The sequence below is a fragment of the Saccoglossus kowalevskii genome, chromosome 22 (assembly GCF_978046115.1).
Source record: "Saccoglossus kowalevskii chromosome 22, keSacKowa6.1, whole genome shotgun sequence".
In the NCBI taxonomy this organism is placed as follows: Eukaryota; Metazoa; Hemichordata; class Enteropneusta; family Harrimaniidae; genus Saccoglossus; species Saccoglossus kowalevskii.
The window spans coordinates 1,471,341-1,543,429 of record NC_140662.1 but is presented as its reverse complement, the minus strand read 5'-3'; the positions used below and the strand labels follow the sequence as shown (position 1 = coordinate 1,543,429).

Genomic DNA, 72,089 nt, shown 5'->3' with positions numbered 1-72,089 from the left:
ACTTATTATAATGAGCTTAGTTGTATCTGGTGCATTGCATTAACACGTGTCCAGACTTATTATAATGAGCTTAGTTATATCTGGTGCATTGCATTAACGCATGTCCAGACTTATTATAATGAGCTTAGTTATATCTGGTGCATTGCCATTAACACATGTCCGGACTTATTATAATGAGCTTAGTTATATCTGGTGCATTGCCATTAACACGTGTCCAGACTTATTATAATTTGCTTAGTTATATCTGGTGCATTGCCATTGACATGTGTCCAGACTTATTATAATGAGCTTAGTTATATCTGGTGCATTACCATTAACACGTGTCCAGACTTATTATAATGAGCTTAGTTATATCTGGTGCATTGCCATTAACACGTGTCCGGACTTATTATAATGAGCTTAGTTATATCTGGTGCATTGCCATTAACACGTGTCCGGACTTATTATAATGAGCTTAGTTATATCTGGTGCATTGCCATTAACACGTGTCCAGACTTATTATAATGAGCTTAGTTATATCTGGTGCATTGCCATTGACACGTGTCCGGACTTATTATAATGAGCTTAGTTATATCTGGTGCATTGCATTAACACGTGTCCGGACTTATTATAATGAGCTTAGTTATATCTGGTGCATTGCCATTAACACGTGTCCGGACTTATTATAATGAGCTTAGTTATATCTGGTGCATTGCCATTAACACGTGTCCGGACTTATTATAATGAACTTAGTTATATCTGGTGCATTGCCATTAACACGTGTCCGGACTTACTATAATGAGCTTAGTTATATCTGGTGCATTGCCATTGACACGTGTCCAGACATATTATAATATAGCTTAGTTATATCAGGTGCATTGCCATTGACACGTGTCCGGACTTATTATAATGAGCTTAGTTATATCTGGTGCATTGCATTAACACGTGCCCAGACTTATTATAATGAGCTTAGTTATATCTGGTGCATTGCATTAACGCATGTCCAGACTTATTATAATGAGCTTAGTTATATCTGGTGCATTGCCATTAACACGTGTCCGGACTTATTATAATGAGCTTAGTTATATCTGGTGCATTGCCATTAACACGTGTCCGGACTTATTATAATGAACTTAGTTATATCTGGTGCATTGCCATTGACACGTGTCCAGACATATTATAATATAGCTTAGTTATATCAGGTGCATTGCCATTAACACGTGTCCGGACTTATTATAATGAGCTTAGTTATATCTGGTGCATTGCATTAACACGTGTCCAGACTTATTATAATGAGCTTAGTTATATCTGGTGCATTGCATTAACGCATGTCCAGACTTATTATAATGAGCTTAGTGATATCTGGTGCATTGCCATTAACACGTGTCCGGACTTATTATAATGAGCTTAGTTATATCTGGTGCATTGCCATTAACACGTGTCCGGACTTATTATAATGAGCTTAGTTATATCTGGTACATTGCCATTGACACGTGTCCAGACATATTATAATATAGCTTAGTTATATCAGGTGCATTGCCATTAACACGTGTCCGGACTTATTATAATGAGCTTAGTTATATCTGGTGCATTGCATTAACACGTGTCCAGACTTATTATAATGAGCTTAGTTATATCTGGTGCATTGCATTAACGCATGTCCAGACTTATTATAATGAGCTTAGTTATATCTGGTGCATTGCATTAACACGTGTCCAGACTTATTATAATGAGCTTAGTTATATCTGGTGCATTGCCTTAACACGTGTCCAGACATATTATAATATAGCTTAGTTATATCAGGTGCATTGCCATTAACACGTGTCCAGACTTATTATAATGAGCTTAGTTATATCTTGTGCATTGCATTAACGCATGTCCAGACTTATTATAATGAGCTTAGTTATATCTGGTGCATTGCATTAACACGTGTCCAGACTTATTATAATGAGCTTAGTTATATCTGGTGCATTGCCATTAACGCATGTCCAGACTTATTATAATGAGCTTAGTTATATCTGGTGCATTGCCATTAACACGTGACCTGACATATTATAATGAGCTTAGTTATATCTGGTGCATTGCCATTAACACGTGTCCAGACTTATTATAATGAGCTTAGTTATATCTGGTGCATTGCATTAACACGTGTCCAGACTTATTATAATGAGCTTAGTTATATCTTGTGCATTGCATTAACGCATGTCCAGACTTATTATAATGAGCTTAGTTATATCTGGTGCATTGCATTAACACGTGTCCAGACTTATTATAATGAGCTTAGTTATATCTGGTGCATTGCCATTAACGCATGTCCAGACTTATTATAATGAGCTTAGTTATATCTGGTGCATTGCCATTAACACGTGTCCTGACATATTATAATGAGCTTAGTTATATCTGGTGCATTGCCATTAACACGTGTCCAGACTTATTATAATGAGCTTAGTTATATCTGGTGCATTGCATTAACACGTGTCCAGACATATTATAATGAGCTTAGTTATATCTGGTGCATTGCCATTAACACGTGTCCGGACTTATTATAATGAGCTTAGTTATATCTGGTGCATTGCCATTAACACGTGTCCGGACTTATTATAATGAGCTTAGTTATATCTGGTGCATTGCCATTAACACGTGTCCGGACTTATTATAATGACCTTAGTTATATCTGGTGCATTGCCATTAACACGTGTCCAGACATATTATAATGAGCTTAGTTATATCTGGTGCATTGCCATTAACACGTGTCCGGACTTATTATAATGAGCTTAGATATATCTGGTGCATTGCCATTAACACGTGTCCGGACTTATTATAATGAGCTTAGTTATATCTGGTGCATTGCATTAACACGTGTCCAGACATATTATAATGAGCTTAGTTATATCTGGTGCATTTCCATTAACACGTGTCCGGACTTATTATAATGGGCTTAGTTATATCTGGTGCATTGCCATTAACACGTGTCCAGACTTATTATAATGAGCTTAGTTATATCTGGTGCATTGCCATTAACACGTGTCCGGACTTATTATAATGAGCTTAGTTATATCTGGTGCATTGCCATTAACACGTGTCCGGACTTATTATAATGAGCTTAGTTATATCTGGTGCATTACCATTAACACGTGTCCGGACTTATTATAATGAGCTTAGTTATATCTGGTGCATTGCCATTAACACGTGTCCGGACTTATTATAATGAGCTTAGTTATATCTGGTGCATTGCCATTAACACGTGTCCAGACTTATTATAATGAGCTTAGTTATATCTGGTGCATTGCCATTAACACGTGTCCGGACTTATTATAATGAGCTTAGTTATATCTGGTGCATTGCCATTAACACGTGTCCGGACTTATTATAATGAGCTTAGTTATATCTGGTGCATTGCCATTGACACGTGTCCAGACATATTATAATATAGCTTAGTTATATCTGGTGCATTGCCATTAACACGTGTCCGGACTTATTATAATGAGCTTAGTTATATCTGGTGCATTGCATTAACACGTGTGCAGACTTATTATAATTAGCTTAGTTATATCTGGTGCATTGCATTAACGCATGTCCAGACTTATTATAATGAGCTTAGTTATATCTGGTGCATTGCCATTAACACGTGTCCAGACTTATTATAATGAGCTTAGTTATATCTGGTGCATTGCATTAACGCATGTCCAGACTTATTATAATGAGCTTAGTTATATCTGGTGCATTGCATTAACGCATGTCCAGACTTATTATAATAAGCTTAGTTATATCTGGTGCATTGCATTAACACGTGTCCAGACTTATTATAATGAGCTTAGTTATATCTGGTGCATTGCATTAACGCATGTCCAGACTTATTATAATGAGCTTAGTTATATCTGGTGCATTGCCATTAACACGTGTCCGGACTTATTATAATGAGCTTAGTTATATCTGGTGCATTGCCATTGACACGTGTCCAGACTTATTATAATGAGCTTAGTTATATCTGGTGCATTGCATTAACGCATGTCCAGACTTATTATAATGAGCTTAGTTATATCTGGTGCATTACCATTAACACGTGTCCAGACTTATTATAATGAGCTTAGTTATATCTGGTGCATTGCATTAACACGTGTCCAGACTTATTATAATGAGCTTAGTTATATCTGGTACACTGACATTAACACATGTCCAGACTTATTATAATGAGCTTAATTATATCTGGTGCACTGCCATTAACGCATGTCCAGACTTATTATAATGAGCTTAGTTATATCTGGTGCATTGCATTAACACGTGTCCAGACTTATTATAATGAGCTTAGTTATATCTGGTGCATTGCATTAACGCATGTCCAGACTTATTATAATGAACTTAGTTATATCTGGTGCATTGCATTAACGCATGTCCAGACTTATTATAATGAGCTTAGTTGTATCTGGTGCATTGCATTAACACGTGTCCAGACTTATTATAATGAGCTTAGTTATATCTGGTGCATTGCATTAACGCATGTCCAGACTTATTATAATGAGCTTAGTTATATCTGGTGCATTGCCATTAACACGTGTCCGGACTTATTATAATGAGCTTAGTTATATCTGGTGCATTGCCATTAACACGTGTCCAGACTTATTATAATTTGCTTAGTTATATCTGGTGCATTGCCATTGACACGTGTCCAGACTTATTATAATGAGCTTAGTTATATCTGGTGCATTACCATTAACACGTGTCCAGACTTATTATAATGAGCTTAGTTATATCTGGTGCATTGCCATTAACACGTGTCCAGACTTATTATAATGAGCTTAGTTATATCTGGTGCATTGCCATTAACACGTGTCCGGACTTATTATAATGAGCTTAGTTATATCTGGTGCATTGCATTAACACGTGTCCGGACTTATTATAATGAGCTTAGTTATATCTGGTGCATTGCCATTAACACGTGTCCGGACTTATTATAATGAGCTTAGTTACATCTGGTGCATTGCCATTAACACGTGTCCGGACTTATTATAATGAGCTTAGTTATATCTGGTGCATTGCCATTATCACGTGTCCGAACTTATTATAATGAGCTTATTTATATCTGGTGCATTGCCATTGACACGTGTCCAGACATATTATAATATAGCTTAGTTATATCAGGTGCATTGCCATTGACACGTGTCCGGACTTATTATAATGAGCTTAGTTATATCTGGTGCATTGCATTAACGCATGTCCAGACTTATTATAATGAGCTTAGTTATATCTGGTGCATTGCCATTGACACGTGTCCGGACTTATTATAATGAGCTTAGTTATATCTGGTGCATTGCATTAACACGTGTCCGGACTTATTATAATGAGCTTAGTTATATCTGGTGCATTGCCATTAACACGTGTCCGGACTTATTATAATGAGCTTAGTTACATCTGGTGCATTGCCATTAACACGTGTCCGGACTTATTATAATGAGCTTAGTTATATCTGGTGCATTGCCATTATCACGTGTCCGAACTTATTATAATGAGCTTAGTTATATCCGGTGCATTGCCATTGACACGTGTCCAGACATATTATAATGAGCTTAGTTATATCTGGTGCATTGCATTAACACGTGCCCAGACTTATTATAATGAGCTTAGTTATATCTGGTGCATTGCATTAACGCATGTCCAGACTTATTATAATGAGCTTAGTTATATCTGGTGCATTGCCATTAACACGTGTCCGGACTTATTATAATGAGCTTAGTTATATCTGGTGCATTGCCATTGACACGTGTCCAGACATATTATAATATAGCTTAGTTATATCAGGTGCATTGCCATTAACACGTGTCCGGACTTATTATAATGAGCTTAGTTATATCTGGTGCATTGCATTAACACGTGTCCAGACATATTATAATGAGCTTAGTTATATCTGGTGCATTGCATTAACGCATGTCCAGACTTATTATAATGAGCTTAGTTATATCTGGTGCATTGCATTAACACGTGTCCAGACTTATTATAATGAGATTAGTTATATCTGGTGCATTGCATTAACGCATGTCCAGACTTATTATAATGAGCTTAGTTATATCTGGTGCATTGCCATTAACACGTGTCCTGACATATTATAATGAGCTTAGTTATATCTGGTGCATTGCCATTAACACGTGTCCAGACTTATTATAATGAGCTTAGTTATATCTGGTGCATTGCATTAACACGTGTCCAGACATATTATAATGAGCTTAGTTATATCTGGTGCATTGCCATTAACACGTGTCCGGACTTATTATAATGAGCTTAGTTATATCTGGTGCATTGCCATTAACACGTGTCCGGACTTATTATAATGAGCTTAGTTATATCTGGTGCATTGCCATTAACACGTGTCCAGACATATTATAATGAGCTTAGTTATATCTGGTGCATTGCCATTAACACGTGTCCGGACTTATTATAATGAGCTTAGTTATATCTGGTGCATTGCCATTAACACGTGTCCGGACTTATTATAATGAGCTTAGTTATATCTGGTGCTTTGCATTAACACGTGTCCAGACATATTATAATGAGCTTAGTTATATCTGGTGCATTGCCATTAACACGTGTCCGGACTTATTATAATGAGCTTAGTTATATCTGGTGCATTGCCATTAACACGTATCCGGACTTATTATAATGAGCTTAGTTATATCTGGTGCATTGCCATTAACACGTGTCCGGACTTATTATAATGAGCTTAGTTATATCTGGTGCATTGCCATTGACACGTGTCCAGACATATTATAATATAGCTTAGTTATATCTGGTGCATTGCCATTAACACGTGTCCGGACTTATTATAATGAGCTTAGTTATATCTGGTGCATTGCATTAACACGTGTGCAGACTTATTATAATGAGCTTAGTTATATCTGGTGCATTGCATTAACGCATGTCCAGACTTATTATAATGAGCTTAGTTATATCTGGTGCATTGCATTAACACGTGTCCAGACTTATTATAATGAGCTTAGTTATATCTGGTGCATTGCATTAACGCATGTCCAGACTTATTATAATGAGTTTAGTTATATCTGGTGCATTGCATTAACGCATGTCCAGACTTATTATAATGAGCTTAGTTGTATCTGGTGCATTGCATTAACACGTGTCCAGACTTATTATAATGAGCTTAGTTATATCTGGTGCATGGCATTAACGCATGTCTAGACTTATTATAATGAGCTTAGTTATATCTGGTGCATTGCCATTAACACATGTCCGGACTTATTATAATGAGCTTAGTTATATCTGGTGCATTGCCATTAACACGTGTCCAGACTTATTATAATTTGCTTAGTTATATCTGGTGCATTGCCATTGACACGTGTCCAGACTTATTATAATGAGCTTAGTTATATCTGGTGCATTACCATTAACACGTGTCCAGACTTATTATAATGAGCTTAGTTATATCTGGTGCATTGCCATTAACACGTGTCCGGACTTATTATAATGAGCTTAGTTATATCTGGTGCATTGCCATTAACACGTGTCCGGACTTATTATAATGAGCTTAGTTATATCTGGTGCATTGCCATTAACACGTGTCCAGACTTATTATAATGAGCTTAGTTATATCTGGTGCATTGCCATTGACACGTGTCCGGACTTATTATAATGAGCTTAGTTATATCTGGTGCATTGCATTAACACGTGTCCGGACTTATTATAATGAGCTTAGTTATATCTGGTGCATTGCCATTAACACGTGTCCGGACTTATTATAATGAGCTTAGTTATATCTGGTGCATTGCCATTAACACGTGTCCGGACTTATTATAATGAACTTAGTTATATCTGGTGCATTGCCATTAACACGTGTCCGGACTTATTATAATGAGCTTAGTTATATCTGGTGCATTGCCTTTGACACGTGTCCAGACATATTATAATATAGCTTAGTTATATCAGGTGCATTGCCATTGACACGTGTCCGGACTTATTATAATGCGCTTAGTTATATCTGGTGCATTGCATTAACACGTGCCCAGACTTATTATAATGAGCTTAGTTATATCTGGTGCATTGCATTAACGCATGTCCAGACTTATTATAATGAGCTTAGTTATATCTGGTGCATTGCCATTAACACGTGTCTGGACTTATTATAATGAGCTTAGTTATATCTGGTGCATTGCCATTAACACGTGTCCGGACTTATTATAATGAACTTAGTTATATCTGGTGCATTGCCATTGACACGTGTCCAGACATATTATAATATAGCTTAGTTATATCAGGTGCATTGCCATTAACACGTGTCCGGACTTATTATAATGAGCTTAGTTATATCTGGTGCATTGCATTAACACGTGTCCAGACTTATTATAATGAGCTTAGTTATATCTGGTGCATTGCATTAACGCATGTCCAGACTTATTATAATGAGCTTAGTGATATCTGGTGCATTGCCATTAACACGTGTCCGGATTTATTATAATGAGCTTAGTTATATCTGGTGCATTGCCATTAACACGTGTCCGGACTTATTATAATGAGCTTAGTTATATCTGGTGCATTGCCATTGACACGTGTCCAGACATATTATAATATAGCTTAGTTATATCAGGTTCATTGCCATTAACACGTGTCCGGACTTATTATAATGAGCTTAGTTATATCTGGTGCATTGCATTAACACGTGTCCAGACTTATTATAATGAGCTTAGTTATATCTGGTGCATTGCATTAACGCATGTCCAGACTTATTATAATGAGCTTAGTTATATCTGGTGCATTGCATTAACACGTGTCCAGACTTATTATAATGAGCTTAGTTATATCTGGTGCATTGCCTTAACACGTGTCCAGACATATTATAATATAGCTTAGTTATATCAGGTGCATTGCCATTAACACGTGTCCGGACTTATTATAATGAGCTTAGTTATATCTGGTGCATTGCATTAACACGTGTCCAGACTTATTATAATGAGCTTAGTTATATCTTGTGCATTGCATTAACGCATGTCCAGACTTATTATAATGAGCTTAGTTATATCTGGTGCATTGCATTAACACGTGTCCAGACTTATTATAATGAGCTTAGTTATATCTGGTGCATTGCCATTAACGCATGTCCAGACTTATTATAATGAGCTTAGTTATATCTGGTGCATTGCCATTAACACGTGTCCTGACATATTATAATGAGCTTAGTTATATCTGGTGCATTGCCATTAACACGTGTCCAGACTTATTATAATGAGCTTAGTTATATCTGGTGCATTGCATTAACACGTGTCCAGACATATTATAATGAGCTTAGTTATATCTGGTGCATTGCCATTAACACGTGTCCGGACTTATTATAATGAGCTTAGTTATATCTGGTGCATTGCCATTAACACGTGTCCGGACTTATTATAATGAGCTTAGTTATATCTGGTGCATTGCCATTAACACGTGTCCGGACTTATTATAATGACCTTAGTTATATCTGGTGCATTGCCTTAACACGTGTCCAGACATATTATAATATAGCTTAGTTATATCAGGTGCATTGCCATTAACACGTGTCCGGACTTATTATAATGAGCTTAGTTATATCTGGTGCATTGCATTAACACGTGTCCAGACTTATTATAATGAGCTTAGTTATATCTTGTGCATTGCATTAACGCATGTCCAGACTTATTATAATGAGCTTAGTTATATCTGGTGCATTGCATTAACACGTGTCCAGACTTATTATAATGAGCTTAGTTATATCTGGTGCATTGCCATTAACGCATGTCCAGACTTATTATAATGAGCTTAGTTATATCTGGTGCATTGCCATTAACACGTGTCCTGACATATTATAATGAGCTTAGTTATATCTGGTGCATTGCCATTAACACGTGTCCAGACTTATTATAATGAGCTTAGTTATATCTGGTGCATTGCATTAACACGTGTCCAGACATATTATAATGAGCTTAGTTATATCTGGTGCATTGCCATTAACACGTGTCCGGACTTATTATAATGAGCTTAGTTATATCTGGTGCATTGCCATTAACACGTGTCCGGACTTATTATAATGAGCTTAGTTATATCTGGTGCATTGCCATTAACACGTGTCCGGACTTATTATAATGACCTTAGTTATATCTGGTGCATTGCCATTAACACGTGTCCAGACATATTATAATGAGCTTAGTTATATCTGGTGCATTGCCATTAACACGTGTCCGGACTTATTATAATGAGCTTAGTTATATCTGGTGCATTGCCATTAACACGTGTCCGGACTTATTATAATGAGCTTAGTTATATCTGGTGCATTGCATTAACACGTGTCCAGACATATTATAATGAGCTTAGTTATATCTGGTGCATTTCCATTAACACGTGTCCGGACTTATTATAATGAGCTTAGTTATATCTGGTGCATTGCCATTAACACGTGTCCGGACTTATTATAATGAGCTTAGTTATATCTGGTGCATTACCATTAACACGTGTCCGGACTTATTATAATGAGCTTAGTTATATCTGGTGCATTGCCATTAACACGTGTCCGGACTTATTATAATGAGCTTAGTTATATCTGGTGCATTGCCATTAACACGTGTCCAGACTTATTATAATGAGCTTAGTTATATCTGGTGCATTGCCATTAACACGTGTCCGGACTTATTATAATGAGCTTAGTTATATCTGGTGCATTGCCATTAACACGTGTCCGGACTTATTATAATGAGCTTAGTTATATCTGGTGCATTGCCATTGACACGTGTCCAGACATATTATAATATAGCTTAGTTATATCTGGTGCATTGCCATTAACACGTGTCCGGACTTATTATAATGAGCTTAGTTATATCTGGTGCATTGCATTAACACGTGTGCAGACTTATTATAATTAGCTTAGTTATATCTGGTGCATTGCATTAACGCATGTCCAGACTTATTATAATGAGCTTAGTTATATCTGGTGCATTGCCATTAACATGTGTCCAGACTTATTATAATGAGCTTAGTTATATCTGGTGCATTGCATTAACGCATGTCCAGACTTATTATAATGAGCTTAGTTATATCTGGTGCATTGCATTAACGCATGTCCAGACTTATTATAATAAGCTTAGTTATATCTGGTGCATTGCATTAACACATGTCCAGACTTATTATAATGAGCTTAGTTATATCTGGTGCATTGCATTAACGCATGTCCAGACTTATTATAATGAGCTTAGTTATATCTGGTGCATTGCCATTAACACGTGTCCGGACTTATTATAATGAGCTTAGTTATATCTGGTGCATTGCCATTGACACGTGTCCAGACTTATTATAATGAGCTTAGTTATATCTGGTGCATTGCATTAACGCATGTCCAGACTTATTATAATGAGCTTAGTTATATCTGGTGCATTACCATTAACACGTGTCCAGACTTATTATAATGAGCTTAGTTATATCTGGTGCATTGCATTAACACGTGTCCAGACTTATTATAATGAGCTTAGTTATATCTGGTACACTGCCATTAACACATGTCCAGACTTATTATAATGAGCTTAATTATATCTGGTGCACTGCCATTAACGCATGTCCAGACTTATTATAATGAGCTTAGTTATATCTGGTGCATTGCATTAACACGTGTCCAGACTTATTATAATGAGCTTAGTTATATCTGGTGCATTGCATTAACACGTGTCCAGACTTATTATAATGAGCTTAGTTATATCTGGTACACTGCCATTAACACATGTCCAGACTTATTATAATGAGCTTAATTATATCTGGTGCACTGCCATTAACGCATGTCCAGACTTATTATAATGAGCTTAGTTATATCTGGTGCATTGCATTAACACGTGTCCAGACTTATTATAATGAGCTTAGTTATATCTGGTGCATTGCCATTAACACGTGTCCAGACTTATTATAATGAGCTTAGTTATATCTGGTGAATTGCATTAACACGTGTCCAGACTTATTATAATGAGCTTAGTTATATCTGGTGCATTGCATTAACACGTGTCCAGACTTATTATAATGAGCTTAGTTATATCTGGTGCATTGCATTAACACGTGTCCAGACTTATTATAATGAGCTTAGTTATATCTGGTGCATTGCATTAACACGTGTCCAGACTTATTATAATGAGCTTAGTTATATCTGGTGCATTGCATTAACGCATGTCCAGACTTATTATAATGAGCTTAGTTATATCTGGTGCATTGCCATTAACACGTGTCCAGACTTATTATAATGAGCTTAGTTATATCTGGTGCATTGCCATTAACACGTGTCCGGACTTATTATAATGAGCTTAGTTATATCTGGTGCATTGCCATTGACACGTGTCCGGACTTATTATAATGAGCTTAGTTATATCTGGTGCATTGCCATTAACACGTGTCCAGACTTATTATAATGAGCTTAGTTATATCTGGTGCATTGCCATTAACACGTGTCCGGACTTATTATAATGAGCTTAGTTATATCTGGTGCATTGCCATTAACACGTGTCCGGACTTATTATAATGAGCTTAGTTATATCTGGTGCATTGCCATTGACACGTGTCCAGACATATTATAATATAGCTTAGTTATATCTTGTGCATTGCAATTAACACGTGTCCGGACTTATTATAATGAGCTTAGTTATATCTGGTGCATTGCATTAACACGTGTGCAGACTTATTATAATTAGCTTAGTTATATCTGGTGCATTGCATTAACGCATGTCCAGACTTATTATAATGAGCTTAGTTATATCTGGTGCATTGCCATTAACACGTGTCCAGACTTATTATAATGAGCTTAGTTATATCTGGTGCATTGCATTAACGCATGTCCAGACTTATTATAATGAGCTTAGTTATATCTGGTGCATTGCATTAACGCATGTCCAGACTTATTATAATAAGCTTAGTTATATCTGGTGCATTGCATTAACACATGTCCAGACTTATTATAATGAGCTTAGTTATATCTGGTGCATTGCATTAACGCATGTCCAGACTTATTATAATGAGCTTAGTTATATCTGGTGCATTGCCATTAACACGTGTCCGGACTTATTATAATGAGCTTAGTTATATCTGGTGCATTGCCATTGACACGTGTCCAGACTTATTATAATGAGCTTAGTTATATCTGGTGCATTGCATTAACGCATGTCCAGACTTATTATAATGAGCTTAGTTATATCTGGTGCATTACCATTAACACGTGTCCAGACTTATTATAATGAGCTTAGTTATATCTGGTGCATTGCATTAACACGTGTCCAGACTTATTATAATGAGCTTAGTTATATCTGGTACACTGCCATTAACACATGTCCAGACTTATTATAATGAGCTTAATTATATCTGGTGCACTGCCATTAACGCATGTCCAGACTTATTATAATGAGCTTAGTTATATCTGGTGCATTGCATTAACACGTGTCCAGACTTATTATAATGAGCTTAGTTATATCTGGTGCATTGCATTAACACGTGTCCAGACTTATTATAATGAGCTTAGTTATATCTGGTACACTGCCATTAACACATGTCCAGACTTATTATAATGAGCTTAATTATATCTGGTGCACTGCCATTAACGCATGTCCAGACTTATTATAATGAGCTTAGTTATATCTGGTGCATTGCATTAACACGTGTCCAGACTTATTATAATGAGCTTAGTTATATCTGGTGCATTGCCATTAACACGTGTCCAGACTTATTATAATGAGCTTAGTTATATCTGGTGCATTGCATTAACACGTGTCCAGACTTATTATAATGAGCTTAGTTATATCTGGTGCATTGCCATTAACACGTGTCCAGACTTATTATAATGAGCTTAGTTATATCTGGTGCATTGCATTAACACGTGTCCAGACTTATTATAATGAGCTTAGTTATATCTGGTACACTGCCATTAACACATGTCCAGACTTATTATAATGAGCTTAATTATATCTGGTGCACTGCCATTAACGCATGTCCAGACTTATTATAATGAGCTTAGTTATATCTGGTGCATTGCATTAACACGTGTCCAGACTTATTATAATGAGCTTAGTTATATCTGGTGCATTGCATTAACACGTGTCCAGACTTATTATAATGAGCTTAGTTATATCTGGTACACTGCCATTAACACATGTCCAGACTTATTATAATGAGCTTAATTATATCTGGTGCACTGCCATTAACGCATGTCCAGACTTATTATAATGAGCTTAGTTATATCTGGTGCATTGCATTAACACGTGTCCAGACTTATTATAATGAGCTTAGTTATATCTGGTGCATTGCCATTAACACGTGTCCAGACTTATTATAATGAGCTTAGTTATATCTGGTGCATTGCATTAACACGTGTCCAGACTTATTATAATGAGCTTAGTTATATATGGTGCATTGCATTAACACGTGTCCAGACTTATTATAATGAGCTTAGTTATATCTGGTGCATTGCATTAACACGTGTCCAGACTTATTATAATGAGCTTAGTTATATCTGGTGCATTGCATTAACACGTGTCCAGACTTATTATAATGAGCTTAGTTATATCTGGTGCATTGCATTAACGCATGTCCAGACTTATTATAATGAGCTTAGTTATATCTGGTGCATTGCCATTAACACGTGTCCAGACTTATTATAATGAGCTTAGTTATATCTGGTGCATTGCCATTAACACGTGTCCGGACTTATTATAATGAGCTTAGTTATATCTGGTGCATTGCCATTGACACGTGTCCGGACTTATTATAATGAGCTTAGTTATATCTGGTGCATTGCCATTAACACGTGTCCAGACTTATTATAATGAGCTTAGTTATATCTGGTGCATTGCCATTAACACGTGTCCGGACTTATTATAATGAGCTTAGTTATATCTGGTGCATTGCCATTAACACGTGTCCGGACTTATTATAATGAGCTTAGTTATATCTGGTGCATTGCCATTGACACGTGTCCAGACATATTATAATATAGCTTAGTTATATCTGGTGCATTGCCATTAACACGTGTCCGGACTTATTATAATGAGCTTAGTTATATCTGGTGCATTGCCATTGACACGTGTCCAGACTTATTATAATGAGCTTAGTTATATCTGGTGCATTGCATTAACGCATGTCCAGACTTATTATAATGAGCTTAGTTATATCTGGTGCATTACCATTAACACGTGTCCAGACTTATTATAATGAGCTTAGTTATATCTGGTGCATTGCATTAACACGTGTCCAGACTTATTATAATGAGCTTAGTTATATCTGGTACACTGCCATTAACACATGTCCAGACTTATTATAATGAACTTAGTTATATCTGGTGCATTGTCATTAACACGTGTCCGGACATATTATAATGAGCTTAGTTATATCTGGTGCATTGCCATTAACACGTGTCCAGACTTATTATAATGAGCTTAGTTATATCTGGTGCATTGCCATTAACACGTGTCCAGACTTATTATAATGAGCTTAGTTATATCTGGTGCATTGCATTAACACGTGTCCAGACTTATTATAATGAGCTTAGTTATATCTGGTGCATTGCATTAACACGTGTCCAGACTTATTATAATGAGCTTAGTTATATCTGGTGCATTGCATTAACACGTGTCCAGACTTATTATAATGAGCTTAGTTATATCTGGTGCATTGCATTAACACGTGTCCAGACTTATTATAATGAGCTTAGTTATATCTGGTGCATTGCATTAACGCATGTCCAGACTTATTATAATGAGCTTAGTTATATCTGGTGCATTGCCATTAACACGTGTCCAGACTTATTATAATGAGCTTAGTTATATCTGGTGCATTGCCATTAACACGTGTCCGGACTTATTATAATGAGCTTAGTTATATCTGGTGCATTGCCATTGACACGTGTCCGGACTTATTATAATGAGCTTAGTTATATCTGGTGCATTGCCATTAACACGTGTCCAGACTTATTATAATGAGCTTAGTTATATCTGGTGCATTGCCATTAACACGTGTCCGGACTTATTATAATGAGCTTAGTTATATCTGGTGCATTGCCATTAACACGTGTCCGGACTTATTATAATGAGCTTAGTTATATCTGGTGCATTGCATTAACACGTGTCCAGACTTATTATAATGAGCTTAGTTATATCTGGTGCATTGCATTAACACGTGTCCAGACTTATTATAATGAGCTTAGTTATATCTGGTGCATTGCATTAACACGTGTCCAGACTTATTATAATGAGCTTAGTTATATCTGGTGCATTGCATTAACGCATGTCCAGACTTATTATAATGAGCTTAGTTATATCTGGTGCATTGCCATTAACACGTGTCCAGACTTATTATAATGAGCTTAGTTATATCTGGTGCATTGCCATTAACACGTGTCCGGACTTATTATAATGAGCTTAGTTATATCTGGTGCATTGCCATTGACACGTGTCCGGACTTATTATAATGAGCTTAGTTATATCTGGTGCATTGCCATTAACACGTGTCCAGACTTATTATAATGAGCTTAGTTATATCTGGTGCATTGCCATTAACACGTGTCCGGACTTATTATAATGAGCTTAGTTATATCTGGTGCATTGCCATTAACACGTGTCCGGACTTATTATAATGAGCTTAGTTATATCTGGTGCATTGCCATTGACACGTGTCCAGACATATTATAATATAGCTTAGTTATATCTGGTGCATTGCCATTAACACGTGTCCGGACTTATTATAATGAGCTTAGTTATATCTGGTGCATTGCATTAACACGTGTGCAGACTTATTATAATTAGCTTAGTTATATCTGGTGCATTGCATTAACGCATGTCCAGACTTATTATAATGAGCTTAGTTATATCTGGTGCATTGCCATTAACACGTGTCCAGACTTATTATAATGAGCTTAGTTATATCTGGTGCATTGCATTAACGCATGTCCAGACTTATTATAATGAGCTTAGTTATATCTGGTGCATTGCATTAACGCATGTCCAGACTTATTATAATAAGCTTAGTTATATCTGGTGCATTGCATTAACACATGTCCAGACTTATTATAATGAGCTTAGTTATATCTGGTGCATTGCATTAACGCATGTCCAGACTTATTATAATGAGCTTAGTTATATCTGGTGCATTGCCATTAACACGTGTCCGGACTTATTATAATGAGCTTAGTTATATCTGGTGCATTGCCATTGACACGTGTCCAGACTTATTATAATGAGCTTAGTTATATCTGGTGCATTGCATTAACGCATGTCCAGACTTATTATAATGAGCTTAGTTATATCTGGTGCATTACCATTAACACGTGTCCAGACTTATTATAATGAGCTTAGTTATATCTGGTGCATTGCATTAACACGTGTCCAGACTTATTATAATGAGCTTAGTTATATCTGGTACACTGCCATTAACACATGTCCAGACTTATTATAATGAGCTTAATTATATCTGGTGCACTGCCATTAACGCATGTCCAGACTTATTATAATGAGCTTAGTTATATCTGGTGCATTGCATTAACACGTGTCCAGACTTATTATAATGAGCTTAGTTATATCTGGTGCATTGCATTAACACGTGTCCAGACTTATTATAATGAGCTTAGTTATATCTGGTACACTGCCATTAACACATGTCCAGACTTATTATAATGAGCTTAATTATATCTGGTGCACTGCCATTAACGCATGTCCAGACTTATTATAATGAGCTTAGTTATATCTGGTGCATTGCATTAACACGTGTCCAGACTTATTATAATGAGCTTAGTTATATCTGGTGCATTGCCATTAACACGTGTCCAGACTTATTATAATGAGCTTAGTTATATCTGGTGCATTGCATTAACACGTGTCCAGACTTATTATAATGAGCTTAGTTATATCTGGTGCATTGCATTAACACGTGTCCAGACTTATTATAATGAGCTTAGTTATATCTGGTGCATTGCATTAACACGTGTCCAGACTTATTATAATGAGCTTAGTTATATCTGGTGCATTGCATTAACACGTGTCCAGACTTATTATAATGAGCTTAGTTATATCTGGTGCATTGCATTAACGCATGTCCAGACTTATTATAATGAGCTTAGTTATATCTGGTGCATTGCCATTAACACGTGTCCAGACTTATTATAATGAGCTTAGTTATATCTGGTGCATTGCCATTAACACGTGTCCGGACTTATTATAATGAGCTTAGTTATATCTGGTGCATTGCCATTGACACGTGTCCGGACTTATTATAATGAGCTTAGTTATATCTGGTGCATTGCCATTAACACGTGTCCGGACTTATTATAATGAGCTTAGTTATATCTGGTGCATTGCCATTAACACGTGTCCGGACTTATTATAATGAGCTTAGTTATATCTGGTGCATTGCCATTGACACGTGTCCGGACTTATTATAATGAGCTTAGTTATATCTGGTGCATTGCCATTAACACGTGTCCGGACTTATTATAATGAGCTTAGTTATATCTGGTGCACTGCCATATATCTGTCTATTACCCAATTATAATTGCAATCACTATTGAGTATTATATTGTAACTCCGTTAATATAAATATTAGATCGAAAGTTGAATCTATATCCCCATGAGACTATTGGACTGATTACGTAACTGTAACTCCATTATCAATTAATATTAGTGAATAAATCAATTTAACATAATGTGCATAAGTATTGCGCATTTGATTCACATTTATATATTTATAACAATATGTACAAAATTCACTACTAACGAAGTGCAAACATATTATTGACCCAATTAAACCAAAACCTCAAAAAAGGACATCGTTATTTCGTACAGTTATAACATTACGCTTTCACGATGTTCGATAAATCTTCCTCCTCAGAAATCAGAAATACAGCTGTTAATTAGTAACGTGTTTTTTCACTTTTATGTCCCCTAACCTTGGAGATATTGCACAGTCTCCAAAGTCAATGCTAATTTCATAAGGTCGGAATATTCCATATGTGTTTTGATATAAACACGACGTTACCATAGAAATATCATTTCACAAGGTTATTATGAAGTATATTAAATACAATTCAGTGGAATGCCCCGTAGAGAATTTTCAATCATTCTGTTATACGCTACAGTGGGTTTCATTATGTGACTCAATCATAATAAATAATAATGGCGTTTGTACGGTTTGCTTTGTGTAACGTTTTTAATAAGGTGCCAAATATTCGATTAGTTTAGCCATCTTCAGTTCAACGTGAATAATTGAATAATGAACGAGAGTGAAGACGTCACGTTATATTTATAGTGATTACATTTGAGCGTGACACACTTCACACAACGAGTCCCTGGAGTGTATATTGTACATTTCGTCTAATTATCATATACGACCAATGACAGGGGTGACACATAAATAAGAACAATTATACGAGTGACAGAACAATACTTCAAAATGTGAATGTTCGCAATCTATAATTTGCAGTTTGCGCTTTCATAATAGAATAAATAATAAACATTGAAAGGATATTAAATATTCTATTTGATGCATTTTTTAACTTTATATATACTGTGTAGTGAAACTAACGACACCAAGCGGTGCAGCACTCCATGACGGATATTCAAGAGATGAGCTTAAGTGAAACTCCAATGCCTACCATTTAAATCGAGTCACGGCCATGCTCCAAGTACGTTAATGCCTTTAGCATTTTCATTATCCCATTTCATTTGCAAAGGCGTCTTCGGTACGAACTTAAATGTATTACCATCGATTTATGTATGGTAAAAGCTTTGGTAAAGTGGACTTGATTTACTGGCTTCTTGTTGAGATGCTGGAAACTTAATTGCGGTTAGTAATGCGTACGTGTTGTACCACGCTACGTTTGGCAGTGACATTCATTAGATATCTAAAGTCAGCCTGTTGACATTTAATAGGACTGCATGTGACGCATATGGGATAAACGTTGAGAATCAGCACATCGACCAAGGATTCACAAACTGTTTAATGGAGTGAAGTCGTAGTTTTTGAACAGCAATGTTGAATTTTGTTGTGGAACTGTTAGGAGGAATTATCAAGTAACAGTGATAAATATCAATGTTTTCCATACGTTCTGATAGAAGGTGTGATCGAAGATCGCGTTGGCCTTAGTTGAACGTATCACGCACTGCAAAGTTGGTTGTCAAAAGAAGCTTCACACTCAACTGTTAACAGTACGAATACTAAAAAGAAGAATTCGACGGAATTCGAGTAACCGCGAAGAAGAATATTGAAGCCAATCTTCAATAGAGGGGCGTTAATTCAGCTGGTATTACTAACTTAAAAGTGTGGCATACTAATATTGGTATATAATTGTGGATGTTTAATTTATAGAAGCAGATAATGTCGTTTACTTCTGTCTTGGTTTTCTTTGGGATTTTGCACATATCCATGAGTGAAGACTTTGTTGGCTGTGGACATTTCACTATACCAGAAACAATTAATCATGGCACAACAACGGATAGCCACGTCCTTCTCTCTGAGAAAGTGTTCAGTGCTTCAGAATGTTTAGTTCGTTGTCTACAAGATACTTCTGTGTGCCAGTCAGTTAACTACCAACGTGTTACAGGCACTTGTCAGTTGAATAAAGTTACGATGGATGAAATATCTGATGGAGATTGGTGGTATGCTCAATCAACTGAGATTCATAGATCCACCGAGCAGGTACGTGTGTATAATCAGCATTGTTGTAACTTTCATACGTGTCACTGAATTTGAGTAACAGTTGCATGGAATTGTCGCATAGGTCAAAACATGGTAATTGTCAGAAATGCGGGCACAATTTGTGTACTGTGAAGATATCACAGATCTAGGTTTCAGTCTGTTCCAAATAATAGTATGTATAAACCATGCCCAAGACAGTCACTATGTGTAATGTAATGTAAAATTGCAGATAAGTTGTCAAACACAGATTATGAACTTGCATATTGTGTCCGTGTATAATGTAGCCGATTTCAATTGATGCTAATTTCCGGACTTAATTTTTATGGTTGTTTAATCCACTAATGTATTTAAGTAAACTTTACCTATAATCTAATGTGATTTTAACTTTCAGAATAAATAATAACTTAATAAAACACTGAAAATAAAAATGTTCTGGTCGTTTTCTAAAAAAAACAAACATATTTAGACCTAGAGTAAAGGCTTGAGATAACAACCAACATATAAGAATGTTTTACAACACGTAGTAAAATCATGTCTTTTTATTTCGAAAAAAGACACGTGTTCCACCTTAGCATATATATAATATATATAGATATAATATATCTCTTAATACATGTGTACTTGTGTATTACTCAAACTTAAGTAATGTCCTATCGCGCCTTAACTGTGTTTTAATTACTGTAACATTAATTTATCAATAATATTTATCAATTTTCGCTCCTGCTTTTATGCAAATTATATTCATTGAGCATACATCTAATAGTATTATTTTGCTATGGAAGTAAAATAATAGCGATACATAGAGGATATCAGATTTATTAAATTAGTGTAGTACGAGTTTTATTTGATATGGAGAGGTTATTAATTTGATATTATGTTTATCCATTGTGTCCGTTTCATAGCTTTTAAAAAATGCAAGAAGCTAACACAGGGTTCGTAATGTGCAATTCAATACACTATATTTGCATAAATAATCAACAATCTTACAATAAAAATGAAACTAAAAAATATAATTAAACTATCATTTTATTTAGTAAAGCAATGACGTAACACAATATCCAGAATTGTATTATTATAATGCATGAAATTATTAAACTGCTTTATTACACTGAGCTGTCGTGATATTTCAATTGTACAGTTATTATCATCGCATTAGGGCTATATCATGAACTATCGCCCTCAAGTGTCCGAAGCTTTCAGGCTAAGGCAAATAACAGCTTCTTTGGGAACGATAATTTTTGATACTGACCGAAACTTAGGACAGTAACTTTGTTATCCCAAAAGAGGAAGTAAGCAAGGTATTGTCCCATGTAAAAATATTTTTTTTTCATACTGAATGGTATTGCTAACATTACCAATTTTTACAAATTTATAAATGCAGGTTCGTCGGCACTTTGAATGAGAAACTGTTGATTTGATTTGTTTATACATACATTTACTGACCACGTACAACATTCACACATACTATATGCAATATCATGTTACTCATGTGTACATGAAGGGATGACATCATTTTTAGCGTTAATCATTAAATTCATTTCAAAACGAGATGTCAGTCGTGTTGACAGTCTCGTGTCACTTTGTTTTATGTAGTACATATTTTCACCATTAACGAACTACCGCGAAACAAATAAAAGTTACTCTCATTCGAGATCTGAAATAGGGGGTTGTCTGTTGAAACAATATATCTATCAACAAACAAACAAACAGTCAACAGACGGCATCAGAAATACGTTCGTCTTGTTTCACAAATCAATTCAACGAATCAACAAAAATAAAAAATAAACGTTACCAAATATAAATTCTGTTCAATAACGAAAAGTTACCCAAATCGTAATTTTACTATACCATTCTAAATAGAGTTCACAAGAAATAAACATTAATGTGTGGCTGTTACAACTAAACAAAACAATGTTATATTAATCGAACAATACATATATTGCTAGTATACAAAATAAGTGATCTCTACTTGTTCCAAAGAACTTGCAACAACACGAATAATTGTTCTGCATGACTGCATCCATGTGGCACACATTGTGACATGTGTATCGACTGCTTTGTGAATTCTTCCATGTCAGCCCTGCTACTAAGAGTTGAACCTAAACTCCATCCTATTACTAGTGTGTCATCACGGTACTAGTTTCGCAGTAGTTGACGTAGACCAAAATAGTAATACAATACACAAGTCAGCTTTTACCTCGTGCTCATGTTGACATCACGAAACCATGTTTCTAAAAAGTGCTCCATACTACATTGTTGTCTATGGTCAAATAAATACATGGCAATAGCGATGATTTACTAAGGGTACGAGCAGAATTTACGGCAGAGGGGTGTGATGAATTTGTTTACACGTATCTGTTGATCGACTTAATTAGTTGATTACGAGTGAATTGCTGTGTTATGTCTGTCATCGTTTAGGCCATGCGATGTTTTGGACGGAACTCGACTCAGTGATTTGAAACTAATTACGAGATAACCGTCGCTATTCGGACCACTATTTCTGACAGTTAGTATTCGCAATTATTAATGTAGTGAACGATTAACCAAAAGACATGACGTGTTCAGTGCTTAGTGTGATAGGCTTTATGATTGAAGGTTACGCCCTAGAGTCTTTTTACTGCTTTGTAATTGGTTAAGATTTTGAAAGTGAATAGAGTTGTTTTAGTGGGTCTTGGCGAGTACTCCGCGACAGACTCAGTCTAGTCGTGGACAGTCTTGGGTCAGCCTTGCGATAGTCTTGGGGACTTTTCCCCAGGGCGCTGTGTCTTATAGAGTGCTCACAAGACCGACTAAGACGAGAGTTGAAACGTATTTCGCTGTGTGTGTCTTATTTGACTGAAAAGCTTAAGTGACTTTCCCGATCCCGTACCTCAAGGGGACGCGATAGAGAGACGAGACGATATTCCCCCCTGACAAGTGTGGAGAACCCCAGAGAAAAGAATTCCCCTCTGATACGGGTGAGGAAATGAGGGGGGTTATGAAAAATTATGGGTGGCTCAGGGGGCTTTGAAATTTTATGACAGCTGTCCGGGAGGGGTCATGGGATTTAAAAACACAATGTATAACAATATTTTTCATATTTTATTCACTTTTTTACTTAAAAAAACATACTTGTAAATGTACTAGTATAATAAATAAACCATAGAACAACGGGTCTTTGAGGCTTACTTTCAATAGATCGCAGCGAAGCGGCTGCTCTGCTTAGTATAAGTATACATGTAGTTTGACCGAAAAACGGTGTGATTTGATTGTAAATTTTTATGCTGGAAAAAACTATATTATATGTATATGAAACCTTTGTTTGTAAATATGTATTAAAGGTGTATCAACAAAGGAAATGTGGGCATATGAAACAGTGAATAATAGTTTGTTTGTTTGTTTTGTTTTTTGTGTGTTTTTTTTACCCAAGAAAACTAGCACCCTCATTCAACAAACTGTGTGCATGTCTTCCTGGTACCACTTATTGTATTCAAAATACTTTGCTATAACAATGTTTTTCTTGTCCCCAAAGAACAAAATACTTTAATCAAGCCACGCAATTTTCCCCCAATGCAACACACACTCTATTAAACTCCCATGGTATTACAGGAGACGATGTTTGTAACAATATCATACAGACTCATCATTTTCTGGCTGGCTTGTAAAATTGCAATCAGCTGGTTATTAGCAATATCAGGGTCCTCAAATACATTGATGTTTCGCAAGTAAATTAGACCATTGAGGTGTTTCCTGGGCAACATTCTGGAATTAAAAATATATTTAGAACATAACAAACTTAATAAGGCCACACCGACTTAATTCTATTGATGACATCCGCGCGCGAATTAGTTTTCGTCTGTTCTCAAAAAAAAAAAAAAAAAATCTCCGACGACGAGTCTACACAGATCGGTTTTCTGTCGGAACTTGCCGACTCATATTGCCACAAAGCGCCGGCTTGTCGTAAAACTCGTTTTGGACTACCTCAAAACATGCCAATTTTGTCGTAAATGATTCCAACATGGCGACCACGCCACCAAAATACGTGAGCATAAAAGTTCAGATGAAAAACGGAGGGACTGTTGTAGACTGGTACGCAATTGACGTTGGCCAGGGAGATGTGGCGTTTACACAACTATACGAGAGATTGGTAGCGGCAAGCGAGTTTCGCCCAGACAACTTTAAGGACATATTGTCCAGAGTGGCTATCCCGCGTTTCTTCTGCAACGATGAGAGAAATGGGAGAGGAGTGGAGGTGTATGGTGGCCTAAAAGTTGGTCAGGCGACAAGTCAGTTCGGTTGTTTTGTTAGCATTGAAGTCGACAAAACTGCAAAGAAAGTAGAGGAAGTTCCGCTTTGGAGGTGAAGAAAATTTTCTTCTTATTTTCTGATTCGGATAATTTGCTTGCACACACAGTGCAATGTTTTGTTAATTATTGTCATAAAGTAGTGATATGTACAACATGTACATGTGTACATTCTGCCTTGACTTGAAAATGGTGTACATGCTGTACCTTGAATGCAGTGTTTCTGACTGAAGATACTTCATCATGACTACATGTACTAGAGCTTGTCTGAAATGGTTACACATGTACCTGTGACAGTAATACAGTACGAGAGGTGTGCATCAACATGTGCCTCCTACAAATAAAGACTTCTTGTTGTTTTTTTAGTACACTCTGTTCTGTGGTTCAATTCGTAATACCAGCTCCGCAGTCCTGTGGTTTTAGCAGAATTTTTTTTTTGGCAGAATTTTTGTTTTCGCCCTCTCGCATTAGTTTTTGGGTCTCCAGAGGATGTCATCCATAAAATTGAATCAGTGTGGCCTAAATAGGGTAAAAAAGATGATAAGATTAAGGCAATCACATGTGATGTGCTTAGAAAGGCCCACAAACACACTCAAACTGTAGCAATTCAACGATCACAGAGTCACGATAACAGTAGCAGTGAAGACAGTGAATCAGACAGTGAAGATGATTTGCTGCTGAGAGAGGTGGGCAGTGAATCATCAGGATAAAGTACTGATGAGAATGAGGATTTAGACAATTATGTTGAGTTGACAGCAAGATTAAAGCCCCTTTCACAATTGGTGCCAAACAGACTACAACGGCTTGCGACTCGAAATTGTTCCCGTTGTACGACTCGTTGTACCACTTATTGTACGATCCAGATGCGACAAAATGGTCGCATCTCGGTCGGGAAAAAAACCCGCGCTGCTCCGATATTTTGAGCGACTGACGCGATGAAAAATAATTGCACGACAGGAAGTACGAGTGTTGTGCGACTTTGCACGCACTCGTAAGACCCCGAACGAGTGTTGCACGAGTATTTTCATGTCGTACGATGATGCGTCCTGTCGTACGAGTCCGTTGTACCACCCTAAGACTATTGGAAGACCTGTCTTGCCCCCATTGCAACGTTGTACGATTTTTTTTCACCCCCAATATAAGCTCGAGAACTCCCGAGCTTTCATCCCAAATACGTACGATTTTATATATATTGCTTGCGACTCAAAGACAACACTTCTACAACAGGACGGAAAAAATATTTTCGAAAAAAAAAATTATCGCACGAGTGAGGCGCTAATTGTGAAAGGGGCTTAAGGTCTGAGAGAGTTGCAGCACAATCCTGGAAACGATTTTCACATTTGTAAGAAACATTCTCCAGTGTTAAACAAACTGATGTACTATTTAAAAGGCATGACACTTATTCTTGGCCAAGTAGATGAAAACTGCTCTATGAATAGAATATTTCAGCTATTCTAAATGGCACAAACAAATACAAATCATGTGACTGCCACGTCTACAAAGAGCGATTGTAAATATGTAAGTATTTAATATGCCCACATATCCTTGTAAATGCATGATCACATATAAGATGCATGGATTTTTTATGGAATGTAATTATTGAAAAATTGGGTATTTGAGAGGGGTCATGAAAATAATAGGTGGTTGGTTGGGGGCTGCCATTTTTTATGAGCAAGTTGAGGGGCTGCGAAAAAAGTAAAACAAAATAATTTCTTAACCCCCCCCCCGCCATAAATTTTGCTCAAACCCTAAGTTCATTTCAGGCGTATATTATAAGGTTATTACGAGGATACCTCAAAGTATGCACGAAGACCGTACAACGGAAGTATCGACCGACAGCAGGGGTCGATGCTACGGCGTACTGTCTGAGTGCATACTTTGAGGTATCCTCGTAATAACCTTATTATTATTATTATTATTATACATGTTTTTCTTCCGAGGATGCATCATGGGAATGCCGAAATCCAAAAAGTTTAGAACAGAATCAGCGTACTTCTTTGTGTGGAATCCGGCCATACTCTGGTGGCAGCCATGTTTGTTTTTATTATTAGAGGACGCTTACGCGCGCAATCATTCCATATTTGGAATTCGCATTTCTTTTACAGTAGGATGAAAATACCCTGTAAAATACCGCAAAATTACGACACGCTGTATCTTATGGCGTTACGGTGACAGGTGTATAATAATATTGTGTACACAAAATACAAGTTCTATCTCGTAACAATCTAACAACTTGCTAGTGTTGCGACCGCTGTCATGACGACAACCATTAAAAACTTTAAACTAAGACTTTGACTGTGACTGTGACTCAACTCATATGATTACGGTCGCCTAAACACACAGCGACGATGTGTTCTCCCTATAACAACCTCTGACATACGTGTAAATTACATACGCAAATTACAATATCATTATATTGTTCTACCAATGAGTGGTGTTTATAATAAACACATTAGTTAACTGGAGCAATATATGATTATTGTGAGTCATTCCTACGCCATGTATACCATGATCAGGCTGAAGCAATTACTTTAGTCAACAAATATGTAGTGAGATATCTAAACAAAGGTACAGCAGGATTAGCGCCACACTAGGCTGTGAAAATGATCCTGGTGATATACAAATCATGGAACAAATGTGTTTGCAAAAATCGTTCTGCCTCTACAACGTGAGAAACTATGTGTCTGTTTTCAACTTGCCATGACAACCACAGGTCGAATGTATCAAATGTTTGTTTTAATGTAGTTATATAATTCTTTACTCTCTGTGATGATGGCTTATTTACTGTTTGCAATAAACTAAACTGCTATATTCTGAACAATGAGGGCCAATAAACATAAACTACTAAATCAACTTCAACACACCGACGGTTCTCTTCAAACGAACACTAAATCTAGGAGTTATGCATTCTGCGATGATACTAATAATGGTGCAGCATATTCATCATAATTAACAGTACATAAACTTAAATGACACACACAAATGGATTGAAAACATTTCTTGCGATCTCCTACTAATGTGACTTAATATATAGTGGTAATGCATACAGTTTGTGAATTTAACTTTGAAAGACAATCATTCAGTCAATTTCATGAACTCAGAAACAGTCACGTAAACATCGACTTGGGATTACTATCTACGGCTTTTAAATCGACATTTTCAATACATAGGGATAATAAACAAGTATTAACTGCAACCGAGGTTTAAATGAAGATGTGTCACCCAGGTCTGACAAATATTCACCGAGGCTGCGAACAATTGTCTCATCAGGGAAACAAAATTTTATAACCCAAAGCTTACAGTTAATAATTGTCTAACAACCTGGCGCATGTGCACATGAATGAATAACGTCATTTTCAGCGCTAATCATTAGAGTCATTCCGAAACGAGATGTCAGTCGTGCCAGGCAGTCTCGTGTCACTTTGCATTCCGAAACGAGATGTCAGTCGTGCCAGGCAGTCTCGTGTCACTTTGCATTCCGAAACGAGATGTCAGTCGTGCCAGGCAGTCTCGTGTCACTTTGCATTCCGAAACGAGATGTCAGTCGTGCCAGGCAGTCTCGTGTCACTTTGTTTTATGTCGTAAACATTGTCACCATTAACGGACTGCCACGAAACGACAGAAATTTACCCGCATTGAAGATCCGTAACAAATCATCACATTGTTTACGAATTGAAAAAGACAGAGGTTATCTAGAAAGAGATCAGCGTACGTGTGAGCTTGGCAATATGAATTCTATTGAAAACGAGTTCCATTTTTTATTAGTTTGTAATTTTTATAACCACATTAGATGTCTCTATACCCCACACTACTACTGCACCCCACCAACTGTAAATAAATTTATCGAATTACTCAAAACTCAAAATGATGTATTTGTACAGCCTTTAGCTGCGTTTGTATTTAATGCTATGAAACTTAGTAGGGAAACAGCTGAAATATTGTAAATAATTTAAATATTTTGTATTTACTGTTTTGGGAGATGTCCATGTATTAGTTAATAAAGATCCTACTGAGCATAATCTTAAGGTCAATAATAGCTTTATATTTGACACTGTCAATAAGTTAGATAACATTTAATTCAGTTTAATTCAGTCACATTTGGACAAGAAATTGTACCACTTCGAACATTAATGGTATAATATTGATGCATGCGCTTTGATCACTGGGTACAATGGTAGGCGTACTGGTGTACTGATAGTATATATTATATTTTATTATATATTACGCTGATAGAAATGTTACTTCTAAAGATGCAATAAAACATTATTATTATTATTATTATCATTTATGATGTGTGATCCACATGCATCGAGGACTGATCCCGAAAGTGGCTCGTATGCATAAGTTAGTGTAGGCTTTTAAATAGGCAAGCATCAATTAAAATGTTTGTCAACATGTTGCCGAAAGTGCGCCTGCTTGTCACATTAAGCTACTTTCACTTACTTTATTTTCAGATTTGGGTTTTTGCCAAAAACAGCTCAAAGTTCTCAGTTTGCTAAAATATTCGCGGAATCTGGCATTAAGACATCTTGGATGATTTAAAATTAGAATTATTGTTTGTGTAATTAAATCTTACACATAAAACACAAACATAATCAGAAAAAGTGATAATAATGTAATTTTGGACATCGATAAAACATTGAAATATGGTACGTAATAATTGGAGGAGGACGCCGCTATTTTAGCATAAACAATACAATACTGAAAATAAAAACTACAGGAGGTGAACAAATTATCACGATCCACATCGGTGCCAATTTTGAGGTAACCGTTGGTGATATATCTTATATTTCTCAAGATTCCCGTCTCATTACGACAACGAACACATTTTGTTGCAAACCATTAAATTTGTGTTTCAAAGAGTCGCTGAAATATAGTTTCCGCATATTGTCTATTTTTACTGTACATACTAAGCCTGAAATATTTTGTTTTAAGAAGAGATGTCGACATCTGACGACTGTTTTTTTCTCATGGCATTCAGCGTTTTTTTGCGTGCAATTGTGCGATGACTGTAACACAAATGTTTCTAAAGATTAGCCATTATATAGCTGACTAGGTAAATATAGCGGTAATAGTATTTGCAAAGGTCTGCAATGCTGGTGTCAGTAAACTGTAAAATGTGTTGCTTTCTTGGTAACTAGTGAATTCAAGCTATCTGTTGTATTACATTGTATGTTGGTAGTCTATCGCATTTAAATGCTGTTGAAATAGCATTTAACATATCTAGTGGCAATAACGTGAACTCATTGTGAACTCTGTAATATGGACTATTAATGAAATTGTATTTTATTTTTCTAAATCTCTGTATTGAGAAACAAAGTGGCGCATACGATGCCGGGTTGTATGGAGACCTAACACACATCTCTGCTGGATGGAGACCTAACACACATCTCTGCTGGATGGAGACCTAACACTCATCTCTGCTGGATGGTGTTATAGTACACAATTATTAAAATCATACTTGTTTTATATGTATGTACACTTTTATTTCCCAGAATTCAACTGGGTTACCATAAATTTACAGCATAGGCGATGTTACGTGCATCTTCTACATGAAATCATGGGTGTTATCAGTACCCTGAATAACATCACGAGTGTTATCTGTGTTATGAATGACATCGTGGGTGTTGTCAATATCAGTATTGACGTAACTAATAGCGGGTAACTGAGGCACGTCATTGTTTTCCTTTGTTATGTCCGTTTCTCATGGATATTGTTTTGTTTGGATTTCAATTAACTTTCGATGTAATCTACTGACGGCAATTTTGTCCATGAAATCACAAAGATTCAAATATTGTTCTTAAAGACAATTTTACAGATTTGAGTGAAATTTGATTCAAAGACAACAATTTTTAGTTGAATGTTGTTTTCAGCTAAATTTAGCCAACTGGCAGCCATTTCCTTCAACAAAATCCCAAACTTTCACACGTCATAAACTGATTCTCAGGCATACATGTGTCGATTTCATTCAAACTTTGTATGCACAATACACACAGGTGGGTTACTGATGCTCGTCCTTTTGTTTTGTGATGTTATTTTGATTGGTAATCATGTTGGTTTTATTTTCATATGTCCTCAATCATTTCTCGGATATGCTTGACTGATTTGTTCCCAACGTTTTTGACCAGCATGTTTTGTGGGCATGATGGTGCTAATTCCATTCAAACTTGGTATGTATGGACAATACATTTCATGTTATGTTTTGTGATTTGATTCAAAATGTCAAATTGGCTTATGTGATTATACAATTGTGTCAAGCAAGACAACGATCTCATTCCTAGAAGTGTCACTTTGACTGAGCAAAACCTGGATAAGATGTAATTTGAAGTATTGTCATATTATATTGTCTTTGTAATTAATAATGGAGGGTTATTCATATCTCGAATAACATCACCGATGCTAATTTTCCTAAATAACATCATTTTCTTTATCTCTCTAGGAGCTGAATTGTTCTTCGGATTTATGTTATCACCATGGCGACTGTGAATTGGACTGTAGTGTAGATGGTTTTATATGTAAATGTCATGATGGATATACCGGTACATATTGCCAATCATGTAAGACACTATATAGAAACTATACAACACACATTTAGTTTGTGGAGATATATTCAGAGTATGTTGTGTTATCCACACCTGACTTATCTGTCTATGTACAGTTGGCATTGTCATAGTGGAAACATGGGAGTAGGAATTGGGAAGTCTATGTTACTTTAAAGTCTATTTTGGTTGAAGGTTAAAGATAATGTGAGCATATTCATTAGGACCGTTTCTAATGATGTATTATGATGAGGAGCAATCGAAAGAAACCAAAGGATATGTCAACTTTGTGAAACAAACCAAATAGAAGATGAGTACCACTTCCTGTTAGTCTGCACTTTTTATAATGAATTTCGTGATAGATACCCCGTTACTTCTATGATCCACCGTCTTTCAACAAATTTATTCTTTTAATGAAATCACATGACGATGTCATTTTGAAACGCCTTGGTGAATATGTATTTCATACATTAAATGTTAGATACGAAATTTCAGATTTATTGTAATATTTACTGTACAAACGCACAAATGTTCTTTGTTTTGTAATCACTTTATGGGCCGAAGGCCTTTAATATTTGTGAGTATAGACCGTATATTATACAGACCATGGTTTTGGTAACTTAAAACCCTTTCCTGACGAACAAGAACATTATTTCGTATTAAGAATATAGAAAAGCCATTCCTTGTGTAATTTGTTTGACTTCCAGTGACGTCATATGTCAGTGTATATATTCTAGTTCTCTACTTTACATATTCCAAATATTACCAACGAATATCTTTCTTAAAATCAAACGATAATATGTGTATTATACCTAATAGTATAACAACTATCTTTTAGCTGTCCCCTTCGGCAGTTATTTTGTTGTATCGTGGCTTGTATCTATCCCATAATATGACTGTCAACACGTCGAAATTTTCAGATTAGTGCACCACAGGTCTCAGTGCTTCTAGCATCATTAATCAATGTTTAGAGATAGCTGAAGCAGAATAATAACTCACTTCATTGATTGCAGTATTCTGATTATGACTTGTTCTGATTTTCAGGTTGTTTTAAATGACTTGCCAAACATATGTTGTTTTCTGTTGACTGTGCTTAATCTGTAACCAGGGTGGAAAATGTCAATGTGATAGTCTAATTACAATCTAGTCAATCTATAAGTCTTCCAATTACCGCTATGTGGTCTCATACATTAAAATGAGGTTATATAAAAGCTAGGCCCGGTCTATCAGGCTGTAAAATTCAGTTTACATAAAGATATGCATTCACATATGAACACTTGACTAAAATCATAATGAAATACTTTGTTCATAACTCTCATTTCAATATACTGACTTTATTTTAGCAACTAATATTCAGCAAACTACCATCTCCATGACAACTCTAAGAACGACACCGGTTGACTGGCTTAGTACAACTACGCCCACTACGCCAGGCGGTAAGTTTCATTTTCAGAATGGGTTGTTTACTTCTGCGTTACTGTTTAGAGGTGTCAATCGGCCTAACCCACTGCAAACGTGTGTCTTGGCTATGCTGGTGGCTTGCGCTTTACCGAATTTTGCGAATGGCCGAGTACACACAACGGGAATCCTCGGTCTCGCGTGCATTTTAGTCATTCTCTGTATTCAGTTCAGATCAGATCACCAGGAAATGAGTTGCCGAATAATATATTTTCTAGCCAAAATTGATCATATTTAAGGAAAGCAACGATTATTTGAATGTATAGACTATCTTCATAGTAATTTTCTTGAATGTACAATTAAGGAAGGTTATTAGTTGTCTAACAGTATTTTCTACAGGACAGGAAGTAAAGATGTGTCTAATTTGACATTTATTTCAAACACGTTAAGTCCTCCAAAACTCTATACAGACAAATGCCAAATGTCAAATTTTACGTTGGATATCAGGGAAATTCGGTACATTTCAATATGTCAGCTACTACTACTACATTGTCAGTGTAATCTGGTTATTATGTTATTCTTTCCCACCCACAGTCTGTGTTCCATCAGCACTCGGAATGGAGTCATATGCCATAAATGATGACCAGATAACTGCTTCATCCACTTACCAATCTAGCTCAACTCTTGCTCCTTATTTTGGTCGTTTGAATACACTATTCGTGGAAGGCGTACACGGCGGTGGCTGGCAAGCAGACAGTCAAGATATAGCACAGTGGATACAAGTTTATTTCCAAGGAACCAAGGAAGTATATGCTATCATAACACAGGGCAGGAACCAATCACCGTCTGCTTTGGATATGTGGGTTAAAACGTATGTCGTCGCCTACAGTGATGATGGGTTACAATGGCAGAATTACAGAGACGAATTTGACGAACTCATGGTACGTAGTCATTATATAATAATATTACAAAACTGAAGATATAAAAATGAATTTCATCTTTCAATTGATGATATTCTTTGTCGGTTTTTAAAACTACGACACAATACCGACTATTATGAATATTATTTATGTTCGAATATGTAAAATTCGCAAAGAATGCTGGTTAAACATAGACTGTTTGAACTTTCGATGCTCACATTATAATTTACAATCGCATCGCTGTCATTGTGTCTTTTTTCCAGGAGTTTAACGCCAACAGTGACAGTGATACAGAGGTAACCAATGACTTGAACCCAACAATAATAACAGTGTATCTGAGAATAAATCCACGCTCGTGGTACCAGTATATCAGTCTACGAATGGAAATCATCGGATGTGACGTCACGCTGTAGTACATTGATCTACATTTTTCGTATGAGGTCGCATATTGTCACCAACGGTCGGAGGTGCGCAAAGCATAGTTTTTGATCAACATTGAAAACGACCTGACTAAATAAAAACAATCTTAGAAAATCAACAACAACAACAAAATCATCTCCACCCAGGTGTAAATAGGCTAGCGCATCGAATTGCTATGTCAATGTTGAAGCAAGATTCAGTGCATAGGTTTCAATGCCATGACTGTAACTGTTAGACATTATTATATGTTTTTATATGGTCATCAACTCACTATTTGACAGTACTCACCGCATGCATGTTTCAGTGCTTACATAGTTTACTCACAGTGTTGTCCGTCAAGTTAATATAAACACAGCAACACGGTATCTTTACGAAGAATCATTCTTATATAATGTCCGAGTCGATATAAAATGACGAGGCTGTAGCGCGAAGCATTTTAATGTTGCTATGCATTCAAACCCAGATGAGTACAGGGGTTTTATCTGACTTAAAATCTGCCCAAACCAAATTGATATACATTTTGGGAAAGTTAAATTAGTTTGAAGGCACAAATACATTCTGTCAACAGAGTCTGTCGATTCGTTTTGAAGAAAGGTAGGCATACGTGAAAGTTTGTCATAAATCATGTTATGACAACGTCGATACTCATTGCGCATAGTCATGGTGTTGTAGTTGCATGTTAACATGGAACAGCAGCTTTTCTGGTTTTGGGAAAATTAGCCAAATTTTATTTGAAAAATTGCTATTTTTGGAACAATTCCATAACATTATTAAATTAGCATTTTAAAAATTCAGGATAACATAATCTGAGGTGTAAGTTGAAACTCATTCTTCCGTTATACCAGAAGTACGTTAGAACTCGCGAGCCTTGTCAGGTTCTTACGTGTTTTAGAGCAGCTAATCTTACCACGTTTTTAACAATATGTTATTGAGTCGAAGAACATGCCTTGAATTCAGATTTTAAAATTGTTATTCACTTATACCATCTATATAGCTTTAGGCCCAACATAAGCGAAAAATTGGAAAAAAACGTTGATGACTAATAATAAATTCGAGATCGTGAATTTTTGCGGTCCAATGCACAATTTAATGAAATTGTTTTTTAGAATCATTGGCAAGCTGTGTTTGTTCTGTTTAATTGGGTGTGTAGTCAATTCATAATGGTTTGTACCTAGGTGTTCATGACTTTAATAAAACTAAATTGAAATGCGCTTAAAGACGACATCAACCTCTTTAACAGTGACTCGTTGTGCGGTACCGTTGTGACGTTTTACCGAATAGCCGCAATGTGTCCACCCTTAACCGTAATGAGTTATGCGGTTACCGATGACGTCATCCACTTACTATCAATGTATTGTTATAGATGACACATATTAGTATAAAATATTAGTGAGGACTGCCATGCACGTACATACCCGTGACACATTAAAGAATATAGGGGTCATTTAGAAACTAAAATAGAAATTGCAACAATATGCCGGTGTGGTTATGATGTAGACTGCGTGTTATGTGCAGACTCTATGCAAAGCTTGGCAGAGGAGACAACGCTACGGACGTATTTAGACGATTCGATACTTGCATTTAGTGAAAACTAATCATGGATTTACGCAGTGGTTATTATGATATGGACAAGTTAGGCAATGACATGGGCAAGTTAGGCAAGGAGACAAATCAACTAGAAACTATGGGTAACGAAGAAGACAAAAACGCGACATCAACTCAAGACCGAACAATTAACTCCTGGGTCGGCATTGCACTAGCTTTTCTGTATGGTGTATGCAGTGCTGTTGGTGCTATGTTTATTATATGGGCACAAAATGGAGGAGCCTCTCAATTCCAGATTGCGTTTATTACGCAATTAGTTGTCACTATAGTCGCTGTCATAGCGATTATCATTAAGAAAATTTCCATTTCCTCCGACAATTTTTGTGATACTTTCTTGATATTGGGTAATGGGATGATACGAGCGTTAGCAGAGATTGCAATTTACTACGCCTTGCCAAGAGCGCCTCTAGGAAACATCATGGTCATCGTTTACGGAGGCATCCCAATAATAACTTCGATTTTTTCATGGCTGTGTCTTAAAGAAAAATGCCGCTGCACTGATATTATTGCGTTTTTCCTCGTTGTTCTCGGCGTACTAATGATTGCAAGACCGGACTTTTTTCTTCAGCCGCGAAATCCTGAATTAGCACGCGAGGAAGACATCGCTTACATCTGCGCCGCCATTGGTTCAATTGGATTAGCCACATCGCTATTGATTACCCGCTCCATTGGGGAGTCTGTACATCCGATTACTACTATGTTTTACTATGGAATCATATCAGCTCTGTTGAATGCTATTATACTTGTATTTATCACGACTTCACAGGATTGGGACTTGCCTAGTTTTGCATGGTGGTCCTTGTTAGGTGCTTGTATCTTCGTAACTCTTTCTGACTGGAGTCTATTCAGTGCACTACAGCTGGAAACTGCAACAACAGTAGTTCTTATAGGTGAAGTTCAAATTTGCATCACTTATATATTGGATCTTTTCGTTTTGAATAATGTACTAGATGTGTTGGACTTCGTTGGAGCGGCTCTCGTTCTTGCTGCATCGCTCATCGTAGCTATCGCATCGTGTTGGTCAAATAAAACCAAAAAAGAAGACAATGAACTTCAACAACTTGTAATCAAAGATGCCAAACAAAAATAAAAATTGTCATCAGGTGTCTATTCATGTCATACAATATTGTGTCTGCTTACAGTATCGTGTCTGTTTACAGTATTGTGTCTGATTACAGTATCGTGTCTGATTATAGTATTGTGTCTGATTACAGTATCGTGTCTGTTCACAGTACTGTGTCTGATTACAGTATCGTGTCTGTTTACAGTATTGCGTCTGATTACAACATCGTGTATGTTTACAGTATTGTGTCTGATTACAGTATCGTGTCTGGTTACAGTATTGTCTGATTACAGTATCGTGTCTGATTACATTATTGTGTCTGATTACTGTATCGTGTCTGATTACAGTATCGTGTCTGCTTACAGTATCGTGCCTGCTTACAGTATCGTGTCTATTTACAGTATCATGTCTGTTTATAGTTCGTGTCCAACAGTATCGTGTCTGCTTACAGTATCGTGTCTATTTACAGTATCATGTCTGTTTATAGTTCGTGTCCAACAGTATCGTGCCTGCTTACAGTATCGTGTCTATTTACAGTATCATGTCTGTTTATAGTTCGTGTCCAACAGTATCGTGTCTGCTTACAGTATCGTGTCTATTTACAACTCTTAACAAATTGAATGGTTGCCATTGTTTATTTTAAGAAAGAATGCTAACACTTGTAGAGATGACACAGGTATCTCAGTAAAATACCTGAGTAGCATCAATTGCCTACGTACAGAATTGACAGAAGTATGGGGTTCTGACGCACGGTGCTGTAATCGGCGACAAGAAAAAATAGCATGCAACAATGACAGCCTTCGAAAATCACCGTGACTATAATTCTGAAAAAATCACAATTTGTGCAAGTCACGATTTCTGTCGAGCGTGAATTTATCATTTATCTATTATTTGTGATTGGTTCCATAGCTATGTATAATATACAAAACAAAATATTAATTGTAGAAAATTAGTAAAATATTTCATTTTAAATTTGTAGAATCACTACTTATTTGAAATCTGGAGGAAAATGAACTTTTCTTCGGCTTACAGTGTTTCCATGGAAACTGTTGGTTATGAAGTGAATTGAGAGTAGTTCGAAACATTCTGCTTTTAATTCACACAGTTTAGGAACGAATTCTATTGTCCACACATTTTTTATATCCTCTCAAAATGACGGTAAAACGCAATTTTAACTGAAATGAAACATATAAGCATAATATAAGCAGGAAACACGCAATGCATTATTGTAAATATTATATAAGGTGATGTCACTATTGTAACACATTTTCCCCGAATGAAACAGAGATTCCCCAAAATCACTAATGGGGTGTAGATTTATGACAACTTTTAAGAAATACTACATATTAACATTTTATAATTAGGTAATGTCTGGTTAGCAAGTTTATTCATTTACTAAAAAATAGAATTAACGTAACCATGGAACGTCGAGGCGTGTGAACTGCGGAAATCGAGTTACACTAGTATTGGTTCACGCGCAGTTGAGCGCAATTCATAATGACGACACGCGCCATTTGATTTCCATTTCTGATCAAAATGAGTCGAAACACTCTTTAAAATTGAAATATTTCCAGTCCGTTGCCAGAAATTGGTTGGATTATCAATGAACAACATTCTAATTATGTTTTATCATCAATGAGCTGTTTTCGTTTTTTTCACAATTTGTCGAATAACAAACAAAATGACGCCCATTAACCGGAAGTGTTCTAACCGGAAGTGCCCTATTTTCAAATGGATACTCTTATATATTGTACACATGTTATCTATAGAGCTCGAGCTCGCATTAAAGTTATATTTCGTGACTGGAGGGAGATTTGGAGAACTTGTGTAACCATAGGAAAAACACGTATGCCTTTCCAAAAGATATTATAAAGTTATTTTTTTTGTCAATAACTTGCATGTTTTGGGCGTATTTTCTTATGTTTATAAGTATATAGTTTGTATAATGTATTGTAACAGTGAAAGGCCTGGTATGAGCGTGATATCTGGTAATCACGTGGTCTCGCCCCTGGCTTGCTATCACGTATTGCCTCACTGCCATATAACTATATGCTTCATAGAAATGTATTGGATTTGGCAACCCGACCACAGCGACGAAGTGTTGGTTAGTAATAAATGCTTCACTATTTGTGATGAACCTCTTGTGTGCATTCTTTGGGTCGATTCACTCAGTGTCTCTACAGTGTAAGTGTAGCCTGCATGCGAGTATAAGTTGACACTTTTCGACGAGTTCCTTTCGTAACAATAAATTGTTTCAAATTACCCTGGTGTATAATTACCCTGGTAGTGTCACGTCAGAGTAGAATTGGGTTCATTAGACAAAAGTTCAACTCTTATCCTTTGACTCAATACCAGTGAAGGCTGTATACTATCTGATGAGGGTAGGCAATGATGTAACCGTGTTCTGAATTGAATTGGTAATTAAAACAATTCAGAGGCGATTTGGGGGTGGTGGGTGGTAGGTGAATGATAACATATTTATTGAGCCAAATTGAGCATTGTACGTAAAGCCTTAAATCCAATATATCAAATCAAATCCACTTTAAATCGTGAATATACCGGTATATAGTTATATAGAAACACATCAGAGGCGGTGGCACGAAATTCTGTCGGCTTGGGGCGAGATCTGCTCACCAAACTTGCACCAAAGGCGCGACCTTACTAGGGAGTCCGGGGCATTCTTCCCTTAAATATTTTGAAATCTAGACCCTCTGAAACCATATTTCATGCATTTTGGGGGGTATATTTTGCATTTTCGAGGGGGAGATCGCCCCCTGTGCCCCCCTCCCTGTGCCGCCGCAACTGCACATGGGATATGTTGGACCATTTGTTAGATATATTCTCATTTGGACAGAACCAGAAGACTATTCTAATTATATGGAAATCAAAGTTAAATCCACGTCAGGCTGTCTGTAAAAGTTTTTAAAAATATATAGATTTAAATCCACGTCGGACCATGAAATGTTTTTAAAAATACGTTCTATCCGATTTAAATATATCGTCGGATTGTTTTTTCTATTATCCGGGACAATGTATCTGTGGTTGAATAAAAGATTGGTATACAAAGTAATTGTGCACGGGTAGATTACTATATGGTAAGTAACGTAATACACGTATGTGTAATATTACTGCATTGTCGTGTTATTGATATCAAACTACAGGTACACTATCACAATGGTTGTTAGCAACGACATGTACGACAAAAGTGGACATATTCCCATTTATGTTTGCTTCCCTCAACGGCATAGCTGCCAAACACTTTTGAAAATCATTTCAAGTCCACTAAAATGCGATTCCGTGACAATAAAACCACATCAAGTCAATATATACACTGACACTGAGGTGCGACGATTATGTTATGATTATGGTGTCTATATTTTTAACTTATTTTCCTTAAGTTTTACATAATTCAAAATCATATATGTAAATATACTCAAGAATATAACGCGAAACAGAATATACCGAATGTGCACATGTCTGTGCAATGTAACAAACATTAGCCCAATTCAACTGTGATACATTAGTAGTGCAGCCCAGTGATATGTAACATAGTAGTTATCATCTGCCGTAATGGTTACATGTTAGCATCTGTCGTAATGGTTACATTTTAGCATCTGTCGTAATGGTTACATGTTAGCATCTGCCGTAATGGTTACATGTTATCATCTGTCGTAATGGTTACATATCAGCATCTATCGTAATGGTTACATGTTATCATCTGCCGTAATGGTTACATGTTAGCATCTGCCATAATGGTTACATGTTATCATCTGTCGTAATGGTTACATATCAGCATCTATCGTAATGGTTACATGTTATCAACTGTCGTAATGGTTACATGTTAGCATCTGCCGTAATGGTTACATGTTATCATCTGTCGTAATGGTTACATATCAGCATCTATCGTAATGGTTACATGTTGTCATCTGTCGTAATGGTTACATGTTAGCATCTGCCGTAATGGTTACATTTTATCATCTGCCGTAATGGTTACATGTTAGCATCTGTCGTAATGGTTACATGTTATAATCTGTCGTAATGGTTACATATCAGCATCTATCGTAATGGTTACACGTTATCATATGCCGTAATGGTTACATATCAGCATCTATCGTAATGGTTACACGTTATCATATACCGTAATGGTTACATGTTATCATCTGTCGTAATGGTTACACGTTATCATCTGCTGTAATGGTTACATATCAGCATCTATCGTAATGGTTACATGTTGTCATCTGTCGTAATGGTTACATGTTAGCATCTGCCGTAATGGTTACATTTTATCATCTGTCGTAATGGTTACATGTTAGCATCTGTCGTAATGGTTACATGTTATAATCTGTCGTAATGGTTACATGTTAGCATCTGTCGTAATGGTTACATGTTATCATCTGTCGTAATGGTTACATATCAGCATCTATCGTAATGGTTACACGTTATCATATGCCGTAATGGTTACATGTTATCATTTGTCGTAATGGTTACACGTTATCATCTGCTGTAATGGTTACATGTCTGCATCTGTCGTGGTTGTTACATGTTAGCATATTACGTATTGGTTACACTGTTAGGACCTATCATAATGGTAACACATTATCATCTGTCGTAATGATTACACGTTATCATCTGCCGTAATGGTTACATGTTATCTCTCGTAATGATTACACGTTATCATCTGCCGTAATGATTACATGTTATCATCTGCCGTAATGATTACATGTTATCTGCCGTAATGGTTACATGTTAGCATATTACGTATTTGTTACACTGTTAAGACCTGACATAGTGATTACACATTATCATCTGCCGTAGTGGTTACACGTTATCATCTGTCGTAATGATTACACGTTATCATCTGCCGTAATGATTACATGTTATCTGCCGTAATGGTTACATGTTATCTGCCGTAATGATTACATGTTATATGCCGTAATGGTTACATGTTAGCATATTACGTATTTGTTACACTGTTAGGACCTGTCATAGTGATTACACATTATCATCTGCCGTAGTGGTTACACGTTATCATCTGTCGTAATGATTACACGTTATCATCTGCCGTAATGATTACATGTTATCATCTGCCGTAATGATTACATGTTATCTGTCGTAACGGTTACATGTCATCTGCCGTAATGATTACATGTTATCTGCCGTAATGATTACATGTTATCTGCCGTAATGGTTACATGTTAGCATATTACGTATTTGTTACACTGTTAGGACCTGTCATAGTGATTACACATTATCATCTGCCGTAGTGGTTACACGTTATCATCTGTCGTAATGATTACACGTTATCATCTGCCGTAATGATTACATGTTATCATCTGCCGTAATGATTACATGTTATCTGCCGTAATGGTTACATGTCATCTGCCGTAATGATTACATGTTATCTGCCGTAATGATTACATGTTATCTGCCGTAATGGTTACATGTTAGCATATTACGTATTTGTTACACTGTTAGGACCTGTCATAGTGATTACACATTATCATCTGCCGTAGTGGTTAGTTGTAAGTATTTTTGTAATGTTACATGTTAATATCTGTCTATTCTATACCAGCTGATGGTATGTTACAGATACAATATAGATAAGTAATTGTTAACACTATTGTATTGGTACATGTTGATGATGTACTGGGTTACAATACAACATGAACTAAAATAAAATGAAAATCTCTAATGCTTAAAGGGGCACTTCCAGTCAAGTCTAATCTCACAACAAATTTACTTTCTGGATATGGATAATGGATAACAAAAGATAGATTAACTTTGTAAGCAACATAAACAAAAGTGCCCCATGGTTCTTTGGTGCAATCCCTGGGCTTGGGAGATTCCCCTTTAAGTTCGCCGTTTGTTTTGGTATGTAAAATACTAACCAGTATTATTGTTTTCATGTTTCGTACAACGAATACTACTAGTATACATTTATTTACGGCAAGAGAAAAATGAGAATTCATGATCTTGTCACTGTAGTTCCATTAGTAAATTTGTTCAAAACTTACTAAGAATCTCAAGGCCAGTTATTACAAATTACATTATAATGATGTATATGGGTATAGATTGTCGTTTCTTGTTTCAAAATCATCACATTTACTAACAATCACCATGGCGACAATAACTTTATAATTCGTAGTAATCATTGTGTTTGTACTCATAAATGTTACTGGGATCGCATCATCACATTATCAAATATAGAATATTAAATTATACATCTTTATTTCAATCTATATATATATATATCTGAAAATCCTGCACACAATGGACGTTTGTATGATCGTTGTAGAAATTGTTCTCATAACTTAAATTAAAATTGTAGATAGACAGTATAAGATTAGCTACATAATGAGCATTTAATCTAATGACTGATATCGTGTTCCAGATAGTTTAATGGACAACGTGTATGTGAAAACGCACCTTGTTTAAGCCCTAATTTCGAACCCAGGCTTTGTTGTTTCTTCCGTTAAACACAGTAAATCTTGGTCACTCACGTGATCGTATAAGCGTCCGAGGGCAATTTATGAGAACGAAGGCGTATAAAAGACTTTGCATAATTTATGAGAACGGATTTGAGTTGAAAAACAGACTGTAGAACAGAGCTAGAATGAAGCATTCTGATCGAGAAGCACTAGATGGGTTTTGAAGTTTAACAAATACTAGACATTATACAAACTACTTGAAGCTAATGATAATACCAAATTGATACGAACAACTTCTAATTTTATGAAAAAGAGAAATACTTTTGTTTGACATTAGACTATTGACAGCTAATCTTAGTTAAAGTATAAAAAACAACATTCTGTCTGGTTGAATTTCGTTTTTGTAAAAAAAATGTACTTCTGGTAAGAAAATATTCGATACAGCCATGTAACGTTGGCTATGTTCGGCTTCACTGACGACATTATTTTCAATGGACGGCTGTGGTGTTATTTCTAAATATTACAGTTCTAGCTGAAACGAAAACAAGTAAAACACTAGTCGTCATGGAAACACACTGCCTGTCACTATGTTATTTTCATCTCAAGTATGAGTTATGATTTATACTATTTGAACATTTGCCAAGTATGCATAGTCCTAACGTTAAGGTTGTTTAGTAAAGTACCTATATTGTAACGTCCACTTAAGATCATTTAGAGTCATAACTAACATATTTCAGACATTTAAACACTGTTATAAATACATTCGTATGCTCACGTGGCTGACAAATCATGTGATAAACCCAGTACAACTTTACATTACGAAGATAAACCCTAATACAACTTAGAATTGCGCAGTGAATTCAATACCTGATTACGGCGTCTACGTGACAAGAGACTGTCATGAGTTCCACTCTACTAATGCAATAAAACCCTATCGGCATTAAAATATTGGTACAGTGTACTAAGTCGTCGTCGACATTCGTGTCTGAAACAATAGGAACAGTTCTATTGTATAACATGGTTTAAGCGTACATACATGACCACTGTATGTAAAAGCTAATATAATTAAAAGCAATTGAAGTGTTCCTGCACACAATAGAACACACCGTATTCTGTCCCATACAGACGGGCAAACACTTCAATTCAGGCATGTTACATTGTTTACTCAGTCGCCAAACATTACATTGTTTGCATGAACAATCACAGTAAATACGCATACCATCGCTGTGTGCACAGATACGCAATCAACTAGTCCGTGAAATCACTTCTATTCCATATCTATGATTACAGAATACGTTCAAATTATTTTCATATAATTTCGTCAATGTTATTTAGTGTTTTCCGACCGATGCATTTTTCTTCTTGAAATCAAATAAATCCACGTCGCCTTTGGGAGCTCTCATTTCAGGAGGGTCATATCCACGCAGATAGCGACATTTTCTCACATCGTTCCATATTTCTTGAACTTCTTCCTGCGACAATTCACCTTTTCGGGGTTTATCTTTTTTCGTCGTGGCGTCCATGGCATTGACAGCTACAGACCTTCGTCTCTGGTGGTCCACGGAGCTAACATCTTTTTCCAGCGAAATAGAACTTGTGCGTCTTCGCCGCTCCGTAGCGGGTTCTATTTCTTCCGGAAGCGATTCAAGCCTGTATCCAGACATAGATTGGTCACTTTTCATTCTGTTAAGTTGTCGTGGTTTGTTTTTTCCTGCACCACCACCTTTACTGCCTTTGGAAGCCATGATGACGTCGTCTTGTTTGTAGTGTAACTGATCTGTAACTTCACTATAGCACAAAGGTCGTGTTGTATTTTCGGACAGATTTTGGTTACCCTGTAACGAAGGCACGTCTGATACACGAGAACCCTGATCCAAACAACGACTGGTAGTTGAGGGCAGGATCATCTGATCGTTGCTATAAGTGGTTTCACGTTCCCCGGATTTGTCATTGTCAGGAGTGTAATGCACTAAGGAACGTTCTCTCCATTCTCTGGCAAATCTTTCGGCTAACTCAAAGGGTCCGTCTTTACTCTTTCCATTGTAAGGTGTTTGCTCCGTTACACGTAGTTTCTCGTCAACGTATGGAGTTTCCTCTGTTACCGGCGTTACATGTATTCTTTCGTCAGCGATTAGGGTGTTAGTATTTCCCTGGTGATTACATTCAGTCAATTTATCTTTATCAATTTTAGTACCCCGTATCAGTTGTTCAAAACTTTCCGCGTTTCGTTTTTCCCGTTCTCTCTGTTTCTTGTCTAGGATATTTCTCTGTGACAGGAGTGATATTCGTTTTCGGTAATGAGCTGGTGGCGTTAAATTGGGAAGACTCACTCGTTTTTCACAATTTACCAGTCCTGGCATATTTATTTTCCCGTCGAGGTGCTTCATGTCAGAACTTAGCTTATACGACTGCTGGCTTGACCGTCGTTTTGGCCGATCTGAATTCATTGATGGAAACTCTTCCTTGCCTTTAAATGACGTAAGTTGATATTCTAGTATACACTGATCTCGCTTAATATTATCCGTTAATACGGCAATATTATCTAGTTGATATCGCAGTCTTGCTTCTAACACACGAAGATAAGAGTATGTTGAATTGCGGCTAGGGTAAATCACCTGCAACCTGTTATCTTCTCCGTTTGTTACTGAAACAAGTCTTTCTAAATTCATTTTAAATCTCCTGGCAAAGTAAAGTGTAGCGTGTAATGAAATGTACGTATTATCATACACAGAGTGGATGCTCAATCATGCCTGGGGCAAGCAATGCTGATACCATACACTGTCGCTTGTTTCTTTCTATTGCCTATTATGCTTGACAACAATGGTTGTGTTATTGTCACTATACTAAACGATGCACAATTTCGGGTCTTTATTCTTGTTTATTATAAACTGTTTTGTCATTTCTTGTTCAAACATGCATAGAATGGGTGCAGTAATTGTCGGTGTACAGGTGTCCGGAACCGTCCAGCCATGCAATCAGAACATACACACTTCGCTACGCGTGTGGGATCAACACACCGCAACAGAAACATTCAAAGGCTGTTAGTAACCCACACTCTTTACTGTCAGAAGCCGGTGTTATATCGGATTTATACAGAGGGTTGCACAATTTACTCAACGTTTAGTGGTACATATGACTTCGTTGAGGTTGTTGTTATTATATCAGTGTTATGGATTCCTCTCATATTTTGTCATTTAACGGCGCACTGCGGCGAGAGTCGACTGTTTCGGGATAGGTGGGCGTGGATACAACACGAGAAATATCTCAAATTTACTCGGATAGAGTAATCATTTTCCCCAAAAACAATAACTGTCCAATAACATCCAAAACGGGAAACGTGTTAGTGGTCATTTCACATGCACTTTAAAGGGCGGCAGTCGTCGCGCCACGCATGTGCGAGATATATGGATCTCGTATACATTAAAGATTATGGATTCCTGATGCACGTCATTTTATTTTTCAGATTGTATTGAAAATGGCTGACTGGCTGCCATTTTGTTTAAATGAATGCGCTTCTAGAGCCATATCTCAGATATGCTTTGACTGATTATGTTCAAATTTTATATATACGTTTTACATTAAGTTATAGATATTCAAAATGGCCGACTGGTGGCCATTTTGTTTTAATTAATGCTGTTCCAGAGCACTATTTTTCAATATGGACAAGTACTCATTTGACGATCATATACAAGATGTCAATCATTTTAATACTAAAAATTCATCATAATCAAGCATCATCTTCTGGATCCATACTATATTACTATAAGCAAAACTATATATTTTAGATTTGATAACTAACAGGGACTGTGCCATGCATGGCTTGTTTTCTCTTGAGTTGCATTTGGTGTCAGTGACAATGAACAACTCTGTCCGTGAAATGTTATGATTATGATTAAATAAATATATGATAATATGAAATACTCAGCACTAGCTTTATGCTTCTAATATGATGTAAAACCTGGTCTGATATACTGTACGCGTGTCAGGTAGACTCTGCTGTACTTTCAAATCACATTGCTCCAAAACTCTGCCTTGCTATTCAATAATGGTATTACAAGACAAGAGTGATTTGTATACAATTTCAAACATACTAATACTCACAACCTCAGATGTCACTTATTTACAGAAAGTGTGCTGAGTAACACGATAGGAACGTGCATGCTACTAGCTATTCACAGTATAAATTCAAGCAGGGCTTGTGGCACAAACAAATTTCTTTCATGTTTTTGTCTCATTATCAAAGATTTGAATAATGTTTACTGTTTCACTGATTTTTGCATAATGCAATACTGACAGATGGCGATCTCAGCTTCGATGTGCACTACTGATAAAGGTTTTGTGTACCAACTTAGTTATAGGTTTGCAAAGTGATGAGACCAATTGGAAATGGTTAGCGTAACACGTCCTTTTTCATAAAATACATCTGATAATTTATTGAACAATGATAATTAAAAGTACTGGTTCATAGATGATATAAAGTATTTTAATAGACCAGTATTGCCCTAGCAACTTGCAGTATTTGGGTGATATACTAAGGTGAACAAACATACAAACATATATTACAATAACTGTCTTATCTATTGTACATGGACAATGTAATAACAAAAGATATATATATATATATATATATATATATATATATATATATATATATATATATATATATATATATATATATATATATATATATATATATATATATATATATATATATATATATATATATATATATATATATATATATATATATATATATATATTCCATTTTTATATATTCCAAGAGTCTTCCCAAAAAATATTTCTAATATTTGAAAAACAAAAATGAATTAGTCACTGAACCATGTGCTTTCACACTTAAACAAGAGAAGACATGTTGGTGAATTAGCCTTGCACTCTTGGTGTTTTATTATTTGCAGTCTTAAAAACACCATTTTTTCACAAATAAAGAAAGGAAAAAGGAAAATTACATACCTCACATTATTATATTTTTAATGGGCTAGCCAAGTCTTCCACATACAAAAATACACATACACTACCGGGGGTATCTCTGTTTATTTTATTTTATAATATTTTCACTAAATTCATTAAAAACAAATTATTATTGTTGAACAGTATCTCGCTTCATTTCATTGGATTCTCACTGTCACTATGCACAGGCACAGGCAGGCTTAAACAAGTATTACATAGTAATTTAAAACACTCAATTACAGATATAATTAACTCATAAATTCACCAGTGTGCAAAGTTAAGGGGCAGGCCAGTAACAAAATAGGATACGGAGGACATGACATATTTGACAGTCACTTGAGCCGCTGTTACAACACACAAATTTTGCTTCTGGGAATTGAAAATGAACAAATGACCACAAAATACATTAAAATACACCCTCGCCCACATTCAAAGGTCCACCCAACTAAGATCGTGAGTGTCAATAACCTGTTGCCATATACAAATTACTTTGTTGGACACTATTTCATCTTCATATTTTACAATCCATATCCTTATATTTAAAGCAGGGGAGTTCTCACCTGTGCATGCGTCAGATGGCCATAGCGCGTCATTGTCTACAAACAAGCGCATTAACAGCTCCATTTTTTTTTCTCATTTTTTTTTTTTTTTTCTTTATTATTATTATTTTACTTATTTATTTCTGGAGATTTTGTTTTTTGTTTGTTTGTATGTGTATGTATGTATGTGTGTACGTATATATACATATATATATATATATATATAGCCTGCATAGAAATGTATATTGGTTAGGATTGGGCCACAGACTACCTCTGTGGTCCACACCAAGAAATTATTATTATTATTATTATTTATATAAGATTACTAGAATTGTTATTATTATTGGTGAAAAATAAATCATAATCATAATCATAATCAAGCGTCTACCCATGAGCCTTTGCGTTTTTAGCATGTGTTGTTATCGTTGCTTGGGACTCAATTCCCGCGCGTGCGCAGGTGACGACCCTCCCGCTTTAAATCTGTTTCTAGACATTTATTTTAGAAGCATACCAATACAACGACTGGATTTAATGTCACAATTCAAATTGAAATATTGCCAGCAATAATTAATAAATAAATGCTGTTGATTACAATCATACCATTGCATGCCATAATACAGGGTATCTAAACAACTAATTAATACATCTTCCACCCACCACAAAAAATGTATCCATAATTAAACAAAGAAAGAAACAAGAAAGCAACAATTATCAGGCTGCATCCTGAAAACAACGAGATAACACAATACAACCAGTCATTGCAAACATGAATTCTTCCACCCCTCCAAATACAAATACAGCATTAATGTTTCCTCCCAATACACCCAACAGCATTAATGGTTTCTCCCAATACACCCTACAGCATTAATGTTTCCTCCCAATACACCCTACAGCATTAATGTTTCCTCTCAATACACCCTACAGCATTAATGTTTCCTCCCAATACACCCAACAGCATTAATGGTTTCTCCCAATACACCCTACAGCATTAATGGTTTCTCCCAATACACCCTACAGCATTAATGGTTTCTCCCAATACACCCTACAGCATTAATGGTTTCTCCCAATACACCCTACAGCATTAATGTTTCCTACCAATACACACTACAGCATTAATGGTTTCTCCCAATACACCCTACAGCATTAATGTTTCCTCCCAATACACCCTACAGCATTAATGGTTTCTCCCAATACACCCTACAGCATTAATGTTTCCTACCAATACACACTACAGCATTAATGGTTTCTCCCAATACACCCTACAGCATTAATGGTTTCTCCCAATACACCCTACAGCATTAATGTTTCCTACCAATACACACTACAGCATTAATGGTTTCTCCCAATACACCCTACAGCATTAATGGTTTCTCCCAATACACCCTACAGCATTAATGGTTTCTCCCAATACACCCTACAGCATTAATGTTTCCTACCAATACACACTACAGCATTAATGGTTTCTCCCAATACACCCTACAGCATTAATGGTTCTTCCCAATACACCCTACTGCATTAATGTTTCCTACCAATACAACTTATTTTATTGGCTTTATATTTTGAAACCTTTCAACAGACGATATAGACTGAATTCCATTAATAATGCATTTCTGTGATTTGAATTGCGAGATACTCGAACGAAAAAGAGGTCCCCTCCCCTTACCAAATTTCTACATCCGCCAGTGATACCTGTTATGACTTCCAGTGCGGAATTGCAGTAAGATAGGGGGTTATGCTCGGTGTATAACCCGTGTGACGCTGTAGTAAGCCAACACAGTGAAATGACAGCAATGCTAGCAGACACTAAACAAACGAGTAGATATATAGTTTGATAAATAAATGTTAGGTTATAATACAATATATACAGATCACATAACAAACAAAATTAATTATGTTTATAACATATTAAAGTTTTGTTTAGAGAACTGATGTTAGGATTTAGTGACTGACTAATTTGAAATTAGTTCAAATATTTGTATGGTGATGTTTTCTAGTGAGTGCAGAATCCAATGGATCATCAGATAATTCGGAACTAGGACAATTCCAGGTGCAAAATTAAGACTATCTATTAGTGCAAGTTTAGTCAGCAAAGTCACCATTTATATTCAAATGAGTCTCTAATAACGCATATACTGCTAGACGTATTTCTATAATAGTCAATCCTCTGATAACTACAACTGCTAGAAGGAAAATATTGCACAATGTGCTGCAGTAGTAATAACCTGGTTTGTCTATTCATTGTTACATGATATACATATGACCAGTCTTGTTACTTGTGGCGTACCTTACTACGGTAATATATCCAATGCATGATTATCCTCAACTAAAAGTTATTAAACTAAAACATAAACATATTGAGAACAGTTCTGAAGTCATATTCATTTGTACTATTCACGAATAACTAATGGTGGCATAAATGCAAATTATTAAACTAAAACTATTGAGGGACACTTTTGAAGACACGGGACAATTTTGAAGTATTAACATGTTTAATCATGACCAGATATATTCTGCTGCCTTCAAGACCAGTGGACCCTGTGGCCAGTGGATAGAATATACTGTTGTCCACAGTCAATGGATAGATGTATATACAATGTTTAATTATACGTTATAGTCATCGATGTCAATGATGTCATTTTTATGGTCGCTTGACGGGGTTGTCTTTTGTGCCTATGGGAAAAAAAACAGTTCATTTAAGTCTAGAATCAATTATATAATATAACTAGATTTTAAGTTTTTGCAACAAAAAGATGTTGTAATACAGTATGGACGTGTGCCTTGAATATGTTTAAGGCAATGCGTGGTGGTCGAATATGCAGGCACATATGGTATGATTCGTACATAAACGAATGGGATTTGTGTGAATTACAATATTCACAGATGCAACTTTGCTTTAGATTGACAGCGTAAGCCATTTATGCAACGCATCGATGGCCATGGATATAATTGTTGGTAATATACTGTACTTGTTAAAAGAAGCACAATTTAAATAAAATGTAAAAAAACATTCTCTATATAAGGATGACATGTTTCGGTGCATATTATTTAAAAGCCAGTGTAAGTGTTTTTTTATCGCAACTCTCCATCCATGTAATTCTGTTTCAAATGAAATAATTACACACTATATTAGTCCAGCTTAATCTACACATGTGCATTAGTAATCGAAACATTCACCAACAAAAATATGGAAAACAATCCAATTTACTTTTTTTCCCTACTTTTATTTGCTTGTCAGTTTTTATTTTACTGTGTGTATTTTTATTCTCACTTTATTTGTATGTTTGTCTTTATTCACATCTGTATTGCATTTTAGTCAAAATCCTAATAGTGATACGAACGCAATAAAGATTATTATTATTATTATTATTATTATTATTATTATTATTATTATTATTATTATTATTATTATTATTATTATTATTATTATTATTATTATGTGAAATATACGTACCATATTAAACATTGTAGTGACAAACATTGATTTGTTGTCATCCTTTTGTGATGCTCGCAATTGTCTTCTTTTTTCTCTTTGTCGCCTCAATTCAATTCCACGGTCATGGTTTTCTTTGCGGGTTGCCAGTCTTTCTGATTCTATATTTTGCACTTGATCCCAAGCATATTTATAGTCATCGTCTTTCATAACCCGAATTGTTAATCCCTGTAAAACCTAAATGATGTCATACATACTTAAATGAGAGATAAGCAGTCGGGAAAGATTCTCAAATTTTTTTAATTATTTCAGTAAATAGATCGTTTAGAACAAATAAAATGACTTTGCTTACCTCTTTATTAGTTGCGAAGAAACACAAATATATGACAGAACCCTGGAAGAAAACATGATAGATATTTATACTGCAGTGAGCATAACAAACAACATGAGAGATATTTACACTGCAGTGAGCATAACAAAAAACATGAAAGATATTTACACTGCAGTGAGCATAACAAAAAACATGAAAGATATTTACACTGCAGTGAGCATAACAAACAACATGAGAGATATTTACACTGCAGTGAGCATAACAAACATCATGAGAGATATTTATACTGCAGTGAGCATAACAAACAACATGAGAGATATTTACACTGCAGTGAGCATAACAAACAACATGAGAGATATTTATACTGCAGTGAGCATAACAAACAACATGAGAGATATTTACACTGCAGTGAGCATAACAAACAACATGAGAGATATTTACACTGCAGTGAGCATAACAAACAACATGAGATATATTTACACTGCAGTGAGCATAACAAACATCATGAGAGATATTTATACTGTAGTGAGCATAACAAACAACATGAAAGATATTTACACTGCAGTGAGCATAACAAACAACATGAGATATATTTACACTGCAGTGAGCATAACAAACAACATGAGAGATATTTACACTGCAGTGAGCATAACAAACAACATGAGAGATATTTACACTGCAGTGAGCATAACAAACAACATGAGAGATATTTATACTGCAGTGAGCATAACAAACAACATGAGAGATATTTATACTGCAGTGAGCATAACAAACAACATGAGAGATATTTATACTGCAGTGAGCATAACAAACAACATGAGAGATATTTATACTGCAGTGAGCATAACAAACAACATGAGAGATATTTACACTGCAGTGAGCATAACAAACAACATGAGAGATATTTACACTGCAGTGAGCATAACAAACAACATGAGAGATATTTATACTGCAGTGAGCATAACAAACAACATGAGAGATATTTATACTGCAGTGAGCATAACAAACAACATGAGAGATATTTACACTGCAGTGAGCATAACAAACAACATGAGAGATATTTACACTGCAGTGAGCATAACAAACAACATGAGAGATATTTATACTGCAGTGAGCATAACAAACAACATGAGAGATATTTACACTGCAGTGAGCATAACAAACAACATGAGAGATATTTACACTGCAGTGAGCATAACAAACAACATGAGATATTTATACTGCAGTGAGCATAACAAACAACATGAGAGATATTTATACTGCAGTGAGCATAACAAACAACATGAGAGATATTTACACTGCAGTGAGCATAACAAACAACATGAGAGATATTTACACTGCAGTGAGCATAACAAACAACATGAGAGATATTTACACTGCAGTGAGCATAACAAACAACATGAGATATTTATACTGCAGTGAGCATAACAAACAACATGAGAGATATTTACACTGCAGTGAGCATAACAAACAACATGAGAGATATTTACACTGCAGTGAGCATAACAAACAACATGAGAGATATTTACACTGCAGTGAGCATAACAAACATCATGAGAGATATTTATACTGTAGTGAGCATAACAAACAACATGAAAGATATTTACACTGCAGTGAGCATAACAAACAACATGAGATATATTTACACTGCAGTGAGCATAACAAACAACATGAGAGATATTTACACTGCAGTGAGCATAACAAACAACATGAGAGATATTTACACTGCAGTGAGCATAACAAACAACATGAGAGATATTTACACTGCAGTGAGCATAACAAACAACATGAGAGATATTTATACTGCAGTGAGCATAACAAACAACATGAGAGATATTTACACTGCAGTGAGCATAACAAACAACATGAGAGATATTTACACTGCAGTGAGCATAACAAACAACATGAGAGATATTTATACTACAGTGAGCATAACAAACAACATGAGAGATATTTACACTGCAGTGAGCATAACAAACAACATGAGAGATATTTACACTGCAGTGAGCATAACAAACAACATGAGAGATATTTATACTGCAGTGAGCATAACAAACAACATGAGAGATATTTACACTGCAGTGAGCATAACAAACAACATGAGAGATATTTACACTGCAGTGAGCATAACAAACAACATGAGATATTTATACTGCAGTGAGCATAACAAACAACATGAGAAATATTTACACTGCAGTGAGCATAACAAACAACATGAGAGATATTTACACTGCAGTGAGCATAACAAACAACATGAGATATTTATACTGCAGTGAGCATAACAAACAACATGAGAGATATTTACACTGCAGTGAGCATAACAAACAACATGAGATATTTATACTGCAGTGAGCATAACAAACAACATGAGAGATATTTACACTGCAGTGAGCATAACAAACAACATGAGAGATATTTACACTGCAGTGAGCATAACAAACAACATGAGAGATATTTATACTGTAGTGAGCATAACAAACAACATGAAAGATATTTATACTGCAGTGAGCATAACAAACAACATGAGATATTTATACTGCAGTGAGCATAACAAACAACATGAGAGATATTTACACTGCAGTGAGCATAACAAACAACATGAGAGATATTTACACTGCAGTGAGCATAACAAACAACATGAGAGATATTTATACTGCAGTGAGCATAACAAACAACATGAGAGATATTTACACTGCAGTGAGCATAACAAACAACATGAGAGATATTTACACTGCAGTGAGCATAACAAACAACATGAGAGATATTTATACTGCAGTGAGCATAACAAACAACATGAGAGATATTTACACTGCAGTGAGCATAACAAACAACATGAGATATTTATACTGCAGTGAGCATAACAAACAACATGAGAAATATTTACACTGCAGTGAGCATAACAAACAACATGAGAGATATTTACACTGCAGTGAGCATAACAAACAACATGAGATATTTATACTGCAGTGAGCATAACAAACAACATGAGAGATATTTACACTGCAGTGAGCATAACAAACAACATGAGATATTTATACTGCAGTGAGCATAACAAACAACATGAGAGATATTTACACTGCAGTGAGCATAACAAACAACATGAGAGATATTTACACTGCAGTGAGCATAACAAACAACATGAGAGATATTTATACTGTAGTGAGCATAACAAACAACATGAAAGATATTTATACTGCAGTGAGCATAACAAACAACATGAGATATTTATACTGCAGTGAGCATAACAAACAACATGAGAGATATTTACACTGCAGTGAGCATAACAAACAACATGAGAGATATTTACACTGCAGTGAGCATAACAAACAACATGAGAGATATTTATACTGCAGTGAGCATAACAAACAACATGAGAGATATTTACACTGCAGTGAGCATAACAAACAACATGAGAGATATTTATACTGCAGTGAGCATAACAAACAACATGAGAGATATTTATACTGTAGTGAGCATAACAAACAACATGAGAGATATTTATACTGCAGTGAGCATAACAAACAACATGAGAGATATTTATACTGCAGTGAGCATAACAAACAACATGAGAGATATTTACACTGCAGTGAGCATAACAAACAACATGAGAGATATTTACACTGCAGTGAGCATAACAAACAACATGAGAGATAAAGCTGAGCATATTATAGATAGTTATCACTATGTAAAGTTACAAATCTAATCACGCATGTTGATGTAAACTAATCATTAGTGAATTAGTATATCAATTAATTAGTTCTCACCTCAATGAATATTGTTGCAGCAAAAATATATTTAGTTATTAATGATGATATCCCATGTGACACAAAGAAACTCAATATTCGACAAAGAAGAGTCACTGTTGCCAGAAATGCTGTAGATCGAATCTCTTCCCTATAAACAGTTATTGACCAAATATAATGTGGTTAATGTATGTAATTGCACAATAACGATTTATCAGATGAAGTGATAATTTCTCACATGAATTGTCTCACCTCAGGAAAAATATTTTGAAGAGGCACAGGGAGCACAGTTACCAAAAAGTTGTTATCAAGTGGCGTAGAAGACGCAGTGTTCTGCCATGTAGCATGTAGTATTTGGTATATTTATTGCAAAGCAAGAGGCCATTGGCCCAAAAAGCAAATACAGTTTCACTTAACAATTGTAACAATAGAGAAAAGAAATCATTCAAGTTCTGCTTTTCATGGCAAAATAAACATAACTCGCTAACATTTAAAATTACATCGTTTCTTGAACTCATGAGTGAGATAAATTTGTTGTAAGTGGGGTTGGTGCAAAACCATACAGGCAAAAATTCTGCTCTAATACGTTGATAACGATGGCAAATAGCTATAAAATGATATTCGTCTTCAACATAATGTTGATTGCGTTCAACACAGTATTCACACAATCTATTATCGGGGGGAACATTTTCATGTCTTCCCTTTCCAATATAGTACGCAAATTGTGAGAAGAACAACGTAACCTTGAAAATGCAGCTCTGAATTTGAAAACATGGATGCAAGACAAATATTTTTCTTGTTCAAGTGACGACTTAAAATCGAGATAGGAACGGAGTTTGGGGGAAGAAGCAGTGTCGTCGTGCCATACTTGTTGCGCACAATCTTTAATTCTTTGTGTGAACTGTGAAAGAAACACACTTTTCGAGCCTACACCTTGGTTCAGCCATACATGACCGAATCCAAAGCGAAATAGCAAAATTGTTACATTAAAAGCCCAATTTACCGATGTTATATCAGGGGGGAATTCTTCTCTTCTGGGGTTCTCCACACGTGCCAGGGGGGAATCTCGTCTCGTCTCTCTATCGCGTCCCTTTGAGTTACGGGATCGGGAAAATAAGAAACACACAACGAAATACGTTTCAACTCTCGTCTTTAGTCGGTCAGTCGAGCACTCTATAAGACACAGCGCCCTGGGGAAAAGTCCCCAAGACTATCGCAAGACTGACCCAAGACTCTGTCCCAAGACTGTCCTTAGACTCTCCAAGAGTACGTCTCTCCTCGTGTACTCGCCAAGATCAACTAAAAACAACTTTATTCATTTTCAAAACCTTAACCAATTACAAAGCAGTTAAAAGACTCTAAGGCGTAACATTCAACCATAAAGCCAATCACACTAAGTGCTGAACACGTCATATCTTTTGATTAATCGTTCACTACATTAATAACTGCGAATACCAAACTGTCAGAAATAGTAGTCCGAGTCCGGAACCTCGCATGGGCCGAAACGATGACAGACATAACACAGCCATTCGCTAGTAATCAGCTAATTAAGTCGATCAACAGATACGTGCAAACAATTTCATCATAGTTATAACACGTTGGTCGGATAATCTTTTTAACATTAAATAACATTTATGAGGATATCTATTACCGTCCATTTGTAATTGTCTCAGCCAGTAGCTAATGCATATTTTAAAGTAAATAACATAGAGAGGAAATCGACCACATTCGCCAACAGCTGATAAATCGCTTGAGTTATTACTTACACCGAGTAGAAATTTACAAAATAGATTCTGAACTTGTTCAATTTGAGGAGCGTTCTCGTGACCCCAGATTTCACTACCATATAATACGATTGACACAATGATGGAATCAAATAATTTGAATGAATCAGATGTGGTCATACCACCAAGTTTTCAAATCAATACTTTAAGTTGAAACATTGCTTTTTTACCCTGTGCTGATTGGTTTAATTTGGTCGGATTCCAACTTAATCTAGAGGAAAATAATACACCAAGATTCTTGTACTGAGAGACGATTTTAACTTCATGATCGCGATAGAACCATTTTCACCTTGTTTTAGATAACCACCCCTGCGAAAAACAATTATCTGTGTTTTGTTTAGGTTTAGTTAGACCCCAGTGAGAACAAAATGGGTGTACTTTATTGGTCGTTGAGTTGGCATATCATAACTCACGGCTACCTCATCCGCGTACATCAAGATATTTAGGTTGTGAAGATCGTTGTCAATGCAAACACCCTCACATCCAACAGTACTAGTGTATGAAACGAGATCATTGATAATAATAATAGTGAATAATATAGGACTAAGCATACAACCTAGGCGTGTCCCGATAGTGCATTTAAAATATTCAGTGAGACCACCAGATGAAATAACACAAGATTGCAACTTACTGTACATTGAGCCGATAACCAACAAGAACTTTTCATGAATCCCATAATTGGTTAGTTTCGACAACAGAAAATCATGTTGAATCGAGTCAAACGCCTTAGCGAAATCAATAAAAATACAATAAAAGGGCCCTTTTTTCTTCATTAAATATTTTGCTGCCATGACTTTGAGTGTGAAAATATTGTCACTTGTACTGTAGCCTCACCGAACACCACATTGCGCTTCAGATAATATACAATTCTTATGACACTAGTGGTCCAGACGTGAATTTAGGATTTTTGTTAGAATCTTGCTTGTTACTGATATAAGAGAGATACCCCTGTAATTGTTGACATCAGAACGATCACCTTTTTTATGTAGTGGCGAGATAATGGCTTTACACCAGGTTAATGGAAAGTTGCAGCTGGAGAGTATGTTATTGAATAGAAGCAATAAGACAGGACCAATGTGTGTCCATGTTTAAATAGATTTATTACAAGGCCATCTTGACCCGGAGCCTTGTTATTTCCCAAACTTCTAATCGCTTTCTCAATTTCTAACATAGTTATATTTGCATTTAAATCAAGTGGTACATTATCATCACACTGGTCACAGTGCTCGTCGTGTATTTCTAGGTTCCTAATTACAGCTTTTTTGAATTCATTTGCAGGTGAGGTTGGTTTGTTTAACAGGCCATGAAAATAGTTGTACCAACAGTCCGCTTTAGATTCATTGGTTAGGGGCGCATTACATTTAATATTTCGCAAAATAGCCCAGAATTTCACAGAATCTTGTTTTGCTTCTAAAAGTTTGTATTTTTGTTTGTCTATAGATAACCGTTTCTTAATTCTACATATTGCTTTGAAATTATCTATTATTTTTTAGCAACTCTATAAGTGGTCAAGTCACTATTGATATTTGAAAGTCTGAATTTGTTTAGGGCTTTATATTTTTCTATTTTAGCTGCGCTGCATTCTTTATCCCACCACGCTGGTTGGGATTTGTTCCGGATACGAGATTTATTAGTTGACTTCAAGTAGTGTACATGTACTAAGGCAAAATATCCACCATGTGTCATGGAGGGTGAATCAAGGATGATGTTTTTACCATGTGTCATGGAGGGTGAATCAAAGATAATGTTTCTAGCATGTGTCATGGAGGGTGAATCAAAGATGATGTTTCTACCATGTGTTATGGAGGGTGAATCAAAGATAATGTTTCTACCATGTGTTATGGAGGGTGAATCAAAGATGATGTTTCTACTATGTGTCATGGAGGGTGAATCAAAGATGATGTTTCTACCATGTGTTATGGAGGGTGAATCAAAGATGATGTTTCTACTATGTGTCATGGAGGGTGAATCAAAGATGATGTTTCTACTCTGTGTTATGGAGGGTGAATCAAAGATGATATTTCTACCATGTGTCATGGAGGGTGAATCAAAGATGATGTTTCTACTGCGTGGTGTAGAGGGCATATTTATAACAATGTCTATATCACGTGATGTCGTCACATGAACCATACGACACTAACACACATATGTATGGTCAAACATCAATAACAAATCTTAAAACTTAAATAGATTTTACATTTTATTAAACTAAACACTTCAAGCCAATTGGACTACAAGTAGACAAGCTAATAGGTCCAGAAATTGACAAACCAGCAGGACTAGGAGCTGACAGCCAACAGGAACAGATATTAACAAGCCAATAGACCAGGAATTTAATAATCAACTTTACTAGAAGCTGACAGCCAACAGGACCAGGATATGACAAACCAAATTGATCAGGATGTATGTGAATGGCCTTGCATGATAATGTATCTGTTTCCAGATCTAATCTTGGCTTGTCAGCCACACAATTCTATGGATTGACTGTAGTTATTTGGTTGTATCTAGAAAACATAGGCACATCAAAGAAAAGCTGAGAAGGGATTATCTAAACACAGTAGTACGTAATAGAATACGCCGCATTCATATTGCGTTGTATGCATTTGGTTTGTACACATCCATGTAAATGAATTCTTACCAGAATTTCTGTTCTTCAACTCCCCATTGGTTATTTCTAAATTCCTCAAATATATAACATGCATATAAAAGTGTTGCTATTGACATCTGTTAATAAAACAACAGTTATTAGCATATATGCACAAACGGACTGAAAAGTCAATATTTACCACACAACCGACTGTGACAAGTCTATATTTACCATGCAACTGACTGTGAAAAGTAAATACTTACCACACAACTGACTGTGACAAGTCAATATTTACCACACAACTGATTGCTACAAGTCAATATTTACCACACAACTGACTGCTACAAGTCAATATTTATCACAATTAACTGCTACAGGTAATTATTTATTACACTGACTGCTACAAGTAAATATTTATCACACTGACTGTTACAAGTCAATATTTATCACACTGACTGCTACAAGTAAATATTTATCACACTGTACTGCTACAAGTCAATATTTATCACACTGACTGCTACAAGTAAATATTTATCACACTGACTGCTACAAGTAAATATTTATCACACTGGCTGCTACAAGTCAATATTTATCACACTGTACTGCTACAAGTCAATATTTATCACACTGTATTGCTACAAGTCAATATTTATCACACTGTACTGCTACAAGTAAATATTTATCACACTGACTGCTACAAGTCAATATTTATCACACTGTACTGCTACAAGTCAATATTTATCACACTGACTGCTACAAGTAAATATTTATCACACTTGACTGCTACAAGTCAATATGTATCACACTGTATTGCTACAAGTCAATATTTATCACACTGTATTGCTACAAGTCAATATGTATCACACTGTATTGCTACAAGTAAATATTTATCACACTGACTGCTACAAGTCAATATTTATCACACCGACTGCTACAAGTAAATATGTATCACACTGACTGCTACAAGTCAATATGTATCACACTGACTGCTACAAGTCAATATGTATCACACTGACTGCTACAAGTCAATATTTATCACACTGTATTGCTACAAATCAATATTTATGACACTGTATTGCTACAAGTAAATATTTATCACACTGACTGCTACAAGTCAATATTTATCACACTGACTGCTACAAGTAAATATGTATCACACTGACTGCTACAAGTCAATATTTATCACACTGACTGCTACAAGTAAATATGTATCACACTGACTGTTACAAGTCAATATTTATCACACTGTACTGCTACAAGTCAATATTTACCACACAACTGACTGCTACAAGTCAATATTTATCACACTGTACTGCTACAAGTCAATATTTACCACACAACTGACTGCTACAAGTCAATATTTATCACAATTAACTGCTACAGGTAATTATTTATCACACTGACTGCTACAAGTAAATATTTATCACACTGACTGTTACAAGTCAATATGTATCACACTGACTGCTACAAGTAAATATTTATCACACTTGACTGCTACAAGTCAATATTTATCACACTGACTGCTACAAGTCAATATGTATCACACTGACTGCTACAAGTCAATATGTATCACACTGACTGCTACAAGTCAATATTTATCAAACTGTATTGCTACAAGTCAATATTTATCACACAACTGATTGCTACAAGTAAATATTTATCACACTGACTGCTACAAGTCAATATTTATCACACTGACTGCTACAAGTAAATATGTATCACACTGACTGCTACAAGTCAATATATATCACACTGACTGCTACAAGTCAATATGTATCACACTGACTGCTACAAGTCAATATTTATCACACTGTATTGCTACAAGTCAATATTTATCACACTGTATTGCTACAAGTAAATATTTATCACACTGACTGCTACAAGTCAATATTTATCACACTGACTGCTACAAGTAAATATGTATCACACTGACTGCTACAAGTCAATATTTATCACACTGACTGCTACAAGTAAATATGTATCACACTGACTGCTACAAGTCAATATTTATCACACTGACTGTTACAAGTAAATATTTATCACACTGTACTGCTACAAGTCAATATTTATCACACTGACTGCTACAAGTCAATATTTATCACACTGACTGCTACAAGTAAATATTAACCACACAACTGACTGCTACAAGTCAATATTTATCACACTTGACTGCTACAAGTCAATATTTATCACACTGTACTGCTACAAGTCAATATTTATCACACTTGACTGCTACACGTCAATATTTATCACACTTGACTGCTACAAGTCAATATTTATCACACTGTACTGCTACAAGTCAATATTTATCACACTGACTGCTACAAGTCAATATTTATCACACTGACTGCTACAAGTCAATATTTATCACACTGTACTGCTACAAGTCAATATTTATCACACTGGCTGCTACAAATAAATATTTATCACACTTGACTGCGACAAGTCAATATTTATCACACTACTGCTACAAGTCAATATTTATCACACTGACTGCTACGAATAAATATTTATCACACTGACTGCTACAAGTCAATATTTATCACACTGTACTGCTACAAGTCAATATTTATCACACTGTACTGCTACAAGTCAATATTTATCATACTTGACTGCTACAAGTCTTAACTTACCACACAACACACTGCAACAAAACCTTCTCTGAACACAATACTCTCCGGGTGTACTGTAGCCCAGCAACTATATAAAAAACGAACATATATTTTATCATTTATATTGCTATCACCATTCTATATATTTACAGATGCCTCATTGATTATTGGATGAAGTGAAAATCTAATCATAACAACGGTGTGTAAACTTCTAGTTCTTTGAATACATAGTTTCAATGGGTTACCATACACATTGCACTTCAGTATTCCTAATCAAGAGAACGTTAATGACGTAGATAATATGTTTATGGTTAGAATTTGAATTAGTGCAAATTACTGAAAATCACAATCACCCAATAGATTAAATCCAATGATGTAAATTTATTTTCTCATGTATGCATTCTCAGTTGCATCAGTATTGGTATGTATTGCAGCACTGACACATGTGGAATTAATACAAATATCACAGGTATCTTTGCGGATACACTGACTCACGACTAGAGTATCAACATAACTACTATATATTCCTCACCTCTTTGCAGTTTGATATAAAGAATGGTTGCCATAGAAACAGGCACACACTATGATGAATGGGATTATCCAACCACACACAATATAACACCCTCTATGGAAAAATAAAATATATAGATGTGTGTAGTACAGGGAAATAGTGAAAAGTAGTAGACCAAATAGACCATTCAACACGTGTAATTGGTTATCTGTTTATGAAGCGTAATTACTGCACAACTCCTCCCAACAAAATACATAGAAAAAAAGGTATAATTTGAGTCACCTGGTCATTGTAAGAGTAACCCCAGGATGTACATTGCAGAAAACACATTGTAACTCCTGAATGTACACTTTAGAACACACACTGTAGCTCCTGAATGTACACTTTAGAACACACACTGCAACTCATGAATGTACACTTTAGAACACACACTGTAGCTCCTGAATGTACACTTTAGAACACACACTGTAGCTCCTGAATGTACACTTTAGAACACACACTGTAACTCATGAATGTACACACCAGAACACACACTGCAACTCCTGAATGTACACTTTAGAACACACACTGTAACTCCTGAATGTACACTGTAGAACACACACTGTAACCCCTGAATGTACACTTTAGAACACACACTGTAACCCATGAATGTACACAGTAGAACACACACTGTAACCCCTGAATGTACACAGCAGAACACACACTGTAACCCCTGAATGTACACTGTAGAACACACACTGTAACTCCTGAATGTACACTTTAGAACACACACTGTAACTCCTGAATGTACACACCAGAACACACACTGTAACTCCTGAATGTACACTTTAGAACACACACTGTAACTCCTGAATGTACACACCAGAACACACACTGTAACTCCTGAATGCACACTTTAGAACACACACTGTAACTCCTGAATGTACACAGCAGAACACACACTGTAACTCCTGAATGTACACACCAGAACACACACTGTAACCCCTGAATGTACACTGTAGAACACACACTGTAACCCCTGAATGTACACTTTAGAACACACACTGTAACTCCTGAATGTACACTGTAGAACACACACTGTAACTCCTGAATGTACACTTTAGAACACACACTGTAACTCCTGAATGTACACTTTAGAACACACACTGTAACCCCTGAATGTACACACCAGAACACACACTGTAACTCCTGAATGTACACACCAGAACACACACTGTAACTCCTGAATGTACACTTTAGAACACACTCTGTAACTCCTGAATGTACACTTTAGAACACACACTGTAACTCCTGAATGTACACACCAGAACACACACTGTAACCCCTGAATGTACACTTTAGAACACACACTGTAACCCCTGAATGTACACTTTAGAACACACACTGTAACTCCTGAATGTACACTGTAGAACACACACTGTAACTCCTGAATGTACAATTTAGAACACACACTGTAACTCCTGAATATACACTTTAGAACACACACTGTAACTCCTGAATGTACACTGTAGAACACACACTGTAACTCCTGAATGTACACTTTAGAACACACACTGTAACTCCTGAATGTACACAGCAGAACACACACTGTAAATCCTGAATGTATACTTTAGAACACACAATGTAACTCCTGAATGTACACAGCAAAACACACACTGTAACTCCTGAATGTACACTGTAGAACACACACTGTAACTCCTGAATGTACACTTTCGAACACACACTGTAACTCCTGAATGTACACAGCAGAACACACACTGTAAATCCTGAATGTATACTTTAGAACACACACTGTAACTCCTGAATGTAAACAGCAAAACACACACTGTAACTCCTGAATGTACACTGTAGAACACACACTGTAACTCCTAAATGTACACAGTAGAACACACACTGTAACTCCTGAATGTACACTTTAGAACACACACTGCAACTCCTGAATGTACACACCAGAACACACACTGTAACCCCTGAATGTACACTGTAGAACACACACTGTAACTCCTGAATGTACACTTTAGAACACACACTGTAACCCCTGAATGTACACACCAGAACACACACTGTAACAACTCCTGAATGTGCACTGTAGAACACACACTGTAACTCCTGAATGTACACAGTAGAACACACACTGTAACCCCTGAATGTACACAGTAGAACACACACTGTAACCCCTGAATGTACACTTTAGAACACACACTGTAACACCTGAATGTACACTTTAGAACACACACTGTAACTCCTGAATGTACACTGTAGAACACACACTGTAACTCCTGAATTTACACTTTAGAACACACACTGTAACTCCTGAATGTACACAGCACAACACACACTGTAAATCCTGAATGTATATTTTAGAACACACAGTGTAACTCATGAATGTACACAGCAAAACACACACTGTAACTCCAGAATGTACACTTTAGAACACACACTGTAACTCCTAAATGTACACTTTAGAACACACACTGTAACTCCTGAATGTACACTGTAGAACACACACTGTAACTCCTGAATGTACACTTTAGAACACACACTGTAACTCCTGAATGTACACACCAGAACACACACTGTAACTCCTGAATGTACACTTTAGAACACACACTGTAACTCCTGAATGTACACTTTAGAACACACACTGTAACTCCTGAATGTACACACCAGAACACACACTGTAACCCCTGAATGTACACTGTAGAACACACACTGTAACCCCTGAATGTACACTTTAGAACACACACTGTAACTCCTGAATGTACACTGTAGAACACACACTGTAACTCCTGAATGTACACTTTAGAACACACACTGTAACTCCTGAATATACACTTTAGAACACACACTGTAACTCCTGAATGTACACTTTAGAACACACACTGTAACTCCTGAATGTACACTTTAGAACACACACTGTAACTCCTGAATGTACACTGTAGAACACACACTGTAACTCCAGAATGTACACTTTAGAACACACACTGTAACTCCTGAATGTACACTGTAGAACACACACTGTAACCCCTGAATGTACACTTTAGAACACACACTGTAACTCCTGAATGTACACAGCAAAACACACACTGTAACTCCTGAATGTACACTGTAGAACACACACTGTAACTCCTGAATGTACACTTTAGAACACACACTGTAACTCCTGAATGTACACAGCATAACACACACTGTAAATCCTGAATGTATACTTTAGACCACACACTGTAACTCCTGAATGTACACTGTATAACACACACTGTAACTCCTAAATGTACACTTTAGAACACACACTGCAACTCCTGAATGTACACTGTAGAACACACACTGTAACTCCTGAATGTACACTGTAGAACACACACTGTAACCCCTGAATGTACACTTTAGAACACACACTGTAACTCCTGAATGTACACTTTAGAACACACACTGTAACTCCTGAATATACACTGTAGAACACACACTGTAACTCCTGAATTTACACTTTAGAACACACACTGTAACTCCTGAATGTACACAGCACAACACACACTGTAAATCCTGAATGTATACTTTAGAACACACAGTGTAACTCCTGAATGTACACAGCAAAACACACACTGTAACTCCAGAATGTACACTTTAGAACACACACTGTAACTCCTGAATGTACACTTTAGAACACACACTGTAACTCCTGAATGTACACTTTAGAACACACACTGTAACTCCTGAATGTACACTGTAGAACACACACTGTAACTCCTGAATGTACACTTTAGAACACACACTGTAACTCCTGAATGTACACTGTAGAACACACACTGTAACCCCTGAATGTACACTTTAGAACACACACTGTAACTCCTGAATGTACACAGCAAATCACACACTGTAACTCCTGAATGTACACTGTAGAACACACACTGTAACTCCTGAATGTACACTTTAGAACACACACTGTAACTCCTGAATGTACACAGCATAACACACACTGTAAATCCTGAATGTATATTTTAGACCACACACTGTAACTCCTGAATGTACACTGTAGAACACACACTGTAACTCCTGAATGTACACTTTAGAACACACACTGCAACTCCTGAATGTACACTGTAGAACACACACTGTAACTCCTGAATGTACACAGCACAACACACACTGTAAATCCTGAATGTATACTTTAGAACACACAGTGTAACTCCTGAATGTACACAGCAAAACACACACTGTAACTCCAGAATGTACACTTTAGAACACACACTGTAACTCCTGAATGTACACTTTAGAACACACACTGTAACTCCTGAATGTACACTGTAGAACACACACTGTAACTCCTTAATGTACACTTTAGAACACACACTGTAACTCCTGAATGTACACTTTAGAACACACACTGTAACTCCTGAATGTACACATTAGAACACACACTGTAACTCCTGAATGTACACTGTAGAACACACACTGTAACTCCTGAATGTACACTTTAGAACACACACTGTAACTCCTGAATGTACACTGTAGAACACACACTGTAACTCCTGAATGTACACAGCAGAACACACACTGTAAATCCTGAATGTATACTTTAGAACACACACTGTAACTCCTGAATGTAAACAGCAAAACACACACTGTAACTCCTGAATGTACACTGTAGAACACACACTGTAACTCCTAAATGTACACAGTAGAACACACACTGTAACTCCTGAATGTACACTTTAGAACACACACTGCAACTCCTGAATGTACACACCAGAACACACACTGTAACCCCTGAATGTACACTGTAGAACACACACTGTAACTCCTGAATGTACACTTTAGAACACACACTGTAACCCCTGAATGTACACACCAGAACACACACTGTAACAACTCCTGAATGTGCACTGTAGAACACACACTGTAACTCCTGAATGTACACAGTAGAACACACACTGTAACCCCTGAATGTACACAGTAGAACACACACTGTAACCCCTGAATGTACACTTTAGAACACACACTGTAACACCTGAATGTACACTTTAGAACACACACTGTAACTCCTGAATGTACACTGTAGAACACACACTGTAACTCCTGAATTTACACTTTAGAACACACACTGTAACTCCTGAATGTACACAGCACAACACACACTGTAAATCCTGAATGTATATTTTAGAACACACAGTGTAACTCATGAATGTACACAGCAAAACACACACTGTAACTCCAGAATGTACACTTTAGAACACACACTGTAACTCCTAAATGTACACTTTAGAACACACACTGTAACTCCTGAATGTACACTGTAGAACACACACTGTAACTCCTGAATGTACACTTTAGAACACACACTGTAACTCCTGAATGTACACACCAGAACACACACTGTAACTCCTGAATGTACACTTTAGAACACACACTGTAACTCCTGAATGTACACTTTAGAACACACACTGTAACTCCTGAATGTACACACCAGAACACACACTGTAACCCCTGAATGTACACTGTAGAACACACACTGTAACCCCTGAATGTACACTTTAGAACACACACTGTAACTCCTGAATGTACACTGTAGAACACACACTGTAACTCCTGAATGTACACTTTAGAACACACACTGTAACTCCTGAATATACACTTTAGAACACACACTGTAACTCCTGAATGTACACTTTAGAACACACACTGTAACTCCTGAATGTACACTTTAGAACACACACTGTAACTCCTGAATGTACACTGTAGAACACACACTGTAACTCCAGAATGTACACTTTAGAACACACACTGTAACTCCTGAATGTACACTGTAGAACACACACTGTAACCCCTGAATGTACACTTTAGAACACACACTGTAACTCCTGAATGTACACAGCAAAACACACACTGTAACTCCTGAATGTACACTGTAGAACACACACTGTAACTCCTGAATGTACACTTTAGAACACACACTGTAACTCCTGAATGTACACAGCATAACACACACTGTAAATCCTGAATGTATACTTTAGACCACACACTGTAACTCCTGAATGTACACTGTAGAACACACACTGTAACTCCTAAATGTACACTTTAGAACACACACTGCAACTCCTGAATGTACACTGTAGAACACACACTGTAACTCCTGAATGTACACTGTAGAACACACACTGTAACCCCTGAATGTACACTTTAGAACACACACTGTAACTCCTGAATGTACACTTTAGAACACACACTGTAACTCCTGAATATACACTGTAGAACACACACTGTAACTCCTGAATTTACACTTTAGAACACACACTGTAACTCCTGAATGTACACAGCACAACACACACTGTAAATCCTGAATGTATACTTTAGAACACACAGTGTAACTCCTGAATGTACACAGCAAAACACACACTGTAACTCCAGAATGTACACTTTAGAACACACACTGTAACTCCTGAATGTACACTTTAGAACACACACTGTAACTCCTGAATGTACACTTTAGAACACACACTGTAACTCCTGAATGTACACTGTAGAACACACACTGTAACTCCTGAATGTACACTTTAGAACACACACTGTAACTCCTGAATGTACACTGTAGAACACACACTGTAACCCCTGAATGTACACTTTAGAACACACACTGTAACTCCTGAATGTACACAGCAAATCACACACTGTAACTCCTGAATGTACACTGTAGAACACACACTGTAACTCCTGAATGTACACTTTAGAACACACACTGTAACTCCTGAATGTACACAGCATAACACACACTGTAAATCCTGAATGTATATTTTAGACCACACACTGTAACTCCTGAATGTACACTGTAGAACACACACTGTAACTCCTGAATGTACACTTTAGAACACACACTGCAACTCCTGAATGTACACTGTAGAACACACACTGTAACTCCTGAATGTACACAGCACAACACACACTGTAAATCCTGAATGTATACTTTAGAACACACAGTGTAACTCCTGAATGTACACAGCAAAACACACACTGTAACTCCAGAATGTACACTTTAGAACACACACTGTAACTCCTGAATGTACACTTTAGAACACACACTGTAACTCCTGAATGTACACTGTAGAACACACACTGTAACTCCTTAATGTACACTTTAGAACACACACTGTAACTCCTGAATGTACACTTTAGAACACACACTGTAACTCCTGAATGTACACATTAGAACACACACTGTAACTCCTGAATGTACACTGTAGAACACACACTGTAACTCCTGAATGTACACTTTAGAACACACACTGTAACTCCTGAATGTACACTGTAGAACACACACTGTAACCCCTGAATGTACACTTTAGAACACACACTGTAACTCCTGAATGTACACAGCAGAACACACACTGTAAATCCTGAATGTATACTTTAGAACACACAATGTAACTCCTGAATGTACACAGCAAAACACACACTGTAACTCCTGAATGTACACTGTAGAACACACACTGTAACTCCTGAATGTACACTTTAGAACACACACTGTAACTCCTGAATGTACACAGCAGAGCACACACTGTAAATCCTGAATGTATACTTTAGAACACACACTGTAACTCCTGAATGTACACAGCAAAACACACACTGTAACTCCTGAATGTACACTGTAGAACACACACTGTAACTCCTGAATGTACACAGTAGAACACACACTGTAACTCCTGAATGTACACTTTAGAACACACACTGCAACTCCTGAATGTACACCCCAGAACACACACTGTAACCCTGAATGTACACTGTAGAACACACACTGTAACTCCTGAATGTACACAGTAGAACACACACTGTAACCCCTGAATGTACACTTTAGAACAAACACTGTAACTCCTGAATGTACACTTTAGAACAGACACTGTAACTCCTGAATGTACACTTTAGAACACACACTGTAACTCCTGAATGTACACTGTAGAACACACACTGTAACCCCTGAATGTACACTTTAGAACACACACTGTAACCCATGAATGTACACAGTAGAACACACACTGTAACCCCTGAATGTACACAGCAGAACACACACTGTAACCCCTGAATGTACACTGTAGAACACACACTGTAACTCCTGAATGTACACTTTAGAACACACACTGTAACTCCTGAATGTACACACCAGAACACACACTGTAACTCCTGAATGTACACTTTAGAACACACACTGTAACTCCTGAATGTACACACCAGAACACACACTGTAACTCCTGAATGCACACTTTAGAACACACACTGTAACTCCTGAATGTACACAGCAGAACACACACTGTAACTCC

At 36.3% G+C, this 72,089-nt stretch overlaps 1 protein-coding gene across 1 annotated transcript; it reads left to right on the top strand.

Moving 5' to 3' along the window:
• Positions 1 to 35,785: 35,785 nt before the first annotated feature.
• Positions 35,786 to 36,883, top strand: LOC102803774 (solute carrier family 35 member G1-like). Its single transcript, XM_006821917.3, has one exon. It carries the CDS (start codon positions 35,786 to 35,788, stop codon positions 36,881 to 36,883), a length of 1,098 nt encoding a protein of 365 aa, XP_006821980.2.
• The last annotated feature ends 35,206 nt before the right edge of the window (positions 36,884 to 72,089 follow it).

What these genes read in the sequence shown, in the direction of transcription:
- LOC102803774 (XM_006821917.3), top strand. Translation starts at nt 35,786, where the DNA reads ATGGATTTACGCAGTGGTTATTATGATATGGACAAGTTAGGCAATGAC.